Source organism: Calypte anna, chromosome 1 (assembly GCF_003957555.1).
Source record: "Calypte anna isolate BGI_N300 chromosome 1, bCalAnn1_v1.p, whole genome shotgun sequence".
NCBI classification, from domain to species: Eukaryota; Metazoa; Chordata; class Aves; order Apodiformes; family Trochilidae; genus Calypte; species Calypte anna.
In genome coordinates this window covers 127,561,977-127,634,065 of record NC_044244.1, presented here as the reverse complement: position 1 = coordinate 127,634,065, position 72,089 = coordinate 127,561,977, and the positions used below count along the sequence as shown (strand labels likewise).

The 72,089-nt window shown below is 37.1% G+C and overlaps 1 protein-coding gene across 5 annotated transcripts; it reads right to left on the bottom strand.

Moving 5' to 3' along the window:
• Positions 1–33,800: 33,800 nt before the first annotated feature.
• On the bottom strand, positions 33,801–54,050 carry PNPLA4 (patatin like phospholipase domain containing 4). Of its 5 annotated transcripts, none has more exons than XM_030469348.1 (9): positions 53,965–54,050; positions 52,297–52,614; positions 51,434–51,560; positions 46,879–47,063; positions 44,192–44,286; positions 43,879–44,014; positions 41,936–42,001; positions 36,427–36,579; positions 33,801–34,595 (listed from the first exon to the last, which is right to left on the bottom strand). In XM_030469348.1, the coding sequence occupies exons 2-9, from the start codon at positions 52,453–52,455 to the stop codon at positions 34,464–34,466; spliced, it is 1,053 nt and encodes a 350-aa protein (XP_030325208.1). In that variant the 5' UTR covers positions 52,456–52,614; positions 53,965–54,050; the 3' UTR covers positions 33,801–34,463. The 5 variants fall into 5 exon arrangements, with proteins under 5 accessions (XP_030325208.1, XP_008492973.2, XP_030325210.1 ...); XM_008494751.2 differs by lacking the exon at positions 53,965–54,050 and adding an exon at positions 53,650–53,808; XM_030469350.1 differs by lacking the exons at positions 46,879–47,063; positions 52,297–52,614; positions 53,965–54,050 and having other exon boundaries at positions 51,434–51,515.
• Between the last annotated feature and the right edge of the window lie 18,039 nt (positions 54,051–72,089).

Below are 72,089 nucleotides of genomic sequence, written 5' to 3'. Positions count from 1 at the left end.
CATAGGATCATAAGTTCCCATATTGGTAATCTGGTGCTAGACATGTCATTTTCAGTGTGCTGCCTGATATAAATATACTATATCTACTATCTATGGTAGATATAAATTAACTATTTCATGCTATGTTCTCCTTTGGTCAAATAGCAAATTAGTATTTAAATATGGCATCATGCTATCAATAGCATAGCATAGATACCATAACCTACTTTCTTCTTTAAATTACAAGTCTTCTTAAAGGACTTCAATAAAAATGGAGGCTGCATCTTCCATCTGATAGAGAAAAAAAAAAAAAAAGGAAAAAAAAAAGAAAAGAAAGATAAAAAAAAAGTGTTGGATCTCTGTGTGATGCACATTTAAATTTAAGGAGTACAGATAAGCTTTTTTCTCTGTAGTGTAAAAAGGAAGGAATGTAGATCTGATATGATATCCCTGATAACTACATTAGCAATTGTGACAAAATAAATCTTGATAAAATGTGCCATTGCAGAAAATACTAAAAGGAATGAAAGAGGATAAGCATCAGTTCTTATCTATAGTAAATGGATAGCAAAGTACAAAATCTATGGTCCTGCTGCAAAATAGAACGTTTAATAGCCATCAAAACCAGGCACACAAGAAGTTGTTTATTTTAAAAAACAAAGCAAAATAAAACATGTCCTAGCTAAGTTATTCACAGTTATCTAAAGAAAGTAGGCTGTTCTGGAACAGTTCTATAATACTGCCTTTAGAAGACTGTTAAATAATTCATAAATACACTATTTGTTTTTATCAGTAAGATGCTGCCATGAAGGTTCAGGAGCATTATAGGGGAAAATGGTGAAAGGCAACCTATTTGTCTGACACTCAACTCAAAGAGTCAAGATTGCAGTCAAAGATGGCCATGTGGGCATCTCCAGGGAGTATAGATGGATGGTGCAGCCTTGGAAGACTAATGTGCCAAGAGCTAGTACATTTTTGAGAACATAAAGACATTTTCCTAAGTCTGTAGATGCAACTATGACTAAAGTTTAACCCATTGTTTAATATTTGTTTTCATTCATAGCATTTCCCATCACACTGAACAACATCCAGGACTCATTGAGGTGCAGTATGCTTCTTGTCCCTCCTCAACGAATGATGCCTTGATGCCTTTTGCAAAATACAGCATGTCAGGCTCTTTATAAAAGTATTCCTTCCAAGATAATGCTGAAGGTGATCCCTGATCTTCGTGGGGGGAAAAAAATATTAAACTAAATAACCCACAACAGTGCAGCCTCAAAAATTTTTGGTTGCACTTCCCTAAATATGCAAGGTTTTTGAGAGCCACATTTGCTTTCTAAACTCATTTCCTGGTGGTCAGATATCTTCTAACAAATAGAAACATGCATGTTGTGTGTGAACTGAATTGGTTGTTCCTAGTATGGGAGAAATTACTTTCTTTGACAGGCAAGGGCAAATGCTTCACACCCTTTTGAAGTCAATTGGGGCTACTGCAGTGAAATGAAAAACACAGCTAGATCCACAGTTTGGTGCTGTGCCAATTTATTAGTTTGATCTTTTTTGTTTGTTTCTTTCCTTGTGAATCCAATCATTTCATAATCTTTAAAAGAATAAGCCTCTTCAGAGCACACAGAACATCACTTTATTGTACTTGATGGGATTAATGTTTTATATATAATTATACTGGTTTGGCTATCCTCCCCTGTAAAGTAAACAGATATATCAAGCCCATCATTCTCTAATATTTTGTTTTTCTTCCCATCTTTTTCTTTTTGCATATAACTGCCAGAATATAGTTCAAAATGGAAGATGATTCATATCTTTTGTGTACATGAGACTTTCATTGTTGCATGCATAAATGGAAGAGAAAATCAATCTTCCAGTTATATTGCATTCAAATTATACATGACCGGTGAAATCAAGTTAAAGAATATTTTTGGAAATGACAAAATGAAGAAAGAATGAGACTATATTCAGGCAGGAGAAGAGGTATGGCAGCAGAAGTCTTTTCGCAAGAGTAAGTGACGAGCAGAGTGTGTCTTTACATTGTCATAGAGGAAAACATTCTATTCTGTTCTGTGTTTTCCTACAAAACCAGCAATGAGAGGCACTAATAGTTCTTGAAAGGTAAGACTGAGCCCAGAGAGTTTCTGCTCTCAAAAAGTAAAACTGGTAATAGCAAAAAATGGCAGCCTATTGTATTTAGAAAATCTGTAGCAAAGACATGGTTCAGACTTTTCATGTAACAAATACACTATGATGGTTTTTGTGACCTGCACATGAACAAGGACAGTCTGGAAAGTCAACTGGATTTCTTAAACTCTCTCTCCTTTCATAAGGAAAGAAGGTGCAAAAGAACAGAGTACTTTTAATTTCCTTAAATTTTCCTAATTTTGGACCACAACTGACAAAATACTTCCAGTATTTTTAATTTTAACACAAAACCCATTTAATTTTAATATTAAAAAAGGAGACTAATTTATCATAACTGTTCATATCTTTCCATCATTTATCTTCAGAAATAATAGTGTTCCTTCCCATATTTGCAAACCACTGAAGACCCAGGCAGGTCTATAGCATAATTTTCCTTGTAGAAGACCATATATGACTATAATCTAATCTGCCATGTGAAAGTGGTGATTTTATCTGACTGTAAAATCTGAACAAAACCAAAACAGACTGCTAGGAAACTGCTACTGTTATTAATCAATTATTGATCAATTATAGTAGTTGCAATATATTTTATATAATACTGTTTAAATCTTCTTTGCCTAATTACAAAGATTTTGCACCACTCTAAGTAAACCAGGATTTCCAAATACTAAATAATATTAACCTATTAATATTCCTTTTTTTCTGGTCACAGTAATATCTTACCTATCTCTCCCAGGTATGGTAATTTTTTTTTTACCCTTCTCTCCACAATATGGAAAGTTATAAACCACTATAAATTAATCCTGTTGAGGGAGAGATGAGCAAACACTTTGAAATTCACAAGTCCATGGATGCATGTAGTTTCAAATCCTAACTAAAAAAAAACCAATCAAAAAACTAAAAAAACAAACAACAACAAAAGACCAACCTGCTCCCCCCAAAAAAACAACAAAAACCCTGAAACCAGGGAAGTGTATTCGTTTTTTAACCTTGGAACTCCTACATTTTTCTGAGCAAAAAACTTCTAAGAGGATTATTCACTTTAAAAAACCTTTTTCTCACAACTGTGTAAGCAGGGAGACCTTTTCTTTCAACAAAAAGGGCTCTTTTCTGCTCTCATTTCCACGGTGACATGCCTGGATCTGTCAGAACTGCCTATTACTAAATTGACAGCCTACATCCCATAAACTGACATTCTAACCATGTAGAAAATAATTGTTATATACAGACCTCACCAGATGCAAGTGCAAGAACATAAGTTAGCAGGAAGAGCCAAGAATGTAGAAGGAAAAGATAAAACAGCTGATATGAATCTTATCTTATGATGTGCCATTTTCTGGGTTCTTATTCATGTTGTACACTACAGCAAACACGCAGAGTGTCCTTATGTTCCCTGGCCACAAAGTGTGGGTTTTTTTAAATTTTTACAACCAGGGATAAAAACAATTGATTAAGACGTTAGCACACTTGGTTTAAAAGGTGCCAATTCCTAATGATATTTCCAGTTGAGACATAATTTAGTGCGATGTATAATTCATACCCTGCTGCAGAGCTTGCTTTGGGAGACAAGTATTCATTTCAGGGATGATTGTTTTTCTCATGATCACATCGGATGCTCACACACACAGAGAAGGTCATTTTCAATGACCATAAAGTGCAAAAAACTACAGTAAGTTTTATATTATTAAATTTCTGCTTTTCCAAACACATCTGAATATAGAACAAAAAGCAGATAAATTCTAGACTTTACATTTTCAGTTGCAAGTTTTGTTATTTAACCTAAAACAGAGAGAAAACAGGGAAGAGAAAACTATGTATGCAAGTTTTTGTTTTTCATAGGTAATAATGAAACCAACCCTCTGGTAACTTTGAGAAAACACATCTATTTTTTAGATCTGGAAATAATATCTGAGTTAGGTATAACTGTTGTGTTAGCTGAAATATTTCTGGGGATTCAAGAATTGCTTGTTTGCTTTCTGTTGCATTTTGTTTTTTTGTTGTTTGGGGTTTTTTGGGTTTTGGTGTGGGTTTTTTTTTTCTTTTTAAATCCTGTGCTACTTTTATTTTATCACTTATATTTTGGGTTCTAGTTATCAGCTTCAGAAGGTAGCTTTTAAAGCTGGCATATCTGATTTGATAATCACAAAATAAAGCTTAAAGGCATGATGATAAAGAGGTGCTTAAACACCTCGATTTTCTGAACTTGCTTCAGATCATGACTTAATTAAGTCTAGTCCTGCTCTTACTAATCTTGTACCAGCACATTCTTAGCAGCTGCTCATCCAGCACATCTCACAGGAACTGAAGAGCTAATCCTTTATGCTTTAAAAAAATAAAGTAAAAGACAGAGGAGGAGAGGAGGAGAGGAGAAGAGGAGGAGAGGAGGAGAGGAGAAGAAGAGGAGGAGGAGAGGAGGGAAGGAAGACACAAAGACAAAGAAGGTCAGTTTTCTGAAGGCTTAACATACGTTTGATCAAGTTAAAGATATCATTAGGCTGATTTCAAAATTTTCATTACAGTTTCCTACACGTTATAATTACGAGGATATAAAAACTAACTGGAAATAAAGAATAGAATTGTAGTCTTGGGGAAAGCAAAATGAATATTTCTGGCTAACTCAAGGAGAAAACTTATATTTTTCTCAACATTTGCTGAAAAAAAAGATTGTCCTTCCAGAATGTGCAAACTTCTTTGGAAGAGAACGGGGGAAATTTGCAGTCAGTATCAACCTCATAACAGAAAATAAAACATCCCATGTCTCAGAGTAAGTTGATGTTTCAGTTCAGGCTTTGGATACCTCTAAGGAAAGAGAGTAATATCGGTATTTTTATTTGTGTCACTTGAAAAACAGAAATATGTTTAAGCATGCTGCACAGTTGTACTTCTCATATGAAACTGAGATAAGGAGGAAACTGTAACTATATTTGAATTCAAGACATTGTGTGTTGATGTGGATGACTGATCCATAACAGTAAAGTAGTGCATCTTCTACATTCACTTACCTTTTGAATTCAAGTGTTAAAATCTTCCTGGCATCTTTTGTGAAAAAAAAAAAAAAAAGTGATACAAACCTTTCAGTGACTGAGATGGGATTACCTGGAGATTTAATTTAAGAACTGAATAAAGTTGGATCTAGTTTCTAAACAAGAACATGTCAAATATTTCATTGTTCTTGTTCTGCAGTGGTGTCAAAATTTTTTTTTTTTTTCTGTAATGAAGGATTTAGCTCTGCAGATTTGCACTGGATGAGGAACACAAAAATAAATATTGTGAAAACCAGACGGATTTTGCAAAATTATTTATGAGATTTCTGGTGTCACATTAGGATGCCAAGAACTGATTTATTCAGTAAGTTTTCTGTTCTTCCAGCCAAAAGAAGTAAGGAAGGGTCTACCCCAGTGAAATTATTGAAAGAGATCATGCATTGGAGCAATGTGTTAGGCCTGTTATGCCCCAAAATCTGTCTGGTGGAAATTCTCACTAAAGCCACTCACAAGCTCACTGACTTCTGCCTGTAGTCTTTCTGTCCATGAGTTTTCCTCACAGCCTGAAGGACTGGACAGGGGCTCCAGTGCCATCTGAAAATCCTAGCCTTTCAATCATACCAGAAGCAGCTGTCAGACACTGTCAGTGTCACGGTTTAACACTGGCCCGGTGATTAAACTGAGTAACAGACGCTCTCTATTAATCTCTCTCTCCTCCTTGATAAAGAAAGGAGAGAGAATAAGGGAGAGAGACTTATGGGTTGGAAACTAAACTACACAACTTTAATGAAACAGTAATGATAAATAGGAGAAATTACTAAATATATAAAAATATACAGGAAAATGGATACCACATTTCTCCCGCCTTTTCCCCCAGTAACTCTCACGTCACCACCGAGGCTGCAGGGCAGCCCTGGGAAAGTCCAGGCTGGACTCCTGGAGTCGGCAGCAGTCGGGAACTGGAGGTAGGAACACACAGATATGGGCTGGCACGGATCAGGACCACAGTCAGACGAACAGACGGAATCCTTCCAGGATGCCGGGGGAAGGAAGGGAAACAGGAAAGGCAGGAAGGGCAGGCAGCCGGAAGCTGGAAGCAGGAAATCAATGGCTTGGCCCTCGTGATGCCTCAAATTTATACTGAGTATGACGTATATGGGATGGAATACTCTGTTTGGTCAATTCTGGCATCTATCTTGTCTGTTCTTCCCCAAAGGAGGGCTCAGGTGGGACCTCTTTATCCTCCCGGACGGTAAAATGTTCTCATCAGAGCTGAGCAGTGTTCTTGGCTCTGCATACCAGTCTCTAGCAGTAACTATGAACATCAAGTGCTATCAGTCCTAGAAGCACACACTGTCTGAGAAACTTGCTGTTAATTTCAGCAAGTGCAGCTACTTACAAGAGGCTTAGCTAAAAGCAAAAAGTACAAGACAGAAAATCGCCTTTATCCTGGCCCAAACCAGCCTTTGCAATCATACCAGAAGCAGCTGTCAGACACTGTCAGTCATAATCAGAACTGGAGAATGAATTCTCTGCTGCCCGGAGAAGTTATGGAGTCTCTGTCTCTGGAGACATTCAAAACCTGCCTGGATGCCATCCTGTGCAATCTGCTCTAGGTAAACCTGCCCTGGCAGGGTGGTTGGACTAGGGGATCTCCAGAGGTGCCTTCCCACCCCTAAGCTGTGATTCTGTGAATATGACTTTATACCATAAGCATCCAGGCTAGTCACTTTAATCCTTAGTAAAAGCAATAAAACAAGGCACCCCAAACAAAATCAGGTGAAAAATTCATGCCACACCTATCCCATTCTGCAATAATATATATACTACATGAAGGCTTTTTTTAGGTGCAGATTGTTGCATATATAACAGGGTATTATCTCCCATGGTGTCTTTTTCTGTCTAAAATTCCATTGTAGATCTTGGGAAGATAAAACGCATTTGTATTATTTCTGGGTGATTTTTTTAGAAAGAGATATAGAAAATAATACTTGGTTTTAGTTTGCTTGGTGCATGTCTCCTAAACTTAGTAATTTTCAAAACATAGACTTGAAGGCTACAACATATTGAAAGTGAATTCCCTTTTGAAACAACAGCTTTAAGAATGACTCATATTACATTTCTATAATGTCATAGTATATCATCAGAGATACATATACACATAATAACTACGTGTATATACTTAAGAATACAGGCAGCCTCTATTCCTGAGTTTTATTTTTACATGATTGATTTAATCCATCTTATGCATTGATTTTTTTGAGTACAAAAATAAGGTTATTAAGTCCAGGTAGTTGGCTTCAAAATCAATTAACTTCAAATGTTAAGTTGATTCGTAGTTATTAAAGTTGAATCTCTACGGACAGACTAAGAGCCCTCATGCATCATACAAATCCCATGCACCTACTTTTAGCTTCAGCTTCTGAAGAAGCAGATGGCATAAAAAGCAAAGCTTGTGCAAGCAAAAAGAAATATTTATAAGGCTCTCAGAAATTTATGTTAGGAAATATGGTATAAATTTTATAGCAACAAAATGTACCTAAATAATGAGAGATCAAGCTAGACTTTCCTCTTCTTCCTCTGCATAAAAAACTGTATGACTCCAGGAATTATTGTTCTTTGCTGTTACAAGCAGTTGTGTATAGTGTCATTGACTTCATACGTGACATGGCACAAGGAATACTAGCACAAGTAGGAAGGGAATACAAAAATGTATGTGGGATATGAAAAAATCATTATTCCAGACACATGAAAAGCATTCACATTACTCCTAGACAGGAAAAATACAGTCATTATTGTAATCAAAATGAGGGTTTGAAAATTGATTTTTAGAGCTCCTTTCACATTTATATATGAAGAGGTGTAAGTGTTCTAGGAATATGAAATACTAATATAATAGTAATCTTATTTATGTTTGCAATAGCTTGAAAATGATGATTCTTTAATTATACTGCCCTAGCAACAGCATGGCATGTTAGTGAACTCAAAAGAACAATTTTTTATTTTATTCTTTCTAGATAAAAAACAGAAGAACGATAAACAAGCGTACAACAATGTTATTGTCTAGTAATTGAATGATCATAGCATTCTCAAGGGTACACAATTTTTCAGGATATTGGATTTCTGCCAAGAATGCCTTGGAAGTCTTACGTAGCTTGAAAGCTGTTGTTTGCAAAGCTGGTGTGATTTTTTTTTTTCTCACTGAACCTTTTTCATTAATTTGATGTGTGAGAAATAAATATTTGCTCTGCAATTAACTGGAGATTATTATGGTCTAATGGAAATTTCCTATAGAAACAAATGTTTGGCCCTTCAGATGCATAAAAAGCACGTCAGCGATTGGTAAACAGAATGTGGCAAAAATATTGTTTAAGACATTTAGCTGGTGAAAAACAGTAATAGTTTGGATTTACTTAATTAGGGTAGTGAAGACAAAATGGTAGTTACCATGTGTGCAGATACAATATTTGCCAAAGTTGTAGAAATTATATTGAAGGTACAGCCAGTAAAAACAATATTTTTCAGAGAAAAATACATTCCCTTGTTCTCAATCTCATATATTTACCTTATATAGACAACACTTTATAAAACTATGTCATTGTGTGTTCAGATAAAACAAGAAATGAAAAACACCCACAAAATTATGATCTGAGAATTGTAGTGCCCAATAGCCAAGACATTGTTGTGTGCTCTGTAACTGCATACCAGATATATGGACTGTATTATCTAGACTGCAAACCACTGAAAAAGGAAGTTAAACCTCTTGTCCCTGTACACTTAGCTGTAGAGAAATAAGATAAATCAGGTGCCTCGAATTGCCAGTGAGTGGGTGTGAGTCCACCTGTGCCTGATTAGGACAGGCCCCTATTGGGCATGAGCAAGACCAGGGGGCCAATAAAGGTGGAACACACACCCACAGAGAAAACCTCAGCTCACTCTGGTGCGAGGCATGGAGAGGCCAGCAGCTCGTTGAGCCTCTGGAGCAAGAAAGGCTCCTCCTGCTACACTTCTACCCTGGAAGCGCTGTGTGGTGGCTGGAGTCCTGGAAGAGACCAGCAGCTCGTCAAGCTTCAGGAGCAAGAATGGCTCCTCCCGCTACACTTAGCCACTTCCCAGCTCAGGGATATGATAAAACTTTTGGTGGTGGCATAACACAAAGCCCACAGTTCAAAAGTGATGATCTTTTCAATGAATGTGAGAAAATAACAACAGAAGTAAGTTAGTTAATAACTAACAGGAAACCTTTACATCAGGTTTGGGTTTTTTTCCCCTCTCTCCAGAGAAGGCTATTAGACAACCTATAATTAGGACTTAACTATCACTGCATTGCAGAAACAGCACATTTATAACAAGACTAACACAGTGTACTCAAAGACAAAAGTGTATGAATAAAACTGAAGAACTACAGAATTAAAGAAAACATGAAGGAGATGAATTGTAATTAATTCTATTTCCAATATACATGGACAGCTAGGATACATGGTCCACCTTTTTTAAATTATTGGTGCACTGTTTTGTGTTTTACACTTATGTTTGCACAACTGGTACAAGACTTCCTAAACAACAAGCTCTTCTCACTGTAGGAGCTAGCAGTAGTTATGCTCAGTGCTGATAACCAAGGATGAAGTGTACATCCACTTCAAGAAAATAAAACTAGAACAAAGGTAACACTGAGTCTTCACATATATTTCTCCTACAAAATATGGAGCACTTAAAACATCAATGTATACCTAAATATATGCATGTAATTTAACTTCTATTTATGCAATAAAATGCATCAAGAGAAAAATAGTTTGGTATAACTTCTTTCTGAAGCCTCTCCAAACATCCCTATCTTCTTCTTAATGGAAGCCACCAGTACAGGAAATTCCTTAAAAGTTTCTAGATCCAAGAGCAGATCTTCCTTACTATAGAAAGAAGGTTTAAACATCTTAGCATAAAGCAATCAGAAGCAACATACAAAAGTACCTACTCCATAAAATCTTTAGAAGTTTTATGTAGAGAGTCACTTGCTGGTGCTGTGAGGCAAGTTAAAACACCAAGCTATGTTGGATAATGGATAGGCTTTGAGCCTTGATCTTAAGGTTCAAGTTGTTATACAGTTCTTGAATATTGGTCATATCACCAGTGTTCTTTAATAAAATTAAATGAAAACTAAATGCATTAATGGGACATTCTGACTGCAAATTTCAGCATTTAAAACCAAAGAAACAACAAAATTTAAGATAGATATTACACTGTAAAATTAAGAAAGGGATAGTATTTGTTTTCCTTCTCACTACTCAACAAGCAAAGTCCTTTTTCATTAATTCTTCAGTGACCATCTTGTGTGTTGAAGGCCTGATGGATATAAAAAAACATGCAAGTTCTACAGGTTTCAGAAAGCCTGATAAAATTTTTCTGGTTTATGAACAAATGCCAGCTCTGATTAAGGCATGAATCTGTATGCTTGAAGGAATCTAGAAATGCAGAAAATATCTATACTTTATGAAGTCTAGGTCTTTTAAATAATAAATTAAGTTTGTTCTGAAAAGTACCTAATGCATAAAAGGCAAATGTGAACACACTTAGAGAAGAAAGTATAAAGATAGATGAAGAAAATTAGTCAAGTGAATGCAGTAGTAGCAGGAAAAGAGGTTCACTGAATGGCTTAGTAACCTTAGAAAGAATCTTCAACACGACAGCTTAGTTGTCACATCCCTTTTCCACAGTCCAGCACATTGCCAGACACAGGCAATTCCTCTAGAAATCTGTCTTTAAGCTGTGGTGTAGAACACACTGAAATGAAGAGCTTTTATCTTTATCTTTTAGCCATTTAGGGGCCTGGCAATTTCAAAATGTCCTGTCAGTCCTCCATCATTTACAAAATACTCTACACTTTCTTAATCTTGCTTCTCCTCCTCCTTCTCCTCTTCTCTTTCTTGTTCTTCTCTTTCTTCCCCTTCGCTATTCCCACCCCCTTCCCCTTCACCCTTGGATTTACTATGCCTCTGAAATTATTTTTTACATGAAAATTGTACCATCTTGGTGATACTTGAACATAACTTCTATAAAATAATATTGAGGTGTCTACTATTTGACTAGAAATCATGAGACTCCTCTTTAGACAAGCTAGAGTCATTACCAATCTTCTAAAGAAGACTTCTGGGCTTGCTGCTTTATTTTAAAATGCATAAGCCACACAGTAAAGATAGCTGGGCCATTCATTTTTTATTTATCATCTTATGTTTTCATTAAATGACCTTTCCATACTGAACTAAACTTAAACCAAAACTTAAATGAGCTTTGCTGCATTTCAGCAAATGTACATTATATGGAAACAGATGCTATTCTGACCTCTAATTGTTAGGAACTGACAGCCGGGTTTGATACCATCTGCCACCCTTTAGGGATGTCACCTGAGAGTGATGTTATTGATGCATCATGATGGCCAGTTGCTGCCATTTAAACAATACTTATGGTTCAGCAAATGGAAGCAGAACTGGAGTTAGAAAAACATTTTGCTGCTACACCTGCCACAGAAAACTTGGCTTCTAACCTGACTGGATATATAAAGGAAAAAAGTTCCTAAAATATTCCCCATGTGAAACAAATATTTAATTCAGGTTTCATAGAGAGAAATGAAAATATATTTCATTTATCACTACAGTGATAAACTAAAGTACCATGGACTCACAACTGCCAACTGAACACTTAGAAGAATTTGCTATGACTCCTATTAAAAAACAAACACACTTAAAAGTACTGACTTTTTCGCTTACCTTCAGTGTTCCATCTTGCATCATACATATCTATTTTTTTACACTTTTCTCTTTACAACTCTAAGAAATTAGGCATTTCTCAAATTCAGCACCTCTAGCACTTGGGAATGTGCTCTTGGGAGTTTGACTATTACAATTTAACTGTAATGTTAGCAGTTTTAAGCTTGCCAGTCTTATACCTGCTAATTTAAGTCTCCTCCCATCCCACCCTACAATAATAATAAAAACCACACATGCACAAAAAAAAAAAAAAAAGCAAAAAACCCCGAAGAACTTTAAATAGATAATAGACTTAATGATATTGTTATGTCAGAGCATAGTCTTTTGGGAAAAGTCAGATTTAGCCTCTTTTCCCATGTGTTAGGTAAGGAAAAGCTAAGTACCTCTAGATACATCTAAAGCCCTCTAAGTACAACTTTGAAAGGCTCCCCATCATCTTCAGATGCCATCATAACACTAAAAAGACAGCACATCAAGAAAGATAAAAAGTTTTCCTCTCACATTGTATTGGTATAGAATGGAATACCTCTGCTGGTCTGAAAACCGTAGAAAACTCTAGAATGGAAAGAGTAAACAAAATAATTATTCCTCCAAATCTACAAAAGTAAACTGACAATCAGAAGCTTAAATGTTATAAGCTGTGTACAAATTTGTTCCTTAGTTTTTTGCTTACGATAAAATGCCCTTATATTTTTTCCACTGGTAATTATATACATTTCTACAATATAAACCTGGTTAAAGCAACAACAATAAAATTAGATGCTTTAATAAGTGTATGCTGGTATCTCTAGTTCAATATACATGGTAAATAAAACAAATTAAGCAACACATATTTCTTATTGTGATTTAAATATGGTATAGGTGACAGAACTGGATACATTTTAATAACAACATAATGTGTTATGCCTAAAAAATAATTGAAAGTACATGGCTGTGATACTACATTTGTTTATATTTTCAAAAATATGTATAACTAAAGAATTAATGATGCAAGAGACCAGAATAAAAGAATTGTGTGCAATTCATCATTCTTCCCATATTCAACTGCTCAGATAGGACATAATGATCCTATACAAAGTACAAAATGGAGCTGAAACAGGGGAAAGAGAAGAGTAAAAGGAGTAAAAGGAGTAAAAGGAGTAAAACTTTTTTTTCATTTATCTTTCCCAGCCTCCCCTGTTATTTCTTACATGATTATTTTACTTGCCACTGAACTCGTCAGCCACCTTCCATTATTAAATCCTATTGAAGAGAATGTCAGTAATGCCCTAACACAAATCAAAAGCAGGATTTGCAAACACCAGAAGAATCTGTGCCTCAGCTTCTGAAGCATAAAGAGAAAGGTTGGTACTGTCAGTGATTTCCTGCTAGTGTAAATGTATGTGTGTTCATCACAGATAGAAGAGAGAGATTACACAACAGACATGATAAATCAAAGCATTACTTTTTCCATTCAGGTTCATCCCTGTAGGATTACAGTGTGGCTGGCCTCAAAGGCTGAAAATTTGTATCAAATCTGACTCTGAAACTGTTTGTTTCCTCTTTAGCAAACCAGTATCATACAACAGAGAACAGGGCCTTCAAATTTCTGGTGGATGGAAATAATCAGAGAAGGGAAAGAAATAGGATGGTTTCATTTTTCTTAGTTTCATTGCCATAAGCACACAATACAGGCAGAAACCTGCAGGCATTCTAAAGATGCCCCTACTTCAAACAACAAATACAGTTCAGAATAGTTAAAAATACTGTGAGTTTTATGGAGATAGGAAATTACTTTGATCCTGTCCTGCTTCAAACCAAGACAAAGGCAAAACAATTTCTTTTTAGTAATTCTACTTTTCAGTTAAGCCTCTTTTAAATAACTGAACTTTCTAAAATTAACAGCATTTTTTTTCAATCAATGTCTGCTTCTGGGACTGATAATGCTCAATATTTACAGTTACAGCTGAAAGATGGTATGCAGACCAAAGTCAGTGGTTCTGCTAAACTTCTTGAATACTGGAAACAAAAAGGAGGAACAAGGATCACACCTGTGACCCTTCTTATGGGTAAAGGTGGACCACACAGGTGACTAAAAATTGACCAAATGAAGTATTCCATCTCATGTGCTTCTTACCTAGTATGAAGTTGAGGGATCACAAGACTCTAACTCTCTTCATCCATGGCTGGATGAAGCTGTGCCCTTTTGTTTGCTTTTGACTCTGATCCATGCATTACTGAATCCATGCATTCCTGCATCCAGTTCCCACCTGTCACTGACTCCACAACCTCAGTCCAGGACTTTCCAAAGGCTGTCCTGCAGCCTTGGTGGTGATATGAGTGTTAGTAGGAGGGGGGGGCGGGGGAGTCGATATTGGTTTGTACTTAGAACCCTAGAATCTTTCAAGTTGGAAAAGACCTGTAAGATCACCCAGTCTAACCTTTACCCTAACTCTAACCTAGCTCTATCAGCCCACTCCTAAGCCATATCCCTAAGCACTGTATCCATATGATTTTAAACACATTTAGGGATGGTGACTCCACCACTTCCCTGGGCAGCCTCTTCCAGTGCTTGATAAGCCTTTTGAACTTCACACAGTTGGCCTCAGTCCACTGATCCAGCCAGTCCAGGTCCCTCTGTAGAGCCTTTCTACCCTTCAGCAGATCAACGCTCCAACCCCAGTTGATGTAATCTGTAACCCTACTGAGAATGTGCCTGATACCCTCATCCAGATCTTTGATGAAGATATTAAAGAGAATTGACCCCAGTACTGAACCCTAGGGACACCTCTTGTGATTGGCTCCCAACTTGATTGAACTGTATTCATCACCACTCTTTGGGCCCAGCTGTTCAGCAGTGTTTGACCCATCAGAGCGTATGCTCATCCAAGTCTTGGGCAGACAGTTTTTCCATGAGGATGTTGTGGGGAAAAAATGTCAAAGGCTTTATTGAAGTCCAGGTGGACTACATCCACAAACTTTCCCTCATCCAATAGGCAGGTCATCTTTTGGAAGATCAGGTTTGCCATGAAGGATCTTCTTTTCATGAGCCCATGCTGACTGGGCCTGATCCCCTGCTTGTCCTGTAAATGATCGTGAGACCTCTCCCAACTTCTTATAGAATATTTCACCTGCCTCTTTGTAGTGAAATGAGGGAACCAGGTGCCACTCCTCTTCATCTTAGCTGGGTGGTCTATAGTAAACTCCCACCATGATGTATGCCTTATTGACTTTCCCCTTGATTTTTGCTCATAAACACTGAACACTGTCATCACCGTTATTAAGTTCTAGACATTCGTATCTACCCCCAACATAGTGGGCCACCTCACCACCTCTCCTCCCTTGCTTATCCCTTCTGAAGAGTTGGTAGCCATCCACTGTAGTATTCCAGTTGTATGAGTCATTCCACCACATTTCCACGATGACAATTTTATCATAGTTTTCTTACTGCACAATGGCCTCTAGCTCCTCCTGTTTCATGCAGCTCCTCCTTCTCATATTCATGCATTAGTGTAGATGCACTTCAGCTGGGATCATGGTCCTGCTACCTTTCTGGGGGAGAATAATAGAATCATTATGGTTGGAAGGGATCATCAAGTCCAGCTGTCAGTCCTACAACACCTTAATCACTAAATCATCTCCTGAAACTCTAATTTCCGCCAGACTGTAAAACCTTGCTAACCACCCTTACCCACAAGCACTGGCATGCTGCTCCCAGGTTCTTCTCTACTAAGCCCAGCTTCGTCCCCATTTCCCTTCAAATCTAGTTTAATTTTTGTACATATTCCATTATTTTGCTTTTCATTATTACTACTTCATTAAAACTGTGTAGTTTAGTTTGCAACGCACAGTTCTCTCTCCCTTGTTCTCTTTTGTTTTCCTTTTTGGGAAGGAAGAGGGGTTAATAGAGAGCACCCAACATTCATTTTATTGCTGGCCCAGCATTAAACCTTGACAATATTTCTTTCAGTATTTTGTATCTTTTTAAAGTTAAAAACATTTCTTGGCTCATGTGGTTCCAAATTTAGCTTCAGCAAGACAGAACAGGAATTTGAATTTATGTGCCACCAGATCTTCAGCTACCATAAAGCACTTTTGGGCTGAAACCTGGAGCCCTGCTCCTTCTGTTCAGCTGCAGACCTTCTGTATTCTGACCATTACAACACACGCCTTGCAGCACCTTTCCTCTCTCTGGCTGTGTCACAGAATGAAAGTTGTGGTGGATGCTTCTGATGAACTCAGCCTACATTGGTCTATGTTGCTCTCAGATTGCACAGGACCCTGCAGGGGATTCACTTACACAGAAAGAGACAGTCTGGGGAAAAAAAAAAACCATGGCATTAGAAACAGAAGAGTCAAGACATGATTCTTAGGTTTCAATAGGCATTCAGGACCTAACCAAGTTCAGCAGGACTTTTGTAAGCTCTGCTTTGACTCAGGTTCTTAAATTTTGCCTTTATTACACTTTAAGAAACGATATGATATTTGTTGTATTGGCCTAATTTCACATTAAATATTTACTCAGACTGAAAACTGTTTACATATGACTTTCCAAAGATTTAAAAGGAATTGGGATGAGGGAAAGAAAACTTTCAACATGACCAGAAGATAAAATTATTTTTAAAAAGGCAGCACTTTACAAAAACACAAGAAATCTGGCAGCTCCCTGGATATTTTATCTTTGCAGAAGGAGTGGATTAAATATTATATTAAAGGACAAGATAACATGGGACAATAAAAATGTTTCCCTATGGGCCTTATGGTATCACTTGTAATGATACTACTCTTTGGAGTATGCTTTATTTATTTATCTTTTTAATTTCAGTTTTAACATTAACGGGAAAAACAATCCACTAGACTAGCAGCAGAAAGCATTAGTTTCTCAAGGTTTTTTTTCTTGCCTTTAAAAAACCACCAAGAAAGCTAATTTAAAAGAGGAAGTTTTATCTTTTCAATCACTACAGCTTGTATAAGGCACACAGCATCTTCACTGCTTCAAAGTTGACAGTGCAACACATAAATAACATATAAAACTTTTGCTGATTAATGCTAGAACAAAATATTTTGCAGTTTCATCTTATATGTGTATAAGAATCTGAATTACCACTCTTGCTAGCCCATCTGTTCCCCTGATTGCTGCTGGTTTCTCCACAGGGACAGAAAACAGTAATTTAGTTGCTTCATGATTAACACCTGTGATTTTCACTGGCTCAAAACAAATATGCTCAGTTTTATGAAAAAAAACCCCTTACCAGCTTTCACATCTTTAATCTTTGAAGGTCACTTACTACTGTACAAAGGTGGAAGGTTGCTACCACTGGAAATTCTTGATAAATTTATTAAAGGAAACAACAAAAGCTGGCTATGATAATACATAATATAATATATATTATCATATATATGATGTGTATATATACATATATATATACCCTGCCAATATAATACAATGCTGGCTTAAGTTTTTCTCTTGATTGTTTTTGTTTGTTTCAATTTCTGAATCAGTCTCAAGGGAATTAACAAAAAAATTACTGCTATGATCCTCACATTCCACATATATGGAAAGCATCTGAAGTTTTACACTGAGGGAAATATGGTGGCCTGAGGTCATTCATTAAAGTAATTTTAAAAAACTCATTTCACACTTTTTAATAGTAGAGTCTGGATTTCCAGCGTCTCAAAAGATATCCATTTTTCTTCTTCATTTCCTTAAAATAAACAAGGCATATTTTCTCTATCAGACCAACAGCCTTGAAAGGAGAAATAACCTCTATGTGTTACAAGGAGCCTCAGGCAAAAACCAAAAGTGGATATTTATTCAAATGTCAGAATTATATTTTGGGATATCCATCAAACTGAATACCATTCCTGAAAATCTAAATCACAATGTAGGATCAAAATAATATTAATTTCAAAATTAAATTCTCACTACTGATTCAAAATCTATTGTTAGGAAATGGAACCTTCAATCTCATTCAGTAAAAGAAACCTCAACATGTAATTTCATTCATGCAGCTGTGAAAAACCTCTACCAGACTTATAGGAAACATTCTTTCTAGCAGATTTAGGTTGGGGACCACTAAACTAAAGATACTTAAATAAGTTAATGTTTTTACATTTATCTTTAGCATGCCCCCATCCTCATTTTCATCCTCCCTTAAACTTTCCTCTGCCTTCTCTCTTTATTTTTTCATTCATGAAATACAGTTTTTTGAGAGATAGAAGTCCATGGCTCAATATTCAAGTCTACATATCTAAATATCCAATGTCTAAATATTGTGATAACGTGAGTGGGATTCAAAGGTCATTAACACAGTACTTTCTAAGCCAGAAAAATTGTCTGGTTCAATACTAGTCCACCAACACTCACAGAAGCACTGGAGAAACTACCTATTCTTCAAGGAACTGAGTCATATTTCAGACCTATATTCTGCATCTCAAATTTTTAGCTAACTGAAAAAAAAAACTCAAAACCAAACCAACCAAACAAAAAACCCCTCAAAAATCTAAAACAAAAGGTAAGATGTCATTGCTAGGTAATGAAACGAATACTTTTGTAAAAGGAATCATAACAAAGGGGGAAATTATTATTCTTACCAAATGAATAGCACCAGAGAGTTGACTATGTCTCAAGTTGAATGTGATGGATTGCATAGAAAGACCATATCCTTCTTTTCACTCTTCCTGCAAACACCAACAGATGAAGAACACTTACTTTTCGCTTGATAACTTTGTTGCTTAATTTTGATATGAGAAGGCACTAAGACCTGCTGACATAGTAATGAAGAGAAATACACTTGAAAAGGTTTCATCGTTTCTGTTGGATGTTTCAAAGGGCAGTTCTGATGAAAAGTTCTTTTGTTTCTCCTGTAAGGTTTGTGCCAGATTGTGGAAGCATGTTCCATCATGGAGGAAAACCAAGTTCTGTGGGTAGATATGTTAATGGAGAGAAAAGAACTGTTAGCAGGTTCCAGATTCCTGTTTGGAAAGTCTCATATTCCTCATCTCCAAGTATTCTGATTAAACCAGAAACCAAGATACCACCCAGTAATTTTCATTAACAGACAGCTTTCTTAATTGCATAACATTGATTTTTTTAAAAAAAATCAATAAAGCTATTTCCCTCCAATGATCTTGTTTAAACAGTAATTAGTTTTTGATTTATTAGTAACACACAACAGTCCTGGGATCTGAAATCAGCTGACTTCATAAACAATTTGCTCTGACTCTAATTTGCAAGCTGCAGATCTAATACTGACATGCACTGTTAGCATCTCGGTCTGTTCTTTCTTTTGCAAAGGAACAAGAGTAAAAATTCAGTCTCCCGATTTTAAATAATTAATGGAAATTTAAATTCATAGTTGCTTCGTAAGGAAATGTATCTGCATGATAAATATCCTAGTATTGATGGAATTTACTCTCTCTTCTACAAGAACTGGGAAGAGCCAAATAATTAAACTAAGCGTGCAACTTTGGTTAAATGAGATTACATACTCTTCCCATAATTTGCCTGTGATTTCATCCAGTGTCTCCTAATTTTGAATATAGGATGTCATTAAAGAATTTGCTTTTCCCTTTCAAATTTACTTTTTACTCCTATTTTTTTCTGGTTTTCATTGGAAAGGATCCTGCAGTGCCTTTAACTTTCTAGCAGAGTAAACAAGTCATTGTTACAGAAACATCCAGCAGGAGTTTACACACTGCATTTACTGGGGAACCTGAAGACTTTCTCTGAATTTTTGAGGAACAGTGACTAGAAATAAGGCCAGGTAGATTCTCTCAGTCTGTGCTATTGTGGCAACTCTTTCACACCTTGTAAATCTGATTTGAAATCAGAAAAATCCTGCAGCCATTAGCACTATTCAGTAACAAATCATGTCCTCCATCACTGGCCAGTGCAGGATCCACTATATCATGTGCTTGTCTCATCTTTCTCAAAGGTTTTCACCCTTCTCAGAGCAGCTACTCCAGAACCTGCTGTTTACCACTAGGAAGCTTTTATAGTGTTTGCCTGCTTTGTTGGACTTTAAATTTATGATGAATAAACCTAACAATAAACTGAATACAAGTTTATAGAATCATACAATGGTTAGGGTTGGAATGGACCTGAAAGATCATTAAGATCCAACTCCCTTGCATGGGCAGGGACACCTCCCACCAGACCAGGTTGCACAATGCCTGATCCAATCTGGCCTTGAACACTTCCAGGGAAAGGGGCATCATCAGCCTTCTTAGGCAACCTATTCCAGTACCTTGCTGCCCTCATGGTGAAAATTTTTTTCTTAGCATCTAACTTAAATCTATCCTCTTTCAGTCTAGAACGATTAGCCCTTGTCATGTCACTATTGTCTCTGGTGAAAAGCCCCACTCCAGCTTTTCCCCAGCCCCTTCAGGAACTGGAGGGTCTCCCTGGATCCTTCTCTTCTCCAGGCTGAACAGCCCCAACTCTCTCAGCCTGTCTTCATAGCAAAGGTGCCCAAGCCCTCTGATCATCTTTGTGGCCCTACTCTGGACCAACAGGTCTGTAACTTTCATGTACTGGAGGCTCCAAAGCTGTATGTACACAGTATTCCAGGTGTAGTCTCATGAGAGTAGAGTAGAGGGGCAGAATCACCTCACTTCCTCTTGCTGGCCATATTTCTTTTGGTGCAGCCCAGGATGCTGTTGGCCTTCTGAGATGTAAATGCACACTGGGTGTTCCTCTTGAGCTTCTCACCTACTACCACCCTGAAGTCCTTTTCCTCTGGGATGCTCTCTACCCATTCTCCCCCCAAACTGTATTTGTGCCTGGGGTTATACCAGCCCAGGTGCAGGACCTTGCACTTGGCCATGTTGAACTTCAGTAGGTTGGCATGGGCCCACCTCTCCAGCCTGCCAAGGTCCCTGTGGATGGCCTCCCTTCCCTGTAAGGTGTCAACTACACCACACAGCTTGGTATCAGCAAACTTGCTGGGGATACACTTTATCCCACTGGCCATGTCTCCAACAAAGATGCTGAACAGCACTGGTCTCAGTACTGACCACTTGGTGCTTAAGACATGCTATGGAGATACCTACTTTAAGCTTTTCTATGTTGTAAAGTAGCTATTTTGGTGTAGCTGTTGAACTCTAAGACCCTGTTTTATTTCACAAAGCAACCCCCAGTTTCACAGACCTCATAAAAGGCTCAGTGGTTTCTCATGGAAAAAAATACCTCCAAATAAGGACTGGTAAAGAAATATTATTGTCTAGGATTTTTTGGCTCTTCCCTTGCGTCTTCTTAACCTTTTTCATTGTTTTAGTTGGAAATTGGCAAAAAAATTGTATTTTCTCATTTCTTGGCAATGTCGTTATACTTCTACAAAACAGATTGCATATCTGATTTTCACTTAGATCTTACTTGACTCCTTGACACTCTCCAGGTTACAACCACCAGGCAGTGAGGCAGCCATTCAGTTGGAAAATAATGCTGTTAGTGGAGTAGCTTCAGCCTACTCATTAGATCTATCCATCCTTTTTTTTCAGTGATTTGCACAGTCCTGCTGAAGGGAAATTATCAGCTGGAATCAAGGTCTTTTAAATAGGTATTGTCATTGTTATAGTTCGGTACTTAATCTTTATTTCAGCAGAAAATTAAAAAGATTCTTTTCTGGTAATCCGACAAAAGTTTCTAAATCCCCTGAAATTACAGTTGGAGCTGGTAATGAGAAACCACACAGGGCTGACAGAAAATCTAAATGCAATTGTACTTACATGTTGGTACCTGTCTGATATTTTCATAGAGCTGATTCTTATTTTATTCACCATGAGATGGTCCTGAAATACATCTACACACTGATCCCTTAATCCTTAGGTATCTGAAAGTTATGCACTTCTTTTTAAAACTTAGAAGGTCATTGTCTAGTTCTTAACTTGTCTTAACTTTCAAACCTTAATATTCTTCTCAGTCAGCCATTTCATGCACAGGAATATAAAGTATTTAAAGATTAATATCACTCCAATGCTAGAAAGTAAAAGCATTTTTTATGCAATAGCATATTAATAGTTCCTATTTTATGCCATAAAAGAGTACTTCTCTATGTTATCTTATTTAAATTCTACATTATTTCAAACCCTTCATTATGTTTTCTTAGTCACAAGTTTCACTGGCATAGCTAAGTACAAGATTTATCTGATTTCTCTTCATGAAAGCGCTTATGCCAGATGCATATCATTCCTATGGGACATATCTTCTTCTCAAACATCTTAAATGAATAGAAAAAGACTTAAACACCTCCTTATCATAAAGTACAAACATAAATCTTTTGGTTAGCTGAATCTCAAAACTCTGGCAGGATTTCAGCTCATTAGCAATTTTCTCTAGTATTTTAGAAAGATAACATGGTTTTTGCCATGTATAACATTAACACGTAAACTTCAAGGCAATTGAAATAGAAATTTTTAGTGGTTCAGCTAGTTGCAATTATAGGAAAGCCTTTCTAACAAACCAGTGCTTATTTACAGCTTGAAATTCTACTTAGTAGCAGAGTTCATCACTATTGTAATTACACATTATTAAAACCAGGTTAAACTTAGCTGAGCCAAATTCATTGACTCAATATACCAAGATAAACACTGAGCATATAGAGTAGCTGTATTGCTATCTGATTAACTGAAGTAATTTTCAGGAAAAAAACCCCAAACCATCCTGTTTGTTCTGATACTGAAAAGGTGTTTAAATGCACATGTGAGTCCCAGACCAGTTGCATTAAATTACTTATACTCATCTTTGATCAGTAATTGGTATTAGAGGGCTTTTATCTCTGTTGTTCAAAAGGTTATAAATAAATGTTATAGATAAAAATAGTGTTAGCTGGGGAGTTCCTGTCTAGAAACACTAAATTAGAAGAGTTTTGCACTTTTTTTTTGTTTCTCTCCTCAACTTGATTAGTATCAGATGTGATCAATAAGGATTGTATTCAATTAAATACTTATATACAGATGTTGTTAAAAAAACACCCAGCTGTTAACTGCTGATAAGAAAATGGAGTAACTTTTTTTTTCTCTGAGATGTACCTTTCAAGCAGTGTGAATTAAGAGAATGGAGTTCTTTAAGACATAAGTGCAAGTAATTAAAGTTATTAGAGTTTACAGCCAGTGATTTAAGACCAGTTTAAGGACTATCTCTAAAAGTTATCATTGAGGAGATGTCATTAAGTAGCATCTACTAGAAAGCTTAAGAGCTTTTTTATAACTGCAGTGCTATTTAGGGAAGGTGTGGTACACTCGTATCCCTTTAGAAAGCAGTGACTGAAAAGATAAATAACATTTCAAGTAGTAAATCAGCTGACAGTGACCTCCCAGTAGGACTGTGTGGAGGAATGTCCTTGGATCTTTAAAGACAGAGGGGCAGAAGAGTCGGAATGTGATTTTAACCCTGAATAAAGGGATTTTAAGGAGTCCAGCTTTAAAGCATATCAGTCAAAAGAAACAGAATCAGATGCCTTATTCCAGGATGGAGCACTCTTAGTCTTACTCTTACTCTTCTTGTTTTTTGGTGGTTTTGGTTTGGTTTGGTTTGGTTTTGGTGGGTATGATATTGGCCTCTAGAACAATAGTAGCTGTCATCTTTCCCCAGATCTTCTTCAAATTCACAGCATGGAAATAGATTTTAATTATACTTTCACTAATTTAATAATGACTTAACTCTCTCATAGTGTAAATTTTATCTATGCCATTGACAATTTTCAGGTAAAACTCCTTCATTAAAAATACTGTATGCAAAACATTATATGCACATATCCAGCAATTATGAAAAGAGACTTTCATTTCAGTTTTGCATGTTGATCAGACTAAAATTAATTGTGTAAATAATGTATCTGACAAACTTTTACAGAGAAAATAAAATCTGAGCCAGAAGCTATTGTGTACATAGGAAACAAAGTCTTTAGATGAAGTGCAGACACCTGCAGAACATCTTAAGTTGGTAACAGTTTGAGTACTTTTTCTAGAACTTCTAGCAAGTTCAAAATAATATATGAAATTCCCATAGCAAATGGCATCAAAAAATTTAATAGTCATTGAAAATGTTTGCATATTTATTTTAGCTCTCTGCTCTGTTTGCAACTACTGCCTTGTCATCTCCTGGTCTGCAAGTTCTCATACATGTAACTTACTTGATACATGATCTTTAGGCAAAGTTAGTGGACTTTTTTCTCCTCTGTTTTGAGTGCTGACTGCAGCATTAGAGTCTTGGAAGGCAGTAGCAAAATCGTTGTTTGCCTCACTCAAGTGTACCTTTTGCTATACATGCTTTGCTATTCATGCTTCTAGTTGTGGCTTTCCCTATGTCCATATGTGGGCTACAGCCATGCATTCAGCTGGCCAAGACAGCCCTTCATAGGAGCCTATGGCTTTGTTCACTTCAAGCTGGGGTAGGGCTTTTTACATGGGTGGGTAGTAAGAGGACAAGAGAAAATGGCTTTAAACTTGAAGAGGGGAGATTTAGACTATACATTAGGAAGAAATTCTTTCCTGTGAGGATGGCACAGGTTGCCCAGGGAAGTTGTGGCTGCCCCCTCCCTGGCAGTGTTCAAGGCCAGGTTGGATGGGGCTCTGAGCAACCTGGTCTGGTGGGAGGTGTCCCTGCCCCATGCAGGGGAATTGGATCTACATAATCTTTAAGGTCCCTTCCAACCCAAACCATTGTATGATTCTATGATTTACACCCTGCAGCAAGCAGTGGGCTAGAGCTTTCAGTTGTGCAATACCCTGAAGATTTTAGCGTGCTCCTTAATGCCACAGTGTGGATGCTGTGTGTTCCTGAGCATCCCAGAGAGGAGAGCAAGCCCCTCCTGTGCTGGAGGAAAGGCCCCGACTGCTACAACCAGCAGAGCCTCCAGTGGAGCCACGACAGCGGCAGGCCATAGGTACCCATTACAATGAACATCCTCAGGGGATTCTCCATCTTAAAACTGAGCAATCGTGAGCACAATGCCAGTAACTCCTCTTTCTGTGACTTGATGTCAACACAGAAAATCAGGGCAAATGTGGAAATGGCATTGGGCTGACAGTGCATCCCAAGGAGTATTCAGTGTGACAGAAACAGACTTGATGTGTGCAAGGTGAACTGCATTTTCCTTCAGCCTCACTGCATCTCTCCCAGTGCTTACCTCTGCTGGAAGAAACGTGGGAAAAAGCAGTCTAGTCACAGGAGTAGGGGAGGGAAGGCTTTTGTGTGAACAATTTATACGCCTGGACACTCACAGTCCTTGAGGAAAGGGACTTTTTTTTGGATCCAAACAACCTCACTGTGCAGTAGAACATTGATTCCATATTTTACATAAATATTTCATACATTAATATGTACTTATTATACACATACATACATACATGTGTGTCTGTATAAGCTTAATTTTCTTAATACTCTCCACGAACATTTGCTGGATCTTTACCATACCAAAACAAACAAACTCAAACAAACAAGCAAACAGAAATTTTAAAAAAAATTTTTTTAAATCCTTCCCTCTTACTTAGTTGTGGCTCTGTTCCCCACTTCAGGAAAAACATAATCATTTTGATCAATTATTTTTTTTATGGAACCAAAACTTAAAAAGCTTTCTATTAAAGAATAGCTCTACTTTGATCCTACTTGGAAATAAGCTTTATGTAAATGAAACTATTCAGAAGGAAATAAACATGAGCTGAAGAATTCTGAGCTAAGCCATATCTTAATTAAATGAGCATGAACCTTTGAAGGCATGGATGTCTCTACACTCATGCCTAACGCTCAACAGTACGATGTACTCAGCTTATGCTTACCAGGCCCTTACTTGCAAGTCTAATTCAAAGTTTATAATTTACAGGAGTCCTAAATATTTCCTCTGCTTCACCAACATCTCTCATAAAAACCACCAGTGTAGAGCTCCTTAAAAGTTTTCAAACACAAGCTGAATTGGAGCAAGAGGGGATAGGTACCAACTTAATAGGCTTAGAGGTAGAAAACTTAGCTCTTGAGAAATCACTATGGTTTTAAATCAGAAACTATTTTAAGCCCAGAAAGATGGATTTTTTCGGCTAGTGAATCCCCAGTTGAAAGGTAGGATTTCCTCCACCCTGTCTGGTCTTTCTCAGCTTATGCAGTTTACAGAAGCTACTTCACAGAATCTGGCATGGTGGCAACAGCCCCCTCTCTGCTGATACCACAGGACAGCCAAAAGTTTAATTATTATGCAGGACTCAGCAGCAGTGACATAAAATTTTCAAGACTTACAAAGATTCCTCAGAGAGGAATTCATCACAATCTCTCTGTAGAGAGACATTGTCAACCAGGTGCCTTGAGTTGCCAAAGAGTGGGTGTGAGTCCACCTGTGCCTGATTAGGACAGGCCCCTATTGGGCATGAGCAAGACCAGGGGGCCAATAAAGGTGGGACACACACCCACAGAAGGCACTTCAGCTCACTCTGGTGTGAGGCATGGAGAGGCCAGCAGCTCGTCGAGCCTCTGGAGCAAGAAAGGCTCTTCCTGCTACACTTCTACCCTGGAAGCGCTGTGTGGTGGCTGGAGTCCTGGAAGAGACCAGCAGCTCGTTGAGCTTCAGGAGCAAGAATGGCTCCTCCCGCTACATCTCAGTGCATCACCTGACAAATTTACAGATCTCTGCAATATCTTTCACTTTTAGATATCTAGCTAGCTGCACCACTCATGCAATGTATATCTGGTAAATGCATCTCCCAATAGAATGAAAACAATTTATTTTTAGAAGTTGAAACTGACATGTTTTCTGAAGAAACATTAATTGCTGAAATGATTTTGACATGAAGATGGGCAACTTATATCTAAGTTTACAGCTGTGGACTTAATCCTTACTGCTTATGTGCCATATCTAAGACTGTGATACAAAATATTTGCATTTTAAAAATGTCTTTTAAGCTTGTTTTAAAGTTCTTAGAACTCTTGCAGAATCTATGTAAATAACAACAGAACTAGGATGCATAGACAAAGCTTATAATAATTTGCATAATAATGATATATTTGATGCAGTGCTGTCTTGGTATAGTTATGCATGTGTGACTTGAAGGAAATTAATACTTCCATGAAAAATTCAAATTGTTGAAAACTGTTTTCATTTTTTTGCCCAGTCAAATATTCAAGCTGAGTATTGTTTCAGATTTGCTTACCCCTGCAAATATATTATGTGAAAGGAAATGGTTCCATGGAATAAAACAACAGAGGATACAGCTTTACACATTAATTGTGCAGCAGTTAAAAAGTGATTAAAATCTGTTCACATATCTGGGAACTGCAAGTCATAGCTGACACTAAGGGCTGGACATTAAAAGTGGATATACACTGATAGCTGGATTCAACTTAAATCTCTTTTTCTAATATATTTCCTTATTCTACCAGTAAAGGCAGCAGATAAAATAATTTTTATTTAAGATATTGATCTGAACATTTGATTCCTTTTGGTGAAAGTGCTGGCAAATAGACTTAGAAAAAGTTAAATGTCACTTTCAGAGGAACAGATAGACTGTGCTCAAGCATTTTAGGGAAACAATCACAAAGAATCTTTTCCTTCTTAAATAATTTTTTTTATTTGGACAGTAGGAATTGAACAGTGGTATTCCCTCCTCTACCTAAACTGGCATATCCAGGAATCCATGTTCAGGTTTCCAGAGTCTGATTGTGGATGTAAATATGTAACTCATTTCTTTACCAAAAATTCTCTTCAGAATCACTTAAAATTTCTATTTTAAGAATCTTCTAAAAATAAAATCCTCATTGCTTATGTCTAACTCCTAATTTTAAAGTTAAAATTATAGATTGGATTAAATATTTAAAGGGTTAAATACAGGGAGTGTTTATACACTTAACATGAAGCTTTAGAAGAGAGAGAAATAGCCATTCCACCCTTTAAAATGGAAGGTGTGAAGTCCACCTGAGACAAAGGTGCAGTTTGGTGAAGAAAAGAACTGAAAGCAGCAGTCACTGAACTGAAGTAATTTTCAAGTACAAGAGGCAAAAAGAGGTCAATGCATTCAGTAAAACCTTCCAGCTGTGGCAAAAATAACAAGAATTCATACTTAATCTAGCAAACATAACTCGGAAGTGCATTTAAAAACCATCTCATTCGATAACTCCTATGCTAAATGGAGTTTTCTTTCCACTTTATGACACTGCCTCTACTTCAGATCAATGGCCCTTCCAACAAAGGTCGGTGGGGTTTCTGCACGTTTATGTTTTTTTCCACATGCTTATCAGAAACAACTGAACTATTTTCGGCATACTGTTTCTGAAGAAGTTAGGCACAAAGTTCCAATCTGAAAGGTTACATATTCAGAGAGTTATGGGGCACTGAAAACAAGTAACAGGCAATATGTTCTGTCATCTAACACCAACAGCACAAGGACAGAAGAAAAAAATTGTTCCGTTGCAGCAGCAAGGTCATGGATTTTTATGGCAGCTTAGCACAGAATGAAACATTGTAAGTTCAGAACACAATTCTTAGTTTTAGACACATGAAATACCACTGTTTTCTATGTATACCTTTTTTTAACAAGTGTACATTGTAGTGCTAATATGCATACAAATGCTGATCCTATAGGATCACAGAAACACTGATTAGAGGGGATCTCTACAGGTCACGTATTCTAATCCTTCTACTCGGACAGGGTAAGATAGAGCTGGTTGCACAGGACCATGTCCATGAGGCCTTTGAATATCTTCAAGGAGGAAGACCCCACAGACTCCCTGGGCAACCCATCCCAGTGCTCAGTGTTTTTTGATGGTCAGAAGGATCCTTCTGTGTTTCAGCTCATGCCCATTGCCTCTTGTGCTGTTACTGTGCAAGAAAAGAATCATAAGGTATTTACACAAATTGAGGAGATCCTCCTGAACCTCTTCTTCTCCAGGCTACACAGTCCCAGCTCTCAGCCTCACAGGTGCTCCAGCCCTTAAATCATCTTCATGGGCCTGGGATGTCCATAACCTTCTCTTACTGGGGAACCCAGAAATGGCCCAGTACTCAAGAAATGCTCTAGCCACTGCTGAGTAGAGAGGAAGGATCCCCACTTTTAAACTGCTGACAATTCTCTGCCTTATGCAGGACAGGATGCTGTTGGCCACCCTTGCCATGAAGGCACAATGCTGGCTCATGGTCTGTCTGTTTTCCCCAGAACCTGCAGGTCCTTCTGTGCAAAGCAGAAGGGAGATTTAGCGTGTTCCTTTGCTGAGATTCTCTTGAGCCCAACTCTCCAGTCTGTCCAGGCCCCTGTGGACAAGTCTGAAAGGCATGGCCTAATATATTAAGGACAGAAGGAGGAAATAGAGAGAGAACTCCTGCTTATTTTTGTAGGACTCAAGTTCACCTTCAATTCCCTTGAACATATCCTGTCAGAAAAAATGTAGAAAAGCTAAAGGAAAATAATAACTGAAACAGTAACTTCTAATTATTTCATCTGGTATTAGTGATTATTAAGTATATGCTCAGCAAGGAGTTAAATGGCAATTACAGCTTTATTCTGTAAAAATACATCTGGACTGGGGAAAAGTGGTCTGAAAACACTTCATAGAATTTTTGGACCCCAGAAAAATATATATAACAATAGCGTACATGCCATACAGGTCCAGGATATAGAGAAGGGGAAAAAAAGTTGAGAAAAAGAATTGAAAATTATATTCATATGAAGAATGAAGTATGAGAAAGGATGGTTATTGAGGTTCATATAAAGAACTGGTCTTGAAGGAATAAAGTACCAGTCTAGGCATCAGACATTCACAGAGTGTATGCATCTGGATGATGAACATTACTGCTCATCCTAATAGTCCCTGTCAATGACTATGTATAAGCCAATAAAATAATTCTTGCATTTCCAGTCTTAACACACAAAGGTGACCAAAGGTTTGAAGACCAGAGCACAGTTCAGTTTCTAGGAAAATGAGAAGTTAGAAAAGACAGAATTCCTCATGAATATCCTAGACATGTTCACACAGAAATTAATTGCATTTCTGAAAAGATGAAAAATTATGAAATTCCAGAATGTGAGCATTAATTGAATACAACAACCCAGCCACTATACAATTTTCAGGCAAGAATCTGAGTTCAAAGACTATTTTTCATTTCAGGAACTGAAGTGATCCTCCTCAGAAGTCCAAAAAGAGATGAAGCTGTCCTGTTTGCCTCAGTGTGGAAAGAGACTGAAGTTTTAACAGAAGGCTTGGTACAAATTGCCTTTTTAGAGGAAATGCCTATGCATTCTCACAACCTCTAGATGCAGCATTTCCTTTTCAAACACCTGCTGCATGCTACATACACAGGTTCAGGGTCCCAAGAAGATAGTTATGATTTCATTAGTATATCGCAAATGATTAAACTATATTAGAGAAGAATGAACAGTTTAAAAACCAAAATAAACCAACCCAACCAACCAACCAAAAAAATACCTACAAAAGACAACAGTTGGATTGTTAAATGGTCCAAGTATAACAAAGTAGGAAGGTAAAACTGCAACTCAAATTTCAAAGCATCTAAGAAGTTACTTTCTGGGAGACTTCTGGACTGTGACTGCACAGTTGTATTTCAGAATGAAATTAACAGGATCACTAATTTACGAGAAGTGCCAAAGTAACCTGCAAGTAACAGAGCTCACCAAGACCACCTCTCTTCTGCATCCACTTCATCCCACAAGTCTCCCAGAAAATATCAGGGTGGGTTCCAGGGTTTTGGTCCCAAATTCACAGCACTCTATTTATGCTCAAATTCCAGGAAATGAGCACTGCTTCTTCCCGTGGAACCAGCTCTCATGTTTCCTGTCTCCCTAGGGCAAAAGCTGCAGCTTCATGAGGAAACATGGAAGCCCACTGCATTTTTCTGTTCTAACATTGAAAATCCATTTTCTAATCTCAGCAGGTGTCATGTTGTATATTCTTATCGATACTGTAATTAAATTGAAAGTGTGAAGTCCTACACAGCTCTCAAATTCACAAATCTGGATGACAGTTTTCATAATGTTTCTCTGTCCTTCCCTAGTACAGATAAAACTGCACAAGTTCTCTCCTTTGTAACTAAGAGTAATTAAGAAAAATATATTTCAAATTTGCCATTATTTTATGGCATATTGAAAAAATGGTAGCAACTGATCTGACTAGAGAAGGAGCAGTATGTACATTCAGCTAATATTCTCAAACACAAATCTGTTTTTTAGGGAAATATGAAATTATTTTACAAAAATATTACTCCCTGCTGAAACAATACCTCAATCATGCAAGACACAGCTCCGGAATATAACAGGACCCGAGAATCAGTTTCCCAAAATCAGTAAAAAGAAATTTCATAGAAGAAATTTCAAGAATTTGCTGCCTAAAATACTCTTTACTATCTAGAGGCCACGAGAGAAAGATACAGATGCAGTACAGAAATTAACTATTCTTAATAATGTCTTTAAAACAAATATGTCTTGCCTGTTCAAAAATACTTCAATATGGAATATTAAATGAGGAAAAAAAAACATTAGCATAATCCAAAGAAAAAGTAACAGAACAGGTGCGTTAACATTGTACTTTATCATAAAAATATGTTCATCCTCAGGATAAAATATTACTTTATTCTGTCTCATCTTCTAATTTTGCCTGTATCTGTACTAATTTCAAACAAATTTGTGATATCCAAGTTTAAAAAAAACAAAACACAAAATAAAGGTCTCCCAGACAACACAGCCAGAAGAGCAGAAGTGACAACTTTTCTAAAAACAACAACAAAAAATCATTTGAATTTACCTTTGTTGCAATCACTTATCAACAGCAACATGGAACAAAGTAGGTATGAGTTTTAGAAAGTTCCACTTCTTTCAGCCTTTAAAGAGATTAATAACATTTTTAAAAATATTAAGCAACTTATTCTCTTATCAGGTCCATCAGAAGATGGAATTCTGACAAGTACAGGTTCTGCTTTCAGCTACACAACTCTAAGAGAAGAGAAAAAACAGAACCTATCTAAGAAGCATTCTTAAATTTATAGGTTCATATATTTCATTGTGGCTTGACAGAAGAGATTGCTGATTTTCAACTACATTTATTTAGGACTTTTTGAAAGAGGACTCCAAACTCCCTTAAGGTTTTGTGAGAAACATAAACAAGCTGGCTAGGAACCTTTTTCAGGAGAACTGACTTATGACAGGCTAATAGAACATTCCAGCTATAAGCATAATTAGTCAGGAAAGAGCCATATCAAACTGAAGAACTTGCAGAGGTACAACACTCCTGGACTCTGTTCAGAAAGGCTAAGATTCACCCCTTGAAGAATGTAACTACCATTAATAGAAAACACTCGGAGACACTTCAATCATGATTTCTTAGTCTTCTCTCTTTTCAGCAGTAAACATTTAAGCAATTAAAACATGCAAGTGTAATTGCCAAAGTTTACATATTGAAGAGATTTAAAACAATTATTGGGTTAGGAACACAAGGCATAAATATTCTAACCAGAAAAGCAGGAATGGGGTATGGATAGCACTAATACAGATGAAGGTAATTAGTAGACTATCTAAAAGGGATGGGATCTTTTCCCATCAGACTGTCCTAAATAAAGGTACTAATTAGCCTTCCTAACCTAGAATCCACCTTTGCAAACATTCCTAGGATTTTCCATGTTTGTGTAGCAAATGTAAGTGGCACAAACATGCTGCAAAACCAGAAACAACTGCTACTTTATCAGATATGGGAAATGTACTTAAAACTAGAGATTTTAAAATGAAAGTTCTGTCCAGTCTCAAGTGCTGTGAGTCACAAATACATCCCTGAACACAAACTGAGTCAGGTGGCTTTGAAGTTTACAACGGTAAGTACAAAGAAACATGACCAATTCAGAAAGGTAAGAAGACTAAATAGACCCATATTTATATCTCTTACTGTAAAAAAAGCTTTGCTTTCCAAAAATAGTTTTTTTGTCATTTTCAAGGTAATGCAGTGGAAGGAGAGCGTAAAATAAGTGGTATTCACAAAACTCAAATGCTTTGAAGCAGCCTTAGCTTCTTAGATCACAGAACTGTCAGAGCTGGAAAAGACCTCTAGGATCATTGCATCCAACTGCCAACATCCCCCCTGAATATAATAAATAAATCAATACCTGTATCACCCACAAGAGCATTTCCTGAGTGCCTCATCTAAATTGTTTTTAAATACCTCCACAGATGCTGACTCCACCACCTCCCTGGGCAGCCCCTTCCGATGCTGAACCACTTTCTCAATGAAAAAAATTCTTCCTAATAATCTAAACTAAACCTGCTCTGGTGCAACTTAAGGCCACCTCCTCTAGTCATATTGTTATTCACTTGAGAGAAGGGGCCAGCACTCACTTCACTACAACCTCCATCCAGGTAGTTGTAGAGAGTAAGGGCTCTTCTTAGCCTCTTCTTCTCCAAACTCAAACATTCCCAACTCCCCCAGCCTCTCCTAACAGCTTTTTCTCCAGGTTTCTGGAGAAACCCAACTTGGGGTCATCTGCAAACTTTTTATATAAAAAAAAAAAGTGCATCCTAGAGATCTGGAAATGTTGCAGACTGTCTAGTTTTCACTGTTTAGAGAACCTCATGCGTTTGAAGGGAGCTGCTGTTCTCAAATTGATCATACTCAAATACATGTGTATATGAGTATATATATTCATACAATATATATAAGTACTCAGAAATCAACTGTAAAAGCCCACTTGAAAAACAACCACTTTGGTTTTAAAAAACAGTTGTGGATTGTGCAATTGAGGCACTGAGATTTAAAATCCTGAACTTGCACTCAAGGTAGTCAGTACTAAGTGAATTGTAAAAGAACAAGATACATGGGACTCAGCACACTGCCTGCTGGCTGACTTCACCTTCTCTCCACAGGCAGGTTTTTTTTGTTTATAAACAGGTTTTTATAGTATTCTGAGAAATTTATAAATGAGCTCCTGACAAAGTTGCAAGAAAATATATTTATTCAATTGTAGCAGAGGAAGAGAACATAATAAATATAACAATTTCTTACACCATTCTTTACAATATATTTTTATATTCAAATGCCACACTTCTGTTTCAAATTTCAACTAGTACTTCAAATTTTAAAGACCACATCCACTGAAAACAAACATGTTAAAAATATACATAGAATAAAAGAGTGCAAATGTTTTATTTCTTGTGACTAGTGCTAAGTGTTCAAGTCTGTTAGAACACTGCAAGATATGTATTAGATCAGCAATACTTCTGAGAAGTCAATTAGCACACATAACTATTACATTAATTGAACAATAGAGATTTTAATTTCTCATGGTGCCAACCTCCATCTGTGTCTCAAATAATGCTGAAGAAGACTCCTTCAAATTCCTGCAATTACAACAACCTGAGCTTAAATCCCACACTGACTTCCTCAATGCAAGCAAAATGAATCTAAACTTGAACCTCCTCAAAACAAGACAACCATCAGGACAGTGGAATTCCCATTCTGACGTGTTTATAGGTCTTCAGAGTGCAACCGATACTTTCTTGGCAGAAGCTGACACAATTCCACTGGGATTTTTATTTCCATAAACCAGAACAGGGACAGCAACCCTTTAGACTGTGTAGGATGTCCACAGCAGTGTTTTAACAGCCATCAGATTTCAATAATTTTCTATGTACCATCTTATTCAAACCAGTTTTCTTTCAGTAAAAAACGTACAGCATCATCAAATCCATTTTGGTACAGTGATTCCATTTTCTCTTGGTTTGGTGGGAATAAAGCTTGATTAAGTCTTATTAGGTTGGCCAGAGAGAGCTGCAAGAGACCAAGGAGCTATAAATTAGTTTATTAAAGCAACTTATCTAGATATGACTGTTCTATGATTATTTTTTTTTTATTATTTGCTACATGAAAAAGACCATCAGGGCTATCTCTACCCTAATAAATTAATCACATCCAGGTACACTACTGACCACCAAGACAAACTGGAACAAATGGTCTACACATTATTAATAAGCTCACAGCCTCCAAGACAGACTGTCTGCCTGCAGAACTGCACAATTTCTAAAATAATTTCTCAAACATTCCCAGAACTGTATGGCAGAGTGGTAGTTGGCACACACTGAACTTGTGCAAGAAAATATTTTGACAGCTTACTAGTGCAAACAACTGCATTATTGTCAGCATTCCTAGACATTGTTTAGCATAAGAGTATAGATCTAGATTGTATTATCAATGAATTAAGAACTACTCAGCACCTCAAGTGGTCACTTTTAAGGTGGGAAAATATTTCAGACTTGTAATCTCGAATAAACACATTAAATTGTTTACAAAAAAATTAAAAATTATATTTAATAAAGTTCTGAACAATTCCTTTACATGATTAATACTTCAGCCTTTATTACACACAATTTTGAAAAACAGTATGAAAATAATTGTTGTAATTTGAAGTAGATATTCAGATTCTTACACTAACAGATGTAGTAGGTTCAAGGAGACAGAAAACTGTATACATTCCAATACAGATAAATTAATATATACAACTCCTCATTTTATGCAGAATACAGTATTGCTGGAAAAAGCCCTTATTCTTAGTTCACATTTTTACAGCTAAAAGCTAAAGGTTCTTCAAATGAAATAGTTTAAAATGCTGCCTGAGATGTGGAGAAGTCTGCACTTGCTGGACCTTAGAAGAAATGCAATTCCGCAATTAACTTTAAATCTCTAAATTAACGTAATTCACAGCTCATTTTTCCTCCTGTTGATACACAAGGTACTAGAAACATACAGTAAGCGATTGCATATATTTTCAATATATATGAAATCAATATTATCATGCTTTATATAATTTAAAAACTACTTAAAACCTATGAGGCTTTAAAAAGACTCAGAAATTGGTCCAATTTAGGATTATATTACTCAAACTTAGAAAACATTACTTACTAAAAGAAATTTTAAAAAGTAGTAATTACTGCTTTTTTTTTTTCTGTAGTGGATTTTTGTGGACAGCTAAGTCCACTGCTATTCAAGATTTTCTTTTATCATGCCAAAGGAAGAAACACTGTGAGACAAAGCTTGCAGAGACAGAAATTTCAACAATAAAAAGGAGGCCATAAAACCCACTCTTAGCCTGTATTTCAGTATACAGAACTGTTTCTATAGTATCTAAAAAAATAAATTCTGAAAAAATGTCATTGTTACAAATGTTCAAAATCTTAGCATGAATTCTCTTGAGCAATGAGGTGACAAGTTACTGACTAGCACTTCAAATGTATGACAAACATGTACTTTAAGTTCAGTGAGAGCAGCTAAATGCATTAAGTACCAAGTGATGTTCTGAAGTTTCACTCTCCTGAAGTATTTTACAGAAGTTTTGTGGTTTTCCAAAGGCAGCTGATACTTAAAGCAAGCCTAGAGTATTAAGATTTAATAGCCTGTGATAATTTGCTGAACTTTGTTGCTAGATCTGCCTTTCTGACAAAATTTATTCTACATTTTCCTTCTCTTGTGTTTAAGAAAGCATACAGTCCATTTGCAAAAGAGAAAATGCAAAAACATACACTGAAAATAAACACAAAAATAAGCATAGCCTTAGCTCTCAACTACGTTTTCTTCTTCTGATGTTATAAAATAAGAAACAACTCACCATTATATCTTGCTTTGCTAATTTAAGATAAAGATCCACACGTCCTTTATCTTGTGGACAGACATCTAATCGCCCACTGAAAGGAGAAATCGTCACAGTTCTTCCAACAGGCAAGATAGGAAGACCATTGGTAAGGCCCCCGTCAGCCCACTTCTATGGGAAAACAAAGATTTTTTTAGAGTATGTCCATAACAGAATACTTCATCCTTCCTGTCCCTGCCTCCTTCACTCACTCTCAAAAAAATTTACAAGTCTTCTTCTCAGAATACTATGACCAAGCTTGAGTAAGAGGCATAAAAATCAAGGAACTGACCATGTAAACAGAGAACATTTAATCAATGAGCATTTAACATGATGTATAAATATGTGTAATATATTTAACAAACTATTGCTAAGACTTGTTAGTTCATCTAATAACTAAATTCTTCATAAAGTTCTTCTCAACGTATACATGAAAAGCTAAAATTGTTAACATTACATGTCATCCATACCAGGCAGAATCCTCCAAAACACTACTGATTCAAACTAGGAGCTCCACAATCTGTATGTACAAGTAAACTGACTGCACAAGCTTAACCAATTCTGACTTCTCTCTTCCAGAATCTCTTCTCTTCCTACATACACAACACAAGACAGCAATAGCTGAAAAGTGGAGGGTAAACGTGGGAAGGAGCTCAACATCTATGGCACGTAAGTGGAAGAAGACATCAACTCTGCTACAGAAGTTGAGCATAGGAAAGAACAAGGAAGAAAAAACAACAGCAACCAATCAATTCCTTGCAGAGCCACATGTATTTCTTGGTTCTTAAGATACTTTAAGAGCACAAGCCAAATTCCATTCCAACTATGAACAACTGTGACATCATTCCAATTGCCTGTGGGCAGCCCAGGCTGGAGCACTCTGTGCCCGAGGTGGTGGGAGGGACTCATGTCAGAGGGCTTAATGAAGGATTGCCTCATGGGACGGACCCCACGCTGAAGTGGGGGAAGGCTGTGAGGAGTCCTCCCCCTGAGGAGGAAGGAGCGGCAGAAACAGCTTGTGGGGAACTGACCCTAAACCCCCTCTGTTCCTCCCCTGTGCCCTGAGGGGGAGGCAGCAGGGAAGGGATCCAGGACCGGGGAGAAGGGAGGGGTGGTGATGGCAAGGAATGAAGATCTGGCCATGTTTTCTCTTTCTCCAGGTAGATTAAATTAGGTTTCTTTTCTTCCCAATCTGAGTCTGTCCACTTTTTTCCTGTTACTGTGACTGGAGAATGCAAACCTCCCTACCTTTGTCTCCATTAATGAGCCTTTAGGTGGATTTTCTCTTTCCTGCCACACTGTGGGGTGGAGGGTGTGAGAGCAGAAGCCTGGTTGCTACTCGCTGGGCCTAAACCATGATACCAATACATTTTGTATGTTCATATTTCCTTCTTTGCCTACATGCATAACACAAAACTCTGTACCAGAATACTGAATAGATGCATTTAGTGTTATATGTGAGGATCAGATGCATCTCACTGAAGTTGACACATTCAGCCAAACTATCACTCTACACTTCCTTTATCACCAAGAAGAGGAAATACTTCTAGCATATGATTCACTTTATCCTAAAGCAGAAACTTACATCTGGCTTGAACTGTGCTGAAAAGTGCTTTCTTCTCTTCCTCTCCACTAACTATTAGGGAAGCATACATTAACTATGGAAAATGTAGACTATTCAGAGCTAAACAAGTTGAAATGCTGTAAAAGGAGTATTACAAAGTTCACCTCAGTGCTTCTTAAGGGTTTGGCCCCCTCAAAGATACATTAAATATTCCAGGATATCAACTTCATGTTTCATCAAGACTACAAACAAATGGCACATTGTACCAGTACTCATTAGCACCAATCAGGCAAAAGACTGCATTTCCACTGCAGATGATAGAAATTTGTAACCATTATATAATTCCAAAATAACGCAGGAAGCTTTATTTTGGGTTACACTGTTCTTCAGAAGTCCTTGAGATTCCCTGAGGCCCATCACTTGGTTGTAGAGATCTCTACTCTGTCATGCCCTCTACTCTCACTTAAAGCAAACATCCTTTTAACTCAACTAACTATAGATTTCTCTCAGTGCCACATCTGAGTTCATGCAACCAAAAGACTTTTTGTCACTTGCCCCTCTCTTTCTATTGTCAGCTCCCATATCTAGCAATATACAGATTTACTTTTTTTACACGTGGATGCACAGCTAGCATCATTTGGAGAGCTGGAGTCAGGGGGAAAGAAATTGCTTTGTCCCTCCATCCCACTCTCTTCTTCACTTTTAGACATAATTTGCCATTTCACACTTATTTTTATGCTCCCAAGCTTAAAATATAAGCTACAAATACTCACATTTAGTAGTCTCCACAGCCCTTCTAACCCTATTATAATATGCTTTAGTCTGACTCTCAACATTAGCTCTTGATGTCAATACCCACAATCCGCCATTGAATTTCTTCACTTTCCACAGAAATCAATTCTTAATGCTTAGAATTGAGATTGTTTTGCCTTAGAGAAAAAAAAATTCAAAATTATTTGAACCTTTCAGACTTCTGAAATTGCATTACACCACTGTTGCAACAACTGTGAGTAAAGATGCAACATACCTCAACATTTCTAATTGTCACTTCTGTTGTCTATAAATACTTATTTAAATGCAGTATTCCTTGGAGTACAAAGTGTCTTTTTGTTGCAGTTCCTACACTAACAAGAACAGTGGAGTCCCTGTCTAAGCAAGTCAAAGACACTGTAACAGATGACATTATTAATTTATTTCACAAGCCTACCTCAGTACTTTTACCACTTAGAAGTGCTCCCATTGAAAAAAAATTCTAATTATTTAGGTTTTTCCTCTCTCCTTTCATATAACTTAAGTATTCAGTTGAAAATCAAGAAAGGGCAACAATTTTTATTAAGCAGCATCTTTTGTAGATGCTCTTATTCCTGTCTGACATGCCCTATGTCATTTAATTTCTTTGAAGCACTTAGAAGAAACCACTTAATAGTCAAAAAAATTTTGGCTCCATAATCTCTTGTGTTACATAGATAAAAAAACCCCACATTTGTCTGCTGCAAATAATAAGATGTAATATTCCATATTCTTCTAATTCTATTAAACAACTTGTGACAAATTCTTCTTAGCTGACGAGGCCAATTCCTCTAAACTTCCGAATATAGTTTATTTTTTGTACACACAAAGTTTAGAAATTGTGTGCAATGAAAACCAAACCAATCAGTGCAATTGAGGATGCAGGCTGGACCTAACAGAGTCTACCTATTTATCCATAGATGGTTTTTACAAAGCTATTCTGTAAGAACCACAGTGACACAAAGTACAGCCTCATCATCAGATACAGTCAACTCAATCATCTGTGAATCTTTATCTGTCTTAAAGATTAACCTTGCCACAGATTCAGAGGACACTAAATCAACTCAAAGAAAGGTCATTTTAAATGGAGCAAGTTTGCCTTGCTGTTACTAGAAGCCTAGTTCCAAGGCATCTTAAATACACAATCCAGGTAAAAAGCTAGTCGAGGCCATTAACAGAGTATAAATTCTCATATCTTACTTTGCACTCACTTTTCCTTCAGATTATTTTTAGACTGATCAACCAGAGGAAAACATACTACTGATGTTTTGTATGCTACCATGCAATTTAGTTTATTCACCCCAAAAGCCTACCCCAAAAGCCTACCCTCCAGGGATGCATCCTACAGATATTTCAGCTAAATCCAGTGTGAGACAAATGCTTCCTAAAAACCAGTCTTCCTCAAAGACAACTAAACTGCAATGCTGGGAACAATTTGCTCTGAGGTTCACTCTCTATAGGCAGTATGGACAGGCTAGCCATAGGTTTAGCTACCTGATGCAGCAAAGCTGCATAATACTCCCTTATAAACCATGCAACATATATTTCACTATATAATGTCAGGTTAATTTCAAAAATACTCCTAGATGATATGGTAGCATGCATGCAGGAGATATATGTAGCCCAGAGAGGGATCCAGTACAACTATTCTGGAGACCACATAGGGTTAGTAGACCTTAGCAGCAAACATGCAGTTAAGATAGATTTTATGCTGCCGTGGACCATAAAGTCTAAGGAATTCCTGGCATCAGGGTAAATGCAGACAGATAGAACTTTGCTCAGTGACAGTAAAACTTCAGGAAATTGTAGTATGATGCTAATATGACAGGTGGCCTCAGAGCCAAACCAATATTCAGTCCATTTTACTGACTTCAGTGCTTACTATGTCCAGATTATGCCCTGCCATCTATCTGGCTCTACACTGCATTATTTAAGATTCTTATTACCCACCCATATATCCTCATTACCCACTACCACTATTCCAAGTGGAATATGGAAATACTATTGCAATAGAGACCCTATTAAATTTGCTCTCACCCTACTCTTAAGTATTTCAAACTAAAGAATGGAAGGACAAAATTCAAAGACATTTCTTTCCCTTTAACTAAGGGCAGAACTGTGTATGTCACTTCATCTTCATGAGGAACATGCAAAGACTCCAATGAACAAAATTTCCAGACCTGCTGTGAGCAATCTCCATTTAACTCAAGTATTCAGGCAATACTGATTTAAACCCTTCAAATATTTTATCTGTTATATATTGCTGTATACATAACTCTAAAGCTGACAGGATTTCTGACATAACAAACTCCATCTCCCTCTTGGTAGAGACAAATGCATGTGGTTTTGTGGGGTTTATCTTGGCAGAGCAGCTGGGAGGATTATAGATGTCCTAAAAGCATCATTTGGATAGGTATGAGGAAATAAAGAATATCATGTAGCATTTCTCCAGAAAAAAAATAGCTACTTTCATACTTCTTTGTAATTACAAACTGATTAAACAGCCAAAATTATTCTTAAAATGTTAATATATTCATGTAAGAAAGAAATTTCTTGAAACAATATTACATATCTGAAGACTTCATAGTTCTGTGCTATGTGAAAATCTTTACTATTTGTCCAGAGGTAAGGGTTTTGAAGGCACCTAGTATGCAATTCTATACACAACATGAGAACACATACATAAACACATCCATATACTCCAGCAATGCCCAATCTGCCAATACCTCGTGTCTCATTCTTTCCATTAAACAGAAAAACAGAATGGACAGCTTTTAAATTAAAAATAACAAAAATTATAAACTAGATTTGGTAAGACAGCTTGTGATAAGAAGAGTTTTTACTAGGAAAAGCTGCTTCTCATGGCAAGACATTATCTTTTGGAGAGCTTCATGCTACAGAGATTTCAGACTCAGCACCCACAATTTTTTAAGCAACACATGAAAAATCTCATGTTATCCTTCACAGTGTCAATCTACAGTATTGGCAGGAAAAATAACTATTCTACAAAACATAGTACTGTAATTCTAACCTGCCCTTCTCCTGACATCAAATAAATGAACTACAAATGAAGAATGCTCTTAAACCCTCCCTCACCTCCCAAACAAAAGGTTGGTAGTTAAACTTAAAAGTTACCTCTCCTTTATACTCCACTGGCTTAATCCCTGCATATAGTGGTACAAAACTACTTGCTAACAGGACCTGGAAGAAAGAAACAAAAAAGAACAGAGAACAAAAGAAAAGTGATTTTGAACCAATACTTACTTTCACACATATTTATCTACATTAAATAATATAGCAGTAACTAGTCAACATAATAGTTTTACATAAACACCCTGTGATCTCAAAATTGTCTGTTGTTATGGTAAGTCAAAATGTGATTATAGCTATCCAGTAGGGTTTGGGTTTCTTGACTTGACAATGAAAACACTCAAAACAAAATATCAGTGATTAAGCCAATTCAAAAGAGGATGAACTTAGCCTTACACAATGTGAAGTAAATTATGATTTTTTTCAGAAACTAAACATGCATATGCTGAGAAAATACAAGTACTGTAGAGTGCTTACAAATAATCTGACCCAGTCTCTCTTCTGGCGTATTAAAACAGTGTTTACCCTTCCAGCAATTCCAATTTCCTACAAAAAAAATTCTTAAAATTGAAGTAACCCATACTCAGCTTTGCCATTACAAAAACCTTTGGAACCATAAGGCTTGCCCTAAAACCAAACACGTGGTATTTGAAAGATTTCTGGAAGAGGGTACAAAGGTTATATTGTTATGAAACAATGTCTGCACAGCAGTACCTTTATCCCTGCCTGGGATATAGCTGAACATGCCTAGGAGAAGAGTAACACAATTATATAACCTCACAAGCTGTATCCTCTGTGCTACTGGTGTCAACCACCAACATGCAGACGCATGTACAGCCAAAGGCATGCACAAAAACACGTACTACAGGATGTGCTGGAAGAACAGACAACATGAATACATTCCAGTGAGCAATCATGTGGAATTTTATTACTATTATTCCAACTCATTCTGCTGTTAGCATATGGAATAAAAGAACAGACACGGGTAAGTCAATGAAAGAACTACTGAAATACTAATAAAATGTGTATTTCCAAGGTCATCTTGAAGGTTCTAGTTGTTTTCAGTTTAGAAGATTTCACTGAAAAAACCCCATAAACCTACAGAATAATAAACTCTGTTTGTCACTTGTGGCTGGAATAGCTAGCAGTAACAGTACATATTTTGAGATAAAGTTTTTGTGTAAATATCTTTGCCTAAGTCCTACAAATTCTTAAAAGGCAAACTTCTAACATACACTTTGATATTTTGTTAAAAAGCGTGATTTTTCTTTAGGTGTTCATTATAGCAAAGCTCTTATTTACTCTAAGTACACATAAGGACAGGTAAAAAAGGAGTTTTCTTAGTGTATCTCTTCATCCATTCTGCTGTATGTTTTGATGTCCTCTGCTATGATATGATTACTAGAACGAACATCTGCTTTACATGCATCTGAATTCCTCCTACCATTTCACTCATCTTACGTATTCAATCCTGATCCAGTGGCATACAAAAGAAAAGATGGGTAATAACATCTAAGCTTTCCAGTGACAGGTAAAATACAGTTTAGATACAGTGCTTAACATCACACTGCATCTATACGCCACACTAGGACTTGTAGAAAGTGTTGGATTTATTTTTTTTTTAATTTCCTTTCCTTCCTTCTGTGATGAAGCATAACATAAATGGTACCAGTGAAGAAAGACATAAAAACATTGATCAAATTGTTAAAAAATCTGCAAATTCTCTATTTTTTTCCAACCTACTGTAACCACTGGTTACCTTGTCACTCTTTGGAAACACACACATAGAAAAATCCATGTTAGCAAAATCTGTGAAACTGTAGGATCAAATTCTGATTCCACTGCTTAGGTTACAGTTGTAACACCTATGATACTATAAGTGATTACTCGAGTACAACAGTGATTTATTGTACGGCTAATAATATATTTCTAAGCCTTGATGAAACTCAAGCATTTTTACTTAAAGCAGCAGTAATCAATGTCATTACCTTAATGAGGTCCTCCCTGGTGGGAAAACTTGAAACCAAGTGATTTTTCCCATTTTTGGTGTTAGTGACTGACACATAGAGCCGGTTCTCAGCTATCTCATGAGCATTAGAAGGAAGAATAGACTCTATGCCTTCCCTAGAGTAAAGAAAAGACTAAACGTTATACACCATTATTTAAAAACCTTACAAATATGTTAGAATTGAAAGAGCGAGCACTGAGCACCACACAGTATAGAAAAAATATGCACATTCCCCATTTTCATTTAGAGAGCTTCACACAAAAATGATCTTATAGATGCATTAATATAGGTACCTAAGTGTTTTCATAAAGTCATAACCAGGTGTTACAGCACCAAAGTCCAATTCTCTAACTTCCTCCGCAAATCCATAGGCAAACTGCTTACATTTCTGCAAATGAAAACATACACAATTAAGGATGGTTTAGTTATGGGAAGGATGTTCAACTGTGGTTTCTCAAATATACCAGCAACTGAAGTTTTAATCAAGAGAGAGCTACAAGGTACCTGCCATTGCCAGTTCCAAGCTAAATCAAATACATAAAACTAGTCATATGCATCAAGTCTTGAATTTATTCCACACTGGACAGTTAGGCTTCTTCTGTAGTCAATGAGCTGGAAAGAGGCAAATTCACAATACACCTCACTCTAAGCAGAGAAAAAGCAAACAAATTCTAGATAGAAGCACCTCAGAACTATATTTATATCTAAGATGCTTTAATAAAGTGACAGGGAACTAAGAATGACAAGGAGTTGGATGAATCCAAACCTAGGAGAATGGCAAAAAACTACTTTCTGTATTACAAGTCTAAGAATTGACCACATAATTCTTGCTGCCAAAAAGGGCAACTTAGTGCTACATGTTTATCATTTTAGTGCTAAAAGCTTTAAACAATATATCTGAATTTTAAAGGGACTGAGAACATGTTTAGAAATTGTAACTACTTGTCTTAAAAACTTGACATCAAGCATGATCAAGGTACTTTTGAAAAAAGTAGGTACTTATTTATAACTCTACAAGCCCCCTAGAATTGTCAAGTTCTACATCTTCTCAGTAGTGACAAAAATCCAAGACAAGACTGACAAACATTTGCAAACAGTCATATTAGAACAGCAACAGCCAAAACAAGAAATCCTTAATGTTACACTCTCTCCAAGGTAAGGAAATGTCAAATTATATCTTTGAAATTAGGAGGTGAAAAAGTCCTGACTTATAACCTGTCTAATATAGACATCTTTGTGGAGAGGAAAAAAAAAAAAAACAAACCCCCAAAGGCTGATGTATAAGTTATATCAGCAGATCTATAACATTTCAAGTTAGGGAATAATATAATTATCCTGCTATCAAAATTTAATTCTATCCAGTACACAATACTGCCTTATATTTAAGTTCTGTGAGAACTAGGTATAAATATTCCTCCCAAGAAACAGCTCAAAATTTTCCATTTAAACTATGTAACAGAATGACATATACTAATATATTAGTATGCCTTATTTTTGAGAAAAAATCCAGATACGATATAATATAACTTTACTTTCTGCAAACTTAGGAAATAAAAATTCTTCTAATATATTTTTACCTAGAAAGTTCTCTAAGTTGGACCAGACTGGGAAGAAATGCTTATACCCACAGCCTAGAATAAGCAGAATAACTTCCTTGGGCTAAGAAAAGGCTAGCTAGCTGCTGCCCTATAGGAAATCAAAGACAGAGGTATGCTTTATATCAGGTATACTTGAAATTTGCCAGAGGCTATAGAAAATGAGTACTATCTGAACAGAATACAAGTAAGGTCCCCTTAATAACAAAGTGAAACTTGCCTAACAGTGAATCAAAGAATGCACCTGTGTGGCAGGCAGGTGGAAAGAGACCAGGGAAGAACTTACTGCCGAAAGCAACTGCATAGTTAATTGCAAGCTAAGTTCATACCACTGCAGAAAAAAACACAAGCACACAGATCAGTGGCAATGCCTGATATGATGGCTAGGACTATCATTTTAATCAAATGCGGTGAAAGCTGTAACATGCAAGACCTGGAGAAAGTAACCTTTGGGACTGAACCCAAAATACACTTAGAACAAAAAAAAATATCTAACTGCTCTTTTTCCCCCCAAAAATGCTGTTGTAATTCAGTATTAAATATTAAATTTTTGGCAAGGCCTAGTCCTTTACATATATTAAGACAAAGTCATTACAAGCACTTCATGAAGGCAAAGCAACCTTAACCTAAGGAGAAAACCAAATAAAAGTCATGCTCTCTCACAGAATCTCTAGGGAAGTCACTAAATATCACTTTCATGTCTCTACACAACACCAAATTCATGTTGAGAAACATGGTGCCATCTCTGGAGACAAAAAGCCCAAATACATGTGTATATATCATTTCAGAACTAAACGCTGTCAGGGTTAATCCTTCCTGGCACCCAGCGGGGCTGTTACTGCTGTTAAGTCACAAACTGTACTGAGTCAAAGTCTAATGGAGATGCACAAACCTAACAGGGCACAGACAGAAAGGAAAGAATCCGAGTCAGTATCTGGTGATCAACTTTATGAAGCTACAGTCTGGTTACCGTTTTCATATTTCACAGAAGTATAAAAGGATGATGCTATGCATTTTCTTAACAAAGCCTACCCCAAGCCGAAAAAAAAAACCAACCATCAGCTTTGTAAAGTACAGTGACCAAGTACCTATACATTTCATTATATAGAATATATCTCCTTGCATATAACTCGACATTCATGCACATGAAATTTGTTTACAGATCTTCTAATATAAAGGCTGTATGACTGACTTCTGTCATAAACACTTCTGCCCATGAGCACAGACTTTGTTAATGAAACACATACAAGTCCTGTTACTTTACAAGAAACATGAAAAAAACCAAACAAGAACAAAAGTATTTGTTTAAATTAATGGTAGATGGTTATATCAGAAATATCCTTTGAAAACGATCATGTCCTATACCTAAGAGTTTATTAATTTACCTCTATATTTTCTGGTACTGTTAATAAGACAGTGGCAGCCAGTGATCCCGCAGAAGCTCCCGCAAAAGCTTTCACAACTTTCAGTAACTTCTTACCATGCCTGCAAAAAGCAGCTGCTGCCCCCAAGTGGTAAATACCCAGAAACCCACATGCTGCAAACGACAGATTGATGTGTCTCATTTTTGCTGTGGAAGTAAAGTTTCACAATCAGAAAAAGTATTAGTTAATTTTATCTTAAAATATACAACTATTCTCTTTGGCACACAAAAACATGATATACTATATATGTTTAAAAACAGCAATTTATTTAAGAACAGTAAAACCTTTTGATTACCAAATACATCAAACAAGTTAATTTAGCATCTTCAAAATTGAAAGCAATTCTAAGAATACTCCTTAACACAAATCCCTTTTTAAAATAATAAAAAATTTATATAGACATATCTATATGCAATGTAACTGCAAATTTTCATACAATTTGCCAAAGAAATCCAAAATAAAAGTAGCTACTCAGAAGTGACAAAAACATGCTGTTATCCACTTACAATAAAATGAAGTTAATTACAAAAGTGCTGGCCACTGTTTGACACTGCCCTTACACACACAGCTCTGAATCCAATATAATTCTCTAAGAGAGCAATTTCTTCCTTCAGCTTCAGCACTCAACAACTGTTTACTAGCATCATCAGTAATCATTAATAGACAAATATTTATTTTATGTCTGGTTATTTAGAAAGGCACACAACATAACATTGCAACTATTAAAATAAGAAGAAATTAAAAAAACAAAGTGAAATACAAAGCACTAAATTACAAAAACACACACACACTCCAAGAGTGGGGAAAAAAGCCTAAAATTAACTTTGAAACATGCTTTTCAGGCTAGTTAAAATTTCCAGTACTTTAACAAATTTCTACAACTGTTTCCATGTCTTCTACAAGTTCGGAAGAAAGCTGCACTTGCATCCTGGGCAACTCTGACAAACAGGTGAAGCTGAAGCTGCTTTATTATTATGTAGTTAAGTATTAAGTAGTAAGAAAAGTAATCATGGAACAATTAACTCGCATTTCAGTCCAAAACAGATTTCAGCTTCAAGAAGGAAGGACCACATCTATGTAGTCTACTGGTCAGAAGATAAACATGCCAAGTAAAAGTTCACGAATCCCAAGCATTACCTCTAAGGGACCTATGAAATGTAACTAAAACCCACAATTGTATGATAATAAGCTTATCTAAATAGAACAAACATGGATACTTAAGTACTTTCATATTTACACCTTCAAAGCCTTCTTCTACAAGGCTCCTCTACAAGACATTCTAAAAGGTATCTCTCCCTGCTGAAAAAAATTTAGAAGGTCACAGATCAAAAAGATGAAAGCGAAAAAGAGCATCTAAAGCATAGTTATAGCAAGAAATTTTAGATTAAATTATTTATAAAAAAATGAAAATTCCTACAAATGTAAAAGACAATCACACTTCAACTAATAAAGAACCGGCTGGCACATTTTATCTGAAGTCACTCAGCTCAAAACCTATTGAACATAGACTGACTTTAGTAAAATGTCCAGGCCTTCTCTGACAGGACTTCATGAGCAAGTTTTTTTCCTATGTGGGCTTTAGCTCTATCTAATCATCAGTTATTGTGAGTAACCACTGTTCTCTTCAGTGTCTGGATAGATGGCATTCCTTGATGAGAGTTAATTCCTTAACACTTAAATCCCACACTTCTCTTCCTCCTTCATTCTCCTACTCAAGAGAAAGAGATCACTGAATGAGTATTCACGAGTTACTTGACTGACAAAATGATTCCGTGAGATAAAAACACAAAAAGAAAAAAGATAACTAAGCTTTCATGTTGAGTAAAGGAATACTGTTAAAGAATGTTGCTAGTCTTACACTAGACTTAGAGTAAACAAATTTCAAGTTTTTAAAAAATTAAATTAATGCAACCCAAAAAGCATTTTAAACTAATTTTGTTTTTAACCAGAAGTATCTGACCACTGGATCCACATGGCATGCAGCACAGCACTGTTTTACAGAGTCCTCTAGAGAACTTTAAATGAAAAGTAGCAACAACATAAAATTCAAAAATACTTCATACTAAACTTAACTGGCCAGATGACATTTAGAATTAAATGACAGATCCAATGGTTCCATACAGCTGCAAGACTAAGAAATGGGTTTTGCACATATACGTAACAAACCTTCATGTGAGTAAAGAAATAATCATTGAATCAAAGAATAACTTAGGAGGTCCCTCACCTAGTCTTCCACTCAAAACTGTCAGCTATCAGAGCTGATAGCAGGGTTGCTCAAGACTTTATCCAGCTGTTCAAAAATGTTGTTTTTAAGTACCCATTACCGGGTGAAACAATCAGACCTTTCATTTGTTCATAATTATAAACAAATCACACTATTGCACGTAACCAGCATTATAGAGAAAAATCCAACAGAATGTTAACAACTGCATTAAGCACCTGTGGGGAGGTTCTGTACATTGAATAGAAGGCCTCTTAAAAAAATCTGTAACAAGGCACTTAACCTACAAAATCAATATAGATGAAAGAATCATGGTTCTATAAGGAACTCTACTGGACAGATGCAGTTAAGCAATGTAGTTCCACCACACAAAAGAATCTCTGAGTAAGAAGAAAGTATTCAATTGATTACAGACCTGTAAAATCAGAAAAGCAAAAAAACAGGAAACCCAGATACCCACTTTTGTAAGAATATGTGCTTTCCCATTTCTTTGGATTCCTTCTAATATACCACGGCAACACTTTATTTGCAAGTTAGAATGGTGTATTTTGAAGAAAATATGACTCAAAAGTATCTTTTACTTTGATGATCTAGTAGATCACTGCTCTTATAAAAGAACACGAGGGTTATAACCATTCCTAAGAGGACATACAGAAAACTTCATAAAGTCTGCAATAAATATGACTATTCCCTGACAATTTCTTATAGACTACCAGAAATAGGCAGTAACAGCTGGACATAGACCATTTTTTTCAGCTGCCCAGGAAAACAGCAGAAATCTTGCTTAGAAAAGGTATGAAACACCACTTCCATCCAAGACTTCAGAACAAACATTTTTACAGCATTTCACACAATTTCTGACCCTTATTAATATTTAGTAGCTCAAAGTTATTATATTGCCATGTCTTAAAAAAATAATCAGTGCACCTTAAAAGACACGAGTGCACTTCAGCTGGACTGTACAGACACTATAGATACAACATGAAAGTGACATAGCAAAAGTTTTTGCCACTGCTCTTCAAAAATGCTGTAATCTTATACAACCAGCAAACCTCAAAATATAAAGATTTCTACTAGCTAAAGGGAGGTTCCTGTTGTCCACAAGAAAAAATAGAAGCATAGGAAAAGAAAAAAATATAAGGACACAGGGGCTGGTCAATCCCATCACTTTACAGATAACGCAGAAGCATCCATGAATACTCACAAAACTAAGAGTTCTATTTAAAGTATTTTCTCATCTACAGAAAAAGAAATATTAAATAATTCACTGGCAATTAAAAATACACCAGGGATATGGGAAGTGGGGCATTTCTGTTTACTTAGCCATTTGTAATGCAAACCTACATGAAAATGTATGTAAGGAGACAAACCTATCAGCAGAATAATGCAGCTTACAATGCAGCGTACAATGTAGCTTTTCAGGATCTGCACTGTCTTCCTTGTTCATGACCATTACAAATAGCACACCAGTTTCTCATACTGCTGTTTCCTGAGGAACAGAATCACTGGAACAGTGTAGAAGCTTAGTGTTTTACCCAGTCATAACTACCTCCCTGACATTCCATTTGTAAACAAAAGCTGAAAATGCCCAAAGCAACTGACTAAAAAAGTTAATGTACAGGACATAAATTACTAAGCACCCTGAAGCACAGGAGCTAAAATAGATGATACATAATAGCACATTTGAGGATTACTTACTTGCTGGGAACGACAAAGTAAGTAAAGTTATGGAAAGAATTGTTTATCTAGGTGGCATTTCTAAAATAGCAGTAGTATTTATATCTACAAATTTATCTTAGAAATCACCACTCATACAGGAATGTTTGCTTTTATGTTTGTAACAAAAAAGCCCCCACAATGCTCACTAGCTTCTTAGACTATTAGTGAATATTCAATAAACTGATTCTTCCATTCAAAGACTCACACAAAACAATTTTCCATCCAAGAGGCTGTACTCAAAGTCACCACAGTTGGTAGCAAGAGAACTGGAAAACTAAGGTTTGCACCTATCCAGTCACACATAACAAAAATTGTAAGAGGCTTAGAAAGTCAAAGAAATTGAAATAATAATATAAAATAGTAACTACACAATCCAGTCAGTCACTTCATAGAATACTGTGTCTTTGCAAACTATAAAAATTATGTATAACCCCATTAAAATTAAAAAATAAACATATCACATGATCCAAAATTTTCTTATTAAGAGTTTAAGCCACCTTGATCATGAATACAAGATGTCGAGATAGGACAGGGAAGGCTGACTTCTCAAGAAGAGAGTGGTATGAAGTTTAATACCTTCTAATGAATGCCAGCTTCCATCATGAACTGCCCTGGGACTTTTTTCAGGAGCTGTTTTATTTTCCTCTGCACTAGTAGCCGTCCTTGTGTCTCCTACTGTTGGTTTATCATTTATGCTGGAAACCTACAATCATACAGTCAGATATTACTATTTAAAAATAACAGGCAAATATAAGATGAACATTGCTTATCCTTAAACAGATCAATGAAGTCAATTAAAGTAATTGTAAAACCATCTAGATTAACTTCTCATTTGCTACATCTCACTAAACTAATTGAAATCACAATGTTCTAGTATGTATAAAGTGCATGCAACAATTTATATTTTAAAGATGACCTTAGTTATCTAGAAAAGCACTGTCATTTGGAACCGTCAGTGTCCAAGATGACTCTAAATTTCATGTCCATTTCCACTATTTTTATTTATATCCTCATTTTTTTTATAATCAGACTCTTACGTTTTTATCCTTCCTTACCAATCCAATAAAAATTGACTTTTCCCCCCTTTTATTCAATATTGCATTAATAAAGTTTTCCAGATAACTCTGGTCCCATACTTCATTAAACAGCTGTCACTTTAACCAATAATTCTGTCAGTTTTCGTGAAACATTATCTGAATTATAATTTGAAAAAAAAGAATACTTTCTCCCCAACTTAGAACTATGAGACACAAAAATTTTATTCTGAAACACCAGTTTCCTGCTACTTGCTGCTCGCTGCCTTGAAATAGTAAGGACAAATTTAATTCATAAATATGGTTGCCAGATTAAAAATTTAGGCTTATAGATCCTGAAATAAATTACATTACCCCTGTATTGATATATATCATTTATACCTAGAGCACCACAAAAATACTTACCAGGAATTTATCTCCATTTTGTGGGGCTCTTACGGTGCAAAAATTTAGAATTCCAATCCCAAACTGCTTAGTTTTTGGAAAAATACAACTACACAATCTGCCTTCTTTCAACTGGAACAACAGTATTTGAGCAGTGCAAACACTTTTAGCCATCCACATTTTCTTAAAAAGTGACTTCTGGATCCAGATGATGCAATAACCAAACTTAAACTCTCTGAAGATGTTTTACCATGGAGTTACATAGGAAGTATCAACAGATGAGACTGGACATCACAGAAGTAAAGCGCACAGTAGAAACTTTCTCTCTTCTAAACATACCTGTTCAAAAACATTATGGAAAATAAAAAGAGAAAAAAAAAAAACATAACAAAAAAGGTAGTTGAAAGGTCATTACATCCCCAGGCCCTCACACTGTAACCGGGTACTCTTTGCCTCCCTCCCTTATCGTCCCTGCTCACTGCAGGCGGGGTGCACTGGGTGACCTTAAATGATCCCTTCCAACACAAAGCATTCTATGAGTCTATGCTTCTATTTATCTTTCCAGGGTCACAACTTAAAACACAGACGAATTAACAGGTGATTAACTCGACAATGAAACAGTTCTAGGAAGAACTTTGTATGTCATTAGCTGCTCTCTCTCATCAATCTCCATCTGGCACTGTGATCTCCACCAAAAGTCATAATGTCAAAGGAAGGACTAAAAAAAAAGGAAAGAAAAAAAAACAAAAACAAACAGCAAGCACGCAAACAAGTTGTCCCATAAAATTAACAACACAAAAAACACTCAAGGAATGTTCCAACAACTTCAGACCAACTGTCCACAAAAGCCAAGTTCTGATGTCAAGATCCCAGGAAGAAAAACTCACAGCATGCTCACTGTTCCAAGGCAAGCCTCGTAATCTTCTGTGCTCCAAGGACATGGTAGGAGCAACTCACAAGTCAAATGCAGGTCTGGTTTACACCTTAGCAAGACACTGACCACACAGAATAACAAACAGAAACACGCTTGTTCACACGAAAAACAAAGCAGGTTATTGCCCGGACTATCAGTGCAAACAAACACTGTGATGCTGTGTAGACAAGGTGTCAGAGGTACACTAACAACTTCAAATTTAATCCCAACCACAAAAGTGGATTCCAGGTTTTTTTGCTTCATCTTATGTGCAATGAAACCTACAATGCCGCCTTATTTTCCTTCCTTCCATTTCTGCTCAGCAAACAACCAACGTAAATAAGCAGAGTAGCTGAAACTCTGGTACACTTTTGGAGATAACAAAATACAGAACGTCAAGAACGACCAGAAGCCAACACGAGACTGAGGGAAGTTGCTGGGTCGAACACTTGCACCCTTACGACAGACGGACGACTTCTCCACGTCCCTTCCAATTTTAAACGAACCCACAGCCACCCCCCATCTCTCTCCCTTTCCCTCCGCGCAGGCTCCTGCCTCGGACCCTCCCGGGGCTCTAACGCGGCCTATGCCCCGCGGCCGCGGGCCCCTCTGCCGCTCTCGGCTCCCAGGCGGGACCTGCCGCGGCCCCAGCGCCCTCCTTAACGCCGCCAGACGCAACTCCAACAGGGAGAAGCGAAAGCCGAGTATAACTCGGGCCCTGCTCGGGGGGTCGCGGCGGAACTCGACCCGGTTCGACCCAACCCCTGCCCCTCTACCTGCCCCGGCGGCGCGACCTCCCTGATCTCCGAGACAGTGCTGGGAGGGGTGGGGGAGGAGAACAGGGAGAGCCCCGGAGCCTCGGGGGATGTAGGGAGGCGGGAGGGTGGGAGGAGCTGAGCTTCCCCTGTGCGCTTGCGTAGTGGGGAGAGCGGAAGGGGGAGAGGGGACAGTGGCGTCCCCAGGGCTGGGAGGAGGTGTCTAGTGTGGCTGTTCTCGGGGGGGGCTGTTGACGGGTGAGGTGGGCTCGGTGCCGGGCCGACCGGTGTTGGGTGAGGCGGTGCGCCTACCCGGGCTGGCTTCACCTCTTCCTCCGGCGGCCTCCCGAGAGAGAAGGCCCTCGGGGCGGCTTTCGGTCCGCCCTGCGTGTCACCCTCAGGCGGGAGGCGTCGTGTGGGCGGGTGTCACCATCCCGCCCTGCACCAGAACCGCCCTTGGGCCGGCCTGGCACCGGAGAGGAATCGCGTGTCACAGCCTGTACCGAGACGGCTCCTCCTTTTGCTGAAGGGGTGACCTCAGGACGCAAATAAAGTTGATTTTTTCCTTTTTTTCTCCCTTGTTTTTATTTTCTTTGATGTGTTTGTGTTTTAATTAGATGAGTGATAGAATGGGTTTGTTCGGAAAAGATCTTCAAGATCATTGAGCCCAGCCATTAACCTAATACTACCGAGCCTACCCAGGCAGCAAAGGCTGAATCGCTGCTGTCACTGAATCTCAGGTTGCAGTAAACCAGGAGCAAGTGCCCGTGGCACTGATGGAAGTTATACAGAAACCTTATGTGTAAAGTACTATTTCCTTTGAATTCACAGTGATCATAAGGAATCGTCCTGTAATGCTTTACAAAGAGGAGTCGTGGGTTGTTTTGGTTATTGTGAATTTAGTTAAACTGAAATTTACTGTGAATATTTTGTATAAGCAGGAAGAGGAGGCTGCGAGTAGCAGCCCAAATTCAAAGTGAAAAGCAATAGTTGCAAAGCACATCTCTGGAATTGTCTTACAAAAGCCAGTCTTGTGGTAGAGTTAATGCCTTCTGGCTTCACCATCTTGCATTTTTTCCCCATATTTACAGGATGAGTTTGTTAATGAGAAAGCCATCTGAGCTCTGGTAGTGGGGAAAAAATCTTGCTTTAATTATAGATGGAGTTCTAATTTGTAGTGGGCAGTAGTATCATTAGAACCACACTTGCATCTAAATTAACACCTGGGTTGACTGCTGTGGCAAGTACAAATGTCACAAACATGGCAGGAGGATTCTCTTCATTCTCATCCTTCCAGGCACGGACTCAAGTACATTAGTTAAGCTTCTGGGCTGTGTCCCGTCTCAGTGCATCACGGGGAAAATGTGTGTTGTAGATTAAGGTTTTTGAGCTGCTGAGAATTAAAACTTTGATCAGGGGTAGTTCCAAGTATAGGCAAAGCAAGCTATTGCCAAGAACAGCAAATGCAGATAGTGTCTCTCAAATGTAGCAGCTAGCACCCATGTCTCTCTTGCTCTTTCAGAAGAAAGTGTAAATAAATCCTTTAGCTCCCTATCACAACTCAGTCCTTTCCCTTTCCCGTGGCAGGACGCAATGAGACTCTCACACTTCAAGTGTCCAAGCTTTTTTTTATCTGCTGTGTGTGCCTGTTTAGATATATTTAAGTATATTCAACATTTTATAGCGTGACATGTATCTTTTGTTCTTTGTTTCTTTCATAGTTGTACTTCATTATACTCTGCTGTTTTCCTAAGAATAAAGTGTACAAAAAAAGGCTTCCATGAGTTGTGTAAGTACTTGGATTTACAGCGTGGTGTTTGCCAGAACAGGTAGCACCCATATAGTTAAGTTACAAGTTATTTGGAGGCATATGTAAAGTCAGTTCCCTTAACAAGCTAAGCAAAAGGAGTTGTTTTGGGGTTTTTTAAATGACATTAACTTTGCTACATTTTCAGTCAGCACAGTTTGGTTGGTTACTGGTGTGACTAATGTAAGGTGTCTCTGCCAGTAAGACTGTCTTCCTTCACAATCAGATTGAGTCCTACATGGAAAATGAGGAGACATAAAGAAAATCAAAAGTGAAACTTTACTTGAAAGTCTTAATTTATTACCAAAAAAAGAGATATTATGCCTTTTATTCAGAAATGTACATATTTAAAAATCTGTCTCCTACTGAATGTCTCTTCTCTATGAGCTCTGCACAATAAATTTTCATAGGGAGGAAGTAAGATTTGTGTTTTGGATAGGTGTCATTAAAGGATTTAACACAGTTTTATGCAACATTAATTTAAATTGGCCCAGATCTGAATGCTGATACATGGATTGAAAAGTTTAAGAAAATGTAATGATTTATTGCCGTATATTAAGTTCTGAAGAAATGTCTAATGATGTATCACAAGGAAAGGGATAAATTTTTCTTGTCGGGTAAACATGAGCTTATATGATAGTGTTGAGCCTTAGGAGTTATCTTTCATAAATGTTCATATAGTTCATAAAAGGCCCAACAGTATTTTGCTGTTTTGTTTTCAGATAACCAGATGCTTTCATGTTTTCCCTCTCAGTTTTTGACAACTTGGGTGGGATTCACCATAGGAATGCAGGCATGGGCTGTAGTCTAGACATGGATATTTGAGCTAGTCATGCTACACTCACTGGTCAGTGAAGAGAAATAGGCAATTTTTGGAAAGGAATTCCATTCAACCCAAAGTAGGCGTTTAAAATATGCTAGATGAATCATTCTCTAAAACTGCTTATTTTTATTTTATCAGCATTCAGGAAGGTCTAAGAAAACTTCCTCAGAGGTAAATGATTGAAGTTTGGCAGGAGGACCCTCTGTCCTGGCAATTGTGTAGACTCACTTGGCTGCCAAACTCTGTGTCCACCATCACTTGAAATTCTGAAATGAGATGAATTGCTCTCTGGAAGCCAGTGAGCAAAATCTGAAGTTATCCATTAAATAGAAAATTCAATCAGAAAAGTAGACAATATATAAGGGAAATGGCTCATTGCTGTTAAATCAATCCATCTGCTTATAATTTGTCTTGTTTCATTTTCTAACATGTCATTTTAAGTACCTACTAAAGTATCAACTTTTGCACTTTTTTCCTAATCTATTTCTCTTTTAACAGCCTACATGGATGCTGGTGTTCCAGCATGGATGCTGATGTTTGATAGCTACCATGGCCATGAACAGATTGCCGAGGGAAGTTGTGGATACCCCCTCCCTGGAAGTGTTCAGAGTCACTTTGGACAGGGCTTTGAGCAACCTGGTCTGGTGGGAGATGTCCCTGCTCATCACAAGGGTCTGAACTAGATGGTCTTCAAACGTTCCTCCCAACACAAACCATTCTGTGATTCTGTCATTTTGTCTTCTCCCTATCACTTCCTCTGAAAAAACTTCTGTAGATATTGTTCAGTTCCTTCTTCTGTTCAGTTCTTTCTTCTGTTAAATATGAGTGACAGATTCCGTACAGGAATGAGAAGATGTGTTTGTAAACAGTGACAATGCGTTATCACTGTTGATGATAACACACCATCAGTAGGATGTGTTTCCAGCCTTGGAAAGGCTGCCATTCCTTTCCAAATTCCGGTTCAATATGCAAAAAGCATTTAGGGTTTTTCCATCTTTCACAGTCTCTAAAACTTCCACTTTAGCAGATTGATAAGTCACTACATTTTTGCCTGATTCTGATTGTCTATGAAATTATATAAATTATATAAAATTATCTTTTTTTTTTTCCTTTTGTACCAGTCCTGTACTACTGTTGCAAAAATAATATTTATGTATTTATGTGGATCAGGAAATATTTTAACTTCTTTATACTATTGATAGCTTTCCTGTGTTGCGTATTTTATTCTATGTGCAGTTATCAGAACTCATTCTTTTTCATGTGTTTTTCTTCCTGCCATCTGTCGTCTTTTGACACTTTATCTTACCTTTCTGTTGTTTTACCACGTTTTCTTTAAATTTCATGTGTCAAACCAATTAAAAACATGTACAGTGGACAATTTAATGAGTACGCTTACATCATATCTCTTTATAAGTATTTCCCTTGTATCCACTATATTTTGTGTGGGAGATCTAAAAATAGTTTTGGTTGTAGCAGCATTTTTCCTTAGGTGACTAATTAAGCAAATTTCCATGTCGTTTATTTTTTTTTTTAATGTGCTTTCTATCAATGCACTAATCTCTGTTAAGCTCTGTCCACAAAAGAGCAGTAAAGAAAATTTATCCAAATAAACTAATGATGTGAATATGAAGTGAATTAGTTAGGTCTCATTAATTCTTTGGAGCTACTGTTTGAGAATTTAAAAGGTCATAATTGAATTTGTAGACATAAATACATTTAGATGCTAAAACAGAGCTCACAAAACATACTAAAGATTTTTCATCTTAGTTTTCTATGCATAGCAAGGCAAGAGAAGAATGGAAAAGTCTTTGATTCTGCTACTTAGACAGGAATTTTATCTTTCTAAAAATACAAAAGAAGTAATCAAGGAAAAATCCAACTCTCTGAAAAAGCACATGAAAGACCACCTCAACTTTTTGGGGCCACTTTTGATCACTGTAGGAACTAATTGTCTACTCTCTTTTTGAAACAAAGCTTTCTCTTCCCATGCAGGCAGTATGCAATGGGTTGACACAGCTTCAAAGTGTTCCCAAATGTCATTTAGTGACCCGAGTGACTTGTCCTGTCTTCTGCAATCTAACACACCTCAGGACCACATAATCTCCTTGTGGTATCTACATATACTATTAGCTACACCGTCACCAACATTTAACTTCAGTGTCTCCTTTTCTGTCTGTGATCACTCTAGATTGTGAGGATAAAGTTATATGTTGATTTGCTATGACAAAACACTCTTCTTTATCTAAAAGTAACCTGTTTGCAAGGAGTTGTAGCAAGTTCAGTGCAAATCAGGAGAGGATTTGCTGAGCAGCACAAAAGGAAGAGGCTTGGTGAGACAGAATAACATAGTCTTTAGATAGAAAAAGATAGAATTTCTTTTCATAGAATTTTGAACTCCTGTTCATATTTTCATCTGTTTTGGCGAGTATGATTTTGAGTAAACTTTTAAAATATCAGATCTGTCTGTTCTGAGTTCGGCTTTAGCTTCAAATCTCATACAGTTCTATTTCACTTTATATTTTATGCCAGTACATTTACTGGCTAAATTTACTAGCATAAATGATGCTAGCAAGTTGATTGTACTAGTTAAGATCATCTCCATCACTGTAAAATGAGCAAAAATATTCTTGCAATGATACTTGGCAGCAACATTAAAAGCTATTGAACATTTGCTTAAGACAAACACTTGCTAATTGAAGTTCATTCTACATTACTGAAGTATATCAAGGTCAGATTTAATTTGTATTCTACAGCAAAGATAGAATAAAGCTATAAATATGACTTGTTTGCATTACCTTTCCTTTCTTAAGATTGGACCACCTGTCTGATAAAATGACTGCACTTTTATAGTATCTTCTTAAACGACTTTGAGATCTTGTAACATATGCATACTAATACAATAGCTGAATAAAGAGACAAAAGAAGATGTAAAGTTTCAGTCTTTTCAAAGCTGAATGTCTTGTGAATGTCCACCACTTTTCCATCACTATAAAATATTAGCAGTTACCAGACTCAAAGGAATACAATGAGGAACTGAAGGCGGACAGAAAAACTGATGAAACATCAACAGATTAATAATGTGTACTTTAAACTATGTGATGTCTTTAAAAAATGGAAAATCCAATCTATATCTCTCTGGAATATCTTTACTAATCATGACTACAGGAGTATCATTTCCTGACAGATTTGCCAAATCTTCCTGACATGTAAAAGTGAAAAAATTGTGATTATTTTGAAAACATTATCTACCAGGAGGTTGAGATTTTAACCTGACAAAGTGGAGTTTTAGATGAAATGTTTTCCAATAATACTGTCTTCTGCCTAGCTTAAGATATTGTGAAACAAGTGGAAAGTTTGCTAATGGAGAATGCAGGGAAGACAAAGCTGTAACCATCTCAAGAAGACTTATATGCAAAGGGTAAAGACCTCTCTGCTCCGATTAGTTAACTTATGTTGTCTGTGCAAATGTTTTATAAATATTCTTAAGCTGTGAATTCTAGGCATAAAAATCACTGTTTGGTCATATTGTTTCCCACCTCCCTAGCCCTTTTTTTCTTGTTGAATTAAATTCAGTAAGCATTTAAATTACTTAGCTTCCACACAAACTGTGGAAATATACCGAGCCTGAAAAGCTGAGTGATGAAAAGTTCATCTGAGTAGAAATCTATTCCAGATGGGGCAGATCTGGGTTTAGAATGAAGACCATTGTCTAAACATGAAGTCAGTCTGAGTGGAGGCCTTGCTTTTCTAACAGAAATACCAGCCTGGTCATTTTTTCTAAGTAAGTCTTTAACTGAATGGTTTTGCTGCTGTAGATAGAGACAATGGGTTGGAAAATTTCTGCGTCTTTGCATGGTATTTCTTTCTAAAGATATCCTCTTGCCATGTATCCTTAGGAAAATTTGCGTGGGCCCTGTGGATACTGCAAAAGCATCTTTGTAGTGCTTTCCACTGCAGAGCAAGGAAAGGGTCAAGTCTCTCTGGATTTGGGATACGTGAGGCAGCAAACAGCAGGAGCTGCCATCTGATGATGATTCTGAGGATTCTCTGACTCTGCTTCTGAGCAGGAGCAAAGAGGTCTACCCATGAGCAAGGACTTCTCAGCCCAAACTCTTCTCATATCAAGGCAGGACTTATCACATCTCTGAAGCCAGGGTGAGACCAGAGCACTTTGGGAACAACAAAATAATTTAATGGTGCATAATCTCACAGAATCACAGAATTATTGCAGTTGGAAAAAGCCTCTAAGGTTACCATATCCAACTGTCAATACTCCCCCTAAATAAAATACATATATCACTTCTATAGCATGTCCTGAAGTGCCTCATCTACATGGCTTTTGAATATTTCCAGCTATGGACTCCAACACCTCCATGGACATCCCATTTCAGTGCTTAACTACTCTCTCAATAAATAAATTCTTCCTCAGATCTAGTCTAAACCTCCCCTGGTGCAACCTGAGGCCATTTCCTCTTCTGCTATCATTGTTCACTTGAGACAAGAAGCCTCCTTTCAGGTAGCTGTAGAGAGCAATAAAGTCACCTCTCAGCCTCCTCTTCTCCAAACTAAACATTCCCCATTCCCTCAGCCTCTCTTCATAGATCTTGTTCTCCAGACCCTTCACCAGCTTGGTTGCCTTTCTCTGAACTCACTCCAGCACCTCTGTATCTGTCTTGTAGCGACGGACCAGAACTGTACTCAGGGTCTGATTTCACTGGTGCCGAGTATGATTACTTCCCTTCTCCTGCTGGACACGCTATTCCTAATGCAGGCCAGGATGCCATTGGCTTTCTTGGCCACTTGGGCACACTTCTGGCTGTATCAGGAGGGTATCAATCAGCATGCCCAGGCCCTTTTCTGCTTGGCAGCTTTCCAGCCATCCCTCCCCAAGCCTGTAACATTGCATGGGGTTGTTGTGACCAAAGAGCAGGACCCAACACTTGGCCTTGTTAAACCTCATTTAACAAACCTTGTCCCACTGGTTCAGCCTGTCCAGGTCCTTTTGCAAAGCCCTCCTACCCTCAAGCAGATCAACACTCCCACCTAACTTGGTGTCATCTGCAAACTTAATGAGGAAGCCCTCAATCCCCTCATCTAGATCATTAATAAAGATATTGAACAGGACCAGCCCCAAACCTGATCCCTGTGGAACACCACTGGTGACTGTTTACCACCTGGATTTAACTCTGTTGACTACAACTCTCTGGGCCCTGCCATGTAGCCAGGTTCTAACCCAAGGAGGAGTCTGTGTGTCTATGCCATGAGCTGCCAGCTTCTCAAGGAGAATGCTTTGGAGACAGTGTCAAAGGCTTTACTGAAATCCAGGTAGACATCCCCAGCCTTCCCCTCGTCCACTAAGCAGATCACCTGGTTATAGAGCGAGACCAGGTTGGTCAGGCAGGATCTGCCTTTCCTGAACCTGTCCTGTCTGGGCCTGATACCTTGGCTGTCCTGTGCTTGTCATGTGATTGCACTCAACATGAACTGCTCCATGATTTTTCTAGGTACTGAGGTCAGGCATACGTGCTTATAGCTTCCTGGATACTCCTTCTGGCCCTTTTTGTAGATGGGTGTCACATTGACAAGCCTCCAGTCATCTTGGACCTCCCCTGTTCCAACCAACACTGGTGGTAGATGATGCATAGAGGTTTGGTGAGCTCCTCTGCCATCTCCTTCAAACTTTTGTGTGAATCCCATCTGGCCTCATAGACTTGTGGGTGTCCAGGTGCTGTAGCAGGTGGTTAACTGCTTCCTCCTGGATTATGGGGTGGTTGTGCTGCTCTCTGTACTCATCTTCCTGCTCAAGGGGCTGAAGTGGTTGGTCTGACTAATTAAGATGGAGGCAAAGCAGGCATTAAGTATTTTAGCCTTTTCCTCATCATTGGTTGCAATGTTTGCACCAGCATCCAGTAAGGATGGTTTTTTGTTGCTCATGTCTCTGTAAAAACTTTTTTTGATGTCCTTTATGCTAGTAGCCAGACTGAATTCCAGCTGGGCTTTTGCCTTCATAATTTTTTTCTCTGTGTGACTTAGCTAACATCCTGAGATGTCTGCCCCCTCTTCCAATGGAGGTAAAATCTCCTTTTTCTCCTAAGTCCCAGTAAAAGCTCCCTGTTCAACCAGGCTGGTTGTCTTGTCATCTAGTTCTATGAATGCCTTGTATTTTTCAATTCCAAAATCTGGAACATATGTCTAAGGGGTAAAAGAATAGAATTTGACCAGCTCAGTTGGTTTCTATTAATTAATAGCTACTGATGTAATTGAAGGAAAAAGTTTACAAACAAAGCCTTATAGCTAGAATGTGTTCTATTCTTCCAAAAGTATAATGCAGTGCTGCTGAATACCAAGTCTATTTAAAATCAGTATAAACTACTTGTAAATATAAAAGCATTTTGAAAACTGTTTATTTTTATAACCTAGACTGTATTTACAAAGCTTCAGCTGGAACTGAATTACTGTTATTTTAATTTACTATAATACTAGTTATATAGAAACATCTTCTTTGGGAAAACACAGTGCAGAGTAGAAGTATTGACTCCTCGGCATCACTCTACATTATGTGTCCCTACATTAAGACATTATATGAGCCACAAAAATGGAGAAACCACTGTATGCACTCCTCCTTGCCTCAGCTATGCCCTAGCTGGTGTTATGTTGTAATTGTGTGACGGAGCTTCTGCTTAACATCCTTCCAGAACTGACCACAATAGGAAACATAACACCTAACTAATACCATCAAATATTACATTCCAGCAACTATGAAATCTCCTCTCCTTATCTCCTTTCTGACATGCTTCCTTAATCAAGCTACTAGCCTGTGAATGATCTCCATAAATCTCTCAATTTTTCTAGTTCTAACAACACAGTTCAGATAGAGCAGAAATCATTCTAATCATATCAGCAGAACTGTTATTGAGTGGCCCCCACCTAAGCTTCAGAGACTTTTGTTGCCTCCTCAGTCTTTTCAATCCTCTGCTCCACAGCTCCCTATCTGAAACCTGTGAAAGAGGTATGAGCATCCATTAGTTCTCAAAATATTTTCTGCACTATAAGGGTAATCACATAAATGCAGTGGTCTGGGTTCATGGTTAGCATAAATCATTGGGCGTGGGTAGTACACAAAATCTGTCATCCAGACAAACTTCATTTATGTTCATTTAAGAAAAATAACAATAACATGCAGTTCATTTGAGACTGAGACCAAAAGTTTTGGATTCAAATTGTATTAGTGGGCCATGATGTTCCTCTCCAGATTAAACCTTGTGGCTTAAAGAGTGCAGGCCAATACACAAGTTTTCATTAACCTCTGTGAGGTGGTTTCTTCTCTGTCTTATGCCTATGGTCTTCTCCTTCTAAGATACAGTATATATAATATATATCAAGGTTCTTCCCCTCTATCTTCCATTTTCTACTTTATATGTTTGTTCAGTGATTCAAACAATCTTTTACAATTAGCAAGGACTTGGTGGTCATGTGTTTCTCAGATGAGATAGCACTCAAAGAGCTAAAGAAAATGCTATGAAGAAGCAGAGGAGCTTTTATACCTGCAGGGGGCATTACAATACAAAGAAAAGGAGCAATGAAAACGTAATGCTTTTTCCATCTAATTTGTCCTCTAAAATTTATGATATTTAACAATAAGGTATGGATTCTTTTTTTTTTTTTTTTTTTTTTTCTGTTTTGTTTCCAGAATGTATCAAGTTGTTGTGACAACATTAATGAACTCATATCTAGTGCTTTCGAAGTCACATTAGGAAGAAGATTCCCACTACATTCTGAAGGATACTTTTCAGTCTTCTTCCACTTACTGATATTGATGAGAAGCATTGGGTTGATGGTATTAAAATGGAACATAAAATACAAATGATGTCTTCTGTAGTATAGAAAAAGAGTTTACAAATTATCCATTAACAACATTTCAAATTTCTTCACTAATGTGGTAACTATAATTAGTCTGTAAGCATTATTAATATCTCAATATAATTTTTGAAATCTGTAATTATATGGTTTTCAAGACAGAAAGAAAACAAACCCCTCCAGTCTGGCCAGCAGTTCTTATAAAAAATATTAGTAAGGAGCACATATATGAGTGCTCTTGTATAACTCATCACTCTTCATAGAATTCCTTAAACATATTATGTTGTCTGTAATAGAATTTTACAGATTTAAAACTCATACTAAGTGCAAACCAGCTAATATTTAAATTTACTTTCCAGATAATAGATGAACTCTTATGAACATTGGGTATTATGGGACTACTCTCCTAAGACAGCCAAGATATGTACCTATAATTCTGTACACAAGCCAAATCTGATTATCAAATGGCCTGATACAGATTTCATTGATTTATCAACACTACATCAAAGTTATATGCTTCTCACTTATGGAATATCTGTCTCCTTAGAAGGTGACAAAAAAGCTGCAACTGTCAGTAAAAAGAGAAGGTGACTAGATATGAGGAAAAATATGCTTAGATGGATTTACTAACTACTCGGAATGAAAAGACTAATCAAGCTCTGCAAGTTCACTAGAAAGGCTTTAGTGGTAATTGCATGATTGACAGTAGTTCTATGCAATTTCAGCTTATTTTACTCGCTTTCACTTCTAGAAAGACATTTTTTATATCTCTCTCCTTTTCCCACTAGCAGTCAAATTACACAGACTTACAAAGTTTAGTTGCAGTGTGATTCATTGTTGCAGATTCATGTTGCAGATTGTTATTCTTTCAAAATGGAGTCAGCCATCTTTGCAAATTTGTTTGTACCCAGGGAAAACGTAAGACCTGTTTTGATGGAACAATAATAGCAGATTAGAGGCTTAGCTGAGGAGAGATCACTTTATTCCCAGGATTTATCAGTAAACTGCTTAAAATCTATATTGATTTTTTGATGTTTCTTTTCGGTCTTGAAGCAACAATTTGACACGATGTTCCTGATACTCTGTATTTTCTGATAAATTCTCTGCATTGCAATAACCATTGTGTTTTTGCAGCAGATCCCTATCTCTGGCTTTGTCAAAATTGAATCAAAGGCCATTAGAACTCACTTACTAGATTTTTTTTTCTGTATTAGCATTTTGGTTGCACTTTCTGTTGCATTGTAAAGAAGAAAACCGTGATTTGGGTTTTTACAATTTTTTTCTTTCTTTGAAGTTCTAGGAAAAATTAAAAACAGGACTGAAGTTGAATTGCTGTCTGTTATGGCAAACCACTGTAGCTTCATATAACCCCCACAAAAAGGAAAATATAATATCCACACTAATACGGTGACATTATCTATTTCAGATGTGTATTTAATTTATACAAATTTCTAAAATAGCTTCCATATTTTTTTTAATTAATTGTGGTGTTTTCTTACATATTTCCTCACCAGTTTGTTCAGGCTGGACTTTATTTTGTGTGTAAGTACCTTTTCACTTAGTCATCCATATTTTATTAATAGCCTTCTAGACTGAAAGCAGATGTATTTTTATTGCTAACAGAGCAACTGGTAAATCTCATAGCTGTGAATGTTACAATGATCAAACTAGGTTTCTATTATTGTTTTTGAGGTACTGTTTCCAAAATGAGAAAATTGAGGAAAGAGACAGATCTTGACAGCATTCACCAAATGCAAGCTAACCAAATAGTAACCAATATGAAACAGATTAATTCTTAATTAGTTAAAGATTTTCTTGTTTCATCTGGACATCACTTGCTATTGATGCAATAACGCTTAGAAGGGCAGAGATGCTTCTAAGTTTCATAAGACAACAGAATGAAGAGTCATCACCTCTTGACACATATTTGTTGTAGTTTTCCTTTTGGTCTAGGAGATGTTAAAGGTCAGGGCTCTGGCATTCAGGTGGAATCCCAAGAGTTCACACTTGAAGTTTTGGCTTAAAATACATTTTCCACATTTACCACAATTTGAAGCCCTTTTCAAGAGTTATGCAACTCGGACAATTATTTCTTTCTTCATGGGAGCATACAAGATCCAAAAGGTACAACTTTTTAAGGAAAACAATTATGGAATTGAAGACTACAATTAAATATCTGTTTCATATAATTTTGAGTATTTTTAGGTCATCTTTTTCTTCCATAACAGAAAACTGACAAAGGTGTATTGAAAATCAGAACTCTAAGTGAAGAGAGAAAATATTCATCTTGTTATAAACAATGTTTACTTGTAAGTAACAGATTCTTTAGTATTCATATTATCTAGCTAGAATGATGTCAATTTAAATGATGCACATATCAGGAAAGAGATTTGGCTCAGGACAATTACAAGGTAATTTTTCTGCTACTAAATACAAGAGGAATCTGGAAATTTATATTATAAAATCATATTATAATGTTTTTCTTAGTTATAAAATATTTGTTCAATTTACATAGAGCCACATACATTCATTCCTCACCTTATTCTTGGGTGGTAAATACTCAAAGGCAGCTGTGGCTTTAATTCTCTAGGCACAAGTAGTTTATAACTCCTAGATGATGTTTTAGTATGATAACATGTAGAATAGTGATGTCAGAAGACAGCTTTGGGAAAAACAAGTTACATTTTTTAAACTGGAGTAAACCAATCAGTATTTTTAAGAAAGTCTTAATATTGCCACTGTTTGGGGATGGAATTCTTTAGTACCAGCACACAGAAAGGTCTCTTGTATTCAGAAATTGTCTTTTGTTCTGTCTCAGGTGAGGTTTGAGGTATGAATGGGACTGTAATTGTTTGAAACACCTTTGTTTTGTAATTCCCATATGGTTGCTGTTGTCAGGTACCCAAGAATCAGCCACAGCGGAGAAAACTGATTTTCTGTAATGTTTTTTACCAACAGTACTTTGAGGTACCTACTCTGCCAAGGTTATATTCTCACAATCTGGTCAGATCCTTAGATGTGCCAGTCTTCTACGTGCTATATCAGATAGTTTTCCTTCCCAACACAGGAATTTAGAAACTCCAGTTTGTTTTTTTCATCTTGTCTGAGAATTCAAGACAGACTTGATGCTGGCAGATGAACCCTCTTTGCCATCAGCCAGTCAGTAGACTGAGTCTTTTACTTTTTTGCTATGCTGGAATGCACTATGTGGTGGTTGAAGCCAAAAAAATACTTTCTTTCTCCATTTCGTATTATGAAACAGCCTAGAAACTTTGCTGAAAGGGAAGAACATTTAAAAAGAGCATTTGAGACGCCACAAATTTTCTGCTGAAAGTTTTCATGTTGCTTTTATGAGCTCACATCTTCAGGATGTGATAAAGTCAGAGGATCTGGCAAAAGACCTAATACCTAAAAGACCTACCAAAGACCCAACAGGGATAGGGCATAACAGTTCATGAGAAACAGAAATGCATTCTTCATCCTAGTCTTTAAACCCGGCCTGCAATCAAGTAAGTGAATCATTCAAGAGACTCTCAGGCACAGAGTTGTTACAGGTCTCTTGGTGAAAGGAACTATTTTGTAGTTGGATGCTGATGACAGAAGGAAGCTGGCATATGACTGGCATCTTATTCATAAGTTTGCCTGTCTATGACTTGATGTTATATGTTAAAACTGCAGCCACTTCCTCAGATGGTGAGGGATAGTCAATTTGTGGTTATGGTTCCTATGGTTCCTATGCGAGGTACTCGAGGTGGCCCTGCTCTGGCAGAGGGGGTTGGACTAGATGATCTTTTGAGGTCCCTTCCAACCCCTAGGATTCTATGATTCTATGATTCTATGATTCTATGATTCTATGTATTGCAGGATCCAGGAGTATTGCCAGTTTTCCATCTCCAGCTGTCTCCATCCCTAAATGTAGTCCAACTAAGTTCTGACTTTTTGAATAAAACCTACATAAGCTTTAGTCTCTATTTACCACATGCTCTGATTTTCTTGGAAAGGAAAACAAGGCATCTGTGCCATACACTGTTACATAGATATGATCTGAGAACCAGGTCTTGTAATCTAGGAAATTTTGTGGTATACACTGGCACATGTGTCCTTGCTGTCAGAGCAGAGTCTTCTGCATCTGAATCTTGGGAATGTTGTGCTTCTGATGGATTTCTTTATAATGAATGGAGGTTAAGACTCAGATGCTCAGTTCTTACTTAATGAAAAATTGGTCTTTAGTTGACTAAAATGTTCTAGTTCTAATGTGTCAGAGCTCTAATATGAGCTCTAGTTAGAGGAGTTGAACTCTAGGGGAGGACTTTCCTGTGCAGGAACCTCCCAAATTCTCATGCCCTGGTGACCTCCAGCCACTCATGCACCACGGCTGTTCTTGGGAACTTGCTCACAGATGCTGCAGCCCTACTCTTCAGGTTGGTAACTTTTTTTCTCAGGACCTATTCACCTTTGGGCCTTCATGCATTATGAGTATCCATGGGAACTTGATAGGTTGTTACCCTCACACATTTGGCCTAGGAGGTTTCTTTGACTACTGTTGAGCAGTACAATGTATTCAGTACAGAGGATTGGCTTACCTTTCAGTACAGAATTATCTGACAATGATACAATTAACCATTTCTGATGGATTGTTTGATATAAGATTAATTTAAGACAATCCTTATTCTAAAAATCTGGTATTCCCTGAAGCAACATTGAATATTCCTGCTTAACTCCTAAGAAAGTGAAGAAATTAACTTGCACTTTGAAAGAAATAACACTCAGTAGCATGCTACCATGAGTAAAGCATTAAAGAAGAAAATGATATTCTTGCTTTCCAATTCTTCATTCATCTTAGTGAATATTATGACGTGGGGAGTGAGTCCTGCTACAATTGCAATAAATGATTTCTGTACTGGAATTCTTAAATCTGAGAGTTTTAAAGAACTAAGTAGACATTTTTTCACAAATTCCATATAGGTATACCATTTCCACTACCTATAGTGAAGTAATTTTAAAATCTGTGTTTTTCACAAAGTACTTACACAATCTGCAAATTATTGCAGGTTATGTTAGTCTTCTCCATTTCATTGCTATGTTTATTCCTGAATTGTAGACCACAATATCTATGCAATTAAACTAGAGTAAGGCAAAAAGAAATTTTTTTGGGTTACTGACCCCACTATATATACTCAAGCCTTCGGGTTTCTCCACTCCCTCCTGTAGAAAAGATTTCTGGATGTTAGCAATCACTATGTTTTGCAGTTTTTGGTGTTTTTGTTTTTTTTTTAATGTAGTAATCTGGTTGATATATTGTGTATACATTTAAACTGCCCTTAGGGCCCATGTGCTGACTCACCCATTTCAATGCTACTACTGACAGATATATTTTCACACATCATCTGCTTCTGGGAAATGGTGCTTGATTTATAATTGCAAGACAAAAAGACAATCCTGCTGTTGGATTAAGCCAGATAATTGAAGTTACAATTGTATTGTTTAATACCATATCCTGCAATATTGCAATATCAGCTACAACTGTTGCACAAAGATGAAAGGAAATGGCCTCCAGTTGTGCTAGGGGAGGTTTAGATTGGATATTAGGAAGAGTTGCTTTACTGAAAGAGTGGTCAGGCATTGAAACAGGATGTCCAGGAAGGTGGTGGAGTCTCCATGCCTGTAGGTGTTTCAAAAACATGAAATGTGGCATGAACACGTGGCACTTCAGGACAGGGTTTAGTTGTCATGGTGGTGTTGGGTTGTCAGTTAGACTTAATGATTTTAGAAGTCTTTTTCAACCTTAATGATTCTATGGTTCTAAGATCAACGTTGGAAAATGTATTTGTGAAACACCTCTGTTTCAGAGAAAAAATTCAGAAATAAAAAACATCTTCTATTTGAGAGTACTGGTAGGTTTGTAGTGTATTACCTGCCATTAACAAAAAATATACTAAAGCTTTGAATCTGAAAAAACATTGTGTAAAATATTCATGAAAGAAAAAGCATCTTGTGCATTAATTTTTATTTCATTAGTGTCACTTGGCTTTTTACCACTGTAGAGTTTCATACAGAGTGCTTCACCTGGTTTCTGATCTTGAATGTTCATTGTGATAATGGCAGGTAATAGAGACCCTCTAAGGTTATCATTGTCTGCAGAAGAATATTGTTCAATCATTTCAGAAAAAATAAGAGGATTAAAAACATAGGAGTTTGAAAGGTGTTTGTTTTTTGTTTTTTTTAGAATATAAAGGTGATATGTCCTCACTGTGCCAATCCTGTCTCCAGTTCCTTTGAAGGAAAATTCAGGTGCTGGTATCTGAAGAATTCAGTCTATCATACATAGTGGAGGATTTCCAGTGCTTTTCAATGTGAAAAGAATTCATAAGAGGAGTTGGGAGAGTCGGGTGTCAAGGTGGAGAGAAATGGATTAAAGAGAGCTATACTGTAGGGATTCAGAACCTAATGCCAGTGGGCATAAATCCACCACCTCCAGTAAAGCTACACTAAATGTAATAAATGATACCACCAGAGATTTTCTATTCAGCTTCTTAGACTTAGCAATGGATGTGAAGATGGTCAAAAGGATTCAGCCACACATATTTTTGTGATTATGTCTTAATTTCCTTTTCTTCTTAGCTTTATTTAATGTTAAATTTACTTTCTAAATTTCAATCACAATATTTTCAATTTTGAGAAGAGTAAAGTTGTCCAAAAAGCTTTAAAAGACATTATGTCAGACATCCTAATATATAGCTAACAAGTGGCCATTACATGGCTAAGATGTTTCATTTTAAATACCTGCTTTCTAGTTTCTGATAGAACATTTTGTTATTCAAATACTTCTATCTCGCCTATCATTTAAATACTTAATAAAACAGGTGATGTTGCTCCAAGTTATTATTTCAGGAAGAACTCATCAAATGGAGACAAAATTATTCAGTAAATAAATATCTGAGCTCCTTTAATCCATACTCATGCTCTCACTCCTAGTATGCTGAAAAGTGTTTAGCCCAATAAAACACAAGTTTCTTAAGAAAGTGTTTCATTGATGTGTTAACAGTCAATGGCTGCCAAATGGGAAAACTGTGAAAGAGATCAAACTTTGTGTCTCAGGCCTAATAAAGCTTCAAAGGCCAACAACCTTGTGGAAGTGATGAGGTGTTAAGAGACTTTAAATCTGTACTCACAGCACTCACCACCAGACAGTCTCTGTTAGTAGATTTCTAATGGAGCTTTCTGCAGTAAATGACACTGAAAAAGCCAGATCCAAAAAAAAAAGGATGGATAAGAGAGTAGTAGGTAATGGAGAGATGCAAATATAAGTGGTTTAATCAGAAGTATGTGGACTACAGATTAATTCTGAGATGAAGTATGCGGATTGATGATCAGTACCAAAGAATTTAAGAAGATTACAGGGACATTTGGAAGTAAAGCACTGTTTTGTAAGACCTAATGATGCAGCAAATCAATTACTGGTTTCTACTCTGACAGTTCTTAACATGAAACAAGCTCATCAGAAGCTTTGCCAGATAACCTCTGGCTCTTTACATAGATTTTTGAACAACATATATAAATCGTGCTCCCTGTATAGTTCTTCCAGTGAAAAATGAACTGTACAATTCTGTTGCTACTTCTTGCTGAGTTGGTAGACTTTTTCACTGCCAGTTTGCTAAG

Excerpts from the sequence above, each read along its gene's own strand:
- PNPLA4 (XM_030469348.1), bottom strand. The coding sequence starts at position 52,455 with ATGTGGATGGCTAAAAGTGTTTGCACTGCTCAAATACTGTTGTTCCAG. Across the intron at positions 44,287-46,878 it reads CAGTACCAGAAAATATAGAG|AAATGTAAGCAGTTTGCCTA; the intron begins GTAAATTAATAA and ends TTTCATTTGCAG. Across the intron at positions 36,580-41,935 it reads CAGTGGAGTATAAAGGAGAG|AAGTGGGCTGACGGGGGCCT; the intron begins GTAACTTTTAAG and ends GTTTTCCCATAG.